The sequence below is a fragment of the Plectropomus leopardus genome, chromosome 16 (assembly GCF_008729295.1).
Source record: "Plectropomus leopardus isolate mb chromosome 16, YSFRI_Pleo_2.0, whole genome shotgun sequence".
NCBI lineage: Eukaryota > Metazoa > Chordata > Actinopteri > Perciformes > Serranidae > Plectropomus > Plectropomus leopardus.
In genome coordinates this window covers 6,635,583-6,707,671 of record NC_056478.1, presented here as the reverse complement: position 1 = coordinate 6,707,671, position 72,089 = coordinate 6,635,583, and the positions used below count along the sequence as shown (strand labels likewise).

The following is a 72,089-nucleotide window of genomic DNA, read 5'->3' as shown; positions in this document are numbered from 1 at the left end:
CTATTTTGGTCTCCACCACATCCTGATTCAGCTCTTTGGCTGTTAAATACTTCTCTATCTTCACCAGCTAGCTGCTCGCTGTACCAGCCCTTTGGTGATGGGCAGGTAGCATACAGTGAGTTTTTAGAGCTGGAAATATCTGCACATTGTGTCCACAAAAAAATGATACTTTTAGATCAGAAAGAAAACCACTGATGCAGTTCGCATTCGCTGAAGAAAAAGAAATTACCTGTTTTCCTGAATTAACAAGAATAATATCTCAGGATTATTAAGTTTCATGCAAAAGAAAGAATCTGTTATTGTTTAACTGCCCCAGTATGGATTTAAAAAAAAAAAAAAAAAAAACAATAGCTTAAAATATGACTCTTTCAGCACCTGGCACACGCGTACACACACACACACATACATACATACACACACACACACACACACACACACACGTAGAAATGCATAATCATGTACAGATGACTCTAAATTTATCCTCCCACTCTGTTTCTTTCTCATAAAATACAATAACTTCTTTCACGGTTTCAGTAGCTGGAATTTCTCGCCTCTACAAGTGGCTGCGGAGAGCATCCTCTCACGAACATGATGGATGTGTGGAAGAATAACTCAGGCAAATGGAAAAGTAAACAGCCGCGGGTGGTGAGAGTATTAGAGGAGATTATACAGGTGGCGGGCCGCGGGGCTGCCCCATTAGCATCAATACCGTCCTGGCTTTGGAGCAGAGGTGGCGTGCTGCTCCTAAGCTCTGCTGCTGGGGCTCCTCGCTCCTCTCCAGGTGTGTGCGGCTCCGTAAAGCTCGCCTGCAGTACACCCAGTGAGAGGTGATAGATAGAAGCTTAGCATCCCACTTTTAAGGATGGAAACGGGGGGTCGCATGCGGCGGTGAGGTCATAAAATTCAAGCGTGTTTATCTGACATTTTATCATGGGTCCCTGATGGGAAATACACACTCACTGTTGAGGCTTTTAAAGTAAGTGGTGGAAATTTGGGGAAAGTACCTGCAGCCTTTTCCAAAGCCCTGTGCATGACTCCTTGTATAATATTTTGGCATCAGATGAATGCCAAACGCAGAGGTGGAGGAAGTACTCAGATCCTTTATTTGAGTAAATGTAACAATACCACACATAAAAATATACTAATACCACACAGTAAAAATACTTTGAATAAGTTCCACAAAACCTTAATTAAATAAAAATATGTAAGTATAATCAACAAAGTGTACTCAAAGTGTGAAAAGTAAAAGCACTTAACAAAACTGGGCATATTTAATGCGACAGTGGGACATTTATTAGACATTATTTCGGCGACAAAATCAGTTTTTTTTTAATGCAACATTGGCACATTTTGGGGACTTTTGTCAAAACCAGGCATTTTTAATATACAGTACATCAGGACATATTAGCAATAGTTTCCTATAAACAAAACCAGATATTTTTAATGAGACAAAGGGACATTTAGCAGACATATTTCTGACGACAAAACCAGGTATTTATTTATTTTTTTAGATTTTTTTTTTTTTTTTTGGCTTTTGCCTTTATTTGAGACAGGACAGATATAGCATGAAATGGGGAGAGAGTGGGGATGACAAAGGGCTGAGGCCAGAATCGAACCCACGGCCGCTGCAGTGAGGACACAGCCTCTGTACATGGGGTGCCCGCCCTACCAACTGAGCTACTGTGCACCCCAAAAACAGGTATTTTTAACAAGGCCAGGGGACATTAATCAGATATTTTTACTGGTACTTAAACAAGACATTGGAACATTTATCAGACTTTTTTTCTGGCAATTATACAAGGTATCTTTAACAAGACCTCAGGACATTTAGGAGACGTTTTTCTGGCCACAAAACAAAAAAGAGACATCGGGACATTTAGCAGTACTTTTCTGTATACAAAAAAAGATATTTTAAAAGAGATGCGGGGACATTTAGCTAAAACAAGGTGTTTTTAATATATAACAGTTGTGTTTTTTCGTAATAACACCAGGTATTTGAACCCAAAACAAACAAACAAATGTCTTAATTTGAAAAGTAACTTGGAACTAAAGCTGTTAAATAAATGTTATGGAGGAAAAAGTACAATATTTGCCTCTGAGATGTTGTGTAGTAAAAGTAGAAAGCGGCACAAGTACAGTGTTTGAGCAAGCATACTTAACTCCACCACTGCGTAAAATGAATGCCAATTGTCACATGAGTTTTTGAAAATTTGTGCCATTCGTTTGATGAAAAAGTTTATTGCTAACAGCTGAGAGGAGCATGTTATATTGACCTGTTTATGTCAAATAAATGTGATGCTAATTACTTAGCATGAGTCTGATTTGATAACATCCTGATCGCTTTTGCAGCACTTCTATTTTCCAAATGCAAACGGTGGAGCGAGGACAGACGGAAAGGAAAGTCTTCGATTTTCAAGATTTCTGTGTGTGTAGATTGATTGCCAATTAGACAGGCAGACAGCACAGTCTTGGTTCAGGTTTTGGGACAGGTATTGATGCCCCAGGCCCTCTCGCTGTGCCTTTGTCTGCTTTTTTTGATAGGGTGCATTTGTGTTACCACAGGGGCATAGAAATGAACCATTCTCCTATTTGCACTCCTCTGTTCTCTCAGAGGGAGCCGCTTTCAGAATGCTAAACAGTGTTGCTATGTCTTCAAACGGCGACATTGGATTGATCCCCCTGAGCAACAGAGGACTTTTCCATCAAATCTGGGATCAATTTACCTCTGTGCCCCACCCAGCCTCCACCATCTGAGAGTGAAAACACAGACCTAATGTTAGATCAGGAGCCAGCCTCTGAGGGTGTTTACTTTTGTCCAGCGTTTTATTAAAGGCCAGAGTGGTGAAAGAAGTACTCAGATTGTTTACTTCAAGAAAAGTACTGAAACCATGCTGTGAAAATACTTGATTACAATTAGAGTCTGCGTTCACGTCCTGACGCCAAGGTCCATTGTGTATTAATAAGGGGGATCTCTTAGCAGAAATGTAATATTCAGAATTATGTTTTCATTAGTGTATATTTACCGTGGTAAGAGCAGCTATGGCAAAATTTTTTGTTGGTGACTGAGTTGGATAGGGAGCAGAAACAAAAAAAAAACACTAAACTTGCAAATTTCATTGTTATCATTATCTGTGTTGATTCATCATTGGCTCTTTTCCTTGTTTGTAAGACATTCATATAAATGTAAAAGTTATTATTAATATTATATCGGTTAGCCGATGATATTGAACTATTACAGATACATCAAATCAGCTTTTATATTCTCCAATATAAACATTATGAAAAGTTATATCAATAACAGAATTTTTAAAACTCAATATGGTTCTGGCTCTGATACAGAGGCCTAACTAATTTATCTAATTTTAAATATTAATTGGACACATGATGTAACTGATAAATGTATGCAAATGACTGACTGTGATTGTTATGTGAGGAGTTAATAAGAATATTGCAGCATTTAGATTTTCCAACTATTTTTGTGTTAAGAAACCACTTTTTTTTTCCAAATCTTTGGTCCTCAGCAGTAAAAGGCTGGACAGACATTATTGTTATTTCCTCCATTAAAAGTGTTTCCAGCTGTTGGTAATCTGCATTAAAAATAAATGGCTTCATCACGTCTCTGAGTGCTTAACAGCTGGAGGTGAAACAGTTGGGTACAAAAGAAAAGGTGCTAATGTCTGTCCATTTCTACTGACTGAACAGATTGAGGAGGGCTGAATATTCAAGTGTCTCTTGAATTTGGAGCCCACCTCTGCTGAGAGGTTGATGAACTCTGTTTTCTAAACCTCCATCAGAAGAGTGGGCTCAAGTGGGTTTTTCAGGGGCCGTCGTGTCAGATAGTTTTCATGTAGCACTCCCAACTTTTGAAGAGGGGTGCAAAGCCATATTTAGCTTGTTGTATTTGTTAAATTGTGTGGTGATGTTGCTTAACAATGTGAGCTTCTGATGCATGTTTAGACCATTGTTTACTGTATGCTTCCACATTGGGCACATGCTTGAATGGACGAATCTGATGCTGCCAATTTGGAAACGAGTCCGTCCTGGAATCAGCTCCATAAATGCTCATGAATTTACAAGGATGTTGTTGTGATTATTTGCATTGTGCAGACTCCATTTCATTCACAATGAACAACATCATGCATTATGGTAATTGCAGTCTTTTGTACACTCTAAGCCTAACTGATTGCCGCCTATATACCTGTTCATACAGTATATACTTACAGGGTAATTGGCGAGGAACGAATACCATATGCATGTAGCACAGCGTATCCAAAACCCTGCAATTATCATATGTATGGGCTTTAATCAAGACCCACAGGATCCACCAATATCAAGCATTTGAAGCACACTTCTCCTGCATGAGACCTGGTTAATTATTTCAAATATTATTGAATTTGATTGAGTGGTTTTTGAACATAATGCATGGGAGATTGTCACAATAGGTCAAATACACCAATGTACAATAGTATTGTGTACAGTTGCACTTGAACACACCACAAATACTGCTTTCCAACCGAATTTTGCCTGTGCACACAGGTTTTTCAAGTAAGGGCAAACCTGCTTAATACTCCATTCCCACTGCCAATGAACACCGCACAAGTCTCCTTTCTGTTGGCTTTTGTGTGTGTGTGTGTCCGTGTGACATCACAGACAGGGCGGAGAACAGATAAACAGTAAACAGCACCGGGAACAGAGGCCTCTGAAAACTTCTTGCCTTTATATATACTGTATATCTTTTTATTCAGTCTCTCTTTCAAACTCACTGCACATGTATTTGGATCAGTGTTTTAACGTTGCTTAGGAGGAGATGGAGGGTAACTAGGAACGATACGTCATTGCATCATGCTGCAACACCCAGGCATTGTATTCCCATCAATGCCGATGGGAGCCAGAGGCGATAAATACCCTTGTCTACTGCAGAGTCATTTGACCTGGGTGTGAATGCCCATCGTACGCATTCTCATTGCATTAAAAAGCCAGATGTTCGCAGGTTTTTTGTGCAGTGGGAATGAGGCTAAAGACTCCAGCCAACTAGTGAGTACATTCTGCAACACAAAAATCTAAAACCAGAAGTAGAGCAAAGGGACTAGAACTGTCCCAGGTGGGCTAAAACTAGGGAAAGTAAGCCGAGGTCACTTGTTGAGTACAGTAAGGAGAGAGAGAGTAAGGAGAGTAAAGGTGCAAGCGCCCCCTCAACACAGCAATATTCACAGCAAAATGGTGCAATTTACATTTATGTCCCAGTGCTCTTACTGACATGCATAAAGTGTAGAGACCTCACCATGTGTGTGAGCCCCCGAACAATATGGCACTCTGCAAAACAGGAGCAGCAAAACAGCAGCAGGTGAACCTACAAAGGGAAAACAGAATTTAGCAAGGCTCACCATGCAGCACACTGACCGCTCTCACCACCATTTCTGAGTGACCCTTTGTGACATTAACACAAAGAGTCACATAAAAATGTAGGCAGGACAACAATGTGGTTTCAGCTCGCATTATAGTCAGTCAATAGTCAGATCAGGAAGTCAACTAGTACTGCAGTGTAACAGGGCTGCAGAGTACCTGCAGATCCTTAAAAGGCATTACATTCATCAATTTATCAGTAAGGCCTTAACTGGTATTAAAATGTCTTAAAACAATCTTTCAGAAGTCTTAAAAATGCAATAACATTGTAAACAAGATATTATGAATCATATTTTCTGACACTGCAGCTTGACACCTCATATTTTAGAAATAATCTATTTTCTTTTTTTGTAATTAATAAACTGAATCTAACGTCATGCGGATAAGAACAGATTAAACAACACCCATATACATTTACCACATCCAATCGAATAACAAATAAACAAGTTTTTTTAGGCAAACCAAGTAATTTATTTTTTTTACCTTCTTGATATCCTTATATTTTCATTCTTTTCCGTGTGTTCCACTCTAGTAAGTTTTAAATTTAATTTTTATGTTGAAGTAAAATTTTCCCGATCCTTGAGTAGTAGATGTTGGCAAATGTTTTGTTTTTTTGTTTGTTTTTAAATTTTGTTAATTGAAAAATTTGTCTTAAATTCCATTCCCAGCAGTATCAAAAATTCTTAAATGTATCTGTCCTTAAGCTGTAGGAACTATTGGCTGACTTGTGAACTTTAACTTCCTGTTACACTGAAACTCTCTGCAAAAGCAGCGTTATTTGATGACGTTGGAATGAGAACTGGGTGTGTATAATGTGTTGTATCACATATTAATTGTTTTTGTTATATTGTAACATATGATAATGAATGGGAATGTATCAAAATGTATTGTATTGTTTTGTATCTTAGTGTTTCAAAGCATATCGTATCATGTTCTATGACGCTGCTCTGAGTTCAGGCCAAGTTATCGTACTGAAATCGCAGAAAGCATCACTGACAGTAGTGGAAGATGGGAAAATTTTCAACCTCCTCCCCTCTCTTCTGCTTTTTTTTGCCTCGAGAAAGGATGAAGCGAGGCCTTTGTGGGATGGATGCGGAGGGGTTGCTCCTGCTTATCTCCAGCACATTCTCCTTTTCCTTTTGCCTGTTTGGTTTACTCACAAGGAGGCATTGAGACGGCCCGTGTTGTAGCTCAGATTGTAACAATAGACTCCTTTATCATTCAAGTGCTTCCCTTCTCTTTTGATGCTCTCTGCAGTTTTGTATGTATGTCTCTGCTCTCGCTCTGCAGTGACATTTGGAGGATGCTATTCATGGAGTCTTTGCATCACGTAGTACAGAGACGCCAGAATCTGATTGTTCTTTGAAGTTCAGACTTCGGGACAATGAAAAATATTTTAAGACTCATTTGACAGGCAAAGTAATTACTGTTTTTCCTTGTTTTTTATTTGTGTGTATCTCAAGCCATTTCTTTGTTCTTCGCCGCTTTTGTTTGGAAGACGACGATGCCTTGGTGGATATGCAGCACAAATAAATCATACTTTCTGAGTGTAAACAAAGGAACCAGATAGGCACAGTCATGAGACAGAAAACAAACTGGATGAAAGAAAAACTTTACCCCATTTTTTTTATGTTTGAAATTCCTGAGAGTGCTTCATGGCACACTTCCCAGACTTTGACTGTTTATATAGTTCAACAGGTAAAAGACGAGACAAGATAAATGTTCAGTGATTTCTTTGGGGAAATCAGGTAATAAATACAGGCAACAGATGTATTACATCTCATTAAGGATCAGATTCTAAATTTGCCGTGTCTTTATCAAAAGCTGAACAAAGGGATTTGAGGAAAGACTTTTGAAAGGCAGAGAAAAGTTTAAAATACAGCGCTGAAATTATACAGTTTTTTCACTTTGATCCCAGCGAGGCAGGAGATAAAGTTTTTGCCAATTACTGACACGACCACATACATATATGATGTAATAAATATTTAGTAGTTTGGCAATCTGGGCATTATTCACTCTCGTGTTGAGGGTTAAATGAGACTCCTGTGTTTTCACACACAACTATAAAGCCAAAGTCAGCAGATATATATTTCCTTTGACATTTTCATTATGCATATTCTTACACAAAGAAAAATTAAATAACTAGGGCTCACAAACTGTTCAACTTTGTAATTGCGATTAATTGCAGAATTTCAACACTTAATCTCTTTTTGAAGTCCATATTAACAGGGTAAAGCAAATCTTACCAGATTGTCTTGATTAAGAATCAAATGACAGCAAATGACTGCACAGGACTGACATAAAGTCGGCCCCTACTAAAGGGTTAACTCATGGGTAGATATCTGCATGGTCAGAGAGGGATCCCTGTGAAATAGCCATCCCTATTTTTTTATTCACCAAAATTTAGCTTTGGAGCAACATTTGGTCCCCTTACTGAGAAGCATGGCATGACATTCCTCATGTCTTCTAGTTTCATGTGATATCAGTATTATCACTCTTTAAAACTCACCTCGGTACCGTCTCTTAAAAACAGGATGTCGGCCAGCACATTTAACACAATTAACTCATTAACGCAGACAGCCCAAGAAATTACACTTCTTTTATCGGGACAAAAACGATGCAAGACAAGCAACTTAGCTTAGTTTAGCATTAAAGGGTTTTCACATTATTTTGACGGTTTAGTTTTTCATACCAGCTTGTGTTGGACACTCTAGCTGGTTTATGCATTGAAGTTTCTGTAAAATTGAAACCAAATCAATGTCCTTGAGTATATGGAGAAATAAAAGTGTCACGAGGGGGAAGTATGAAAAGCAAAGGGCTTAAATCAGCTAAGTCTTCTGTCATGAGATATGCATAAAAGATAAATGTGTGCAGCTTCACAGGCTGGTCACACCAGCATGTTTGGCTGCTGGCCCACCATCTAAGACCATCTTCGACCAGCTAAAACCAACTAAAACCAGCTACCAGCATAAGCTTTTTAGCTGTTTTTTTTTTAATTTTCAACCTTTTACCTCCTGACTCATCAATACAAACCCATTTCTGTTATTACATTTATAAACTTTCTTTGAGTGTTTATTATTTTTCTTCCTCAGAGTCATTTTTATTGGGACGGAGTGATAACTTTGTTTCTGAGTGCTCTGAAGTTGATGTCCTCATCTTGTTTTGTCTCACCTTAGAAGAGCAGCGAGCAGCTGTGGGAAGAGATGATTAAAGAGCTATAAAGCTACAGAGGGGGAGACAGACAGAGAGAGATAATTTCAGACAAGACAGAGAGACAAAGACAGATGTATGATTGCACTGGGATCATTTCCTTGTGGCCAGACCTCCTCTTGAGTATTGCTTTTGATAGCTGACTTCATTGAGTGTGAGTTTACAAGCTGAGACACTCTTGGCTGATAATGAGTAATGCAGTCAATATTCTTCTGACAGATAAGACCCGTTTGGATTGGACACACAGCAGCGCAGTGCAGCCGCTTGCTTCAAATGAAGGAGCCGGCCCAGGGGATCGGTTGGTCATCTGTTGCACGGCTCCCAGAGTTTGTTTCCAAAGCTAATAAATCAGGACAGATTGAAGCTACAGCCTGCAGGGGAAATGCCATTTAATTTACAGTTAATGAAAACAAAGTGAGGCTCTCCTCTTCGATGTTATGCTCCTGAAGCTATAGTGACTGTATTTATATAGAAATCTAGTAATTGATTTTCAGCCTGCAGAAAGAAAAGCTTTGGTGCAGGTGTACTGTGGAAAACACACTGTGGTACAGATTCAATTGCTCAAATATAAGCATAGGTCAGTGACAGTCAACTTGCGGCCTATGGGCCAAATCTCGCCCCCCAGACGGGTGCCAGGTGGACCCCCAACCATTTCCTAATACATAACAAATATAAAGTGATTCACACTGGAAATTGTCTTTATACTTTAAGTATAAATAAGGTGCCAGAGTGCATAATCAAAATATAGCATGTTTATATAAAAAAAAGTGCCACTGGAGGAATTGTACAAGAAACATCCAAAAATCCTAGAAACTACAATGCTAGAAATGTTCTAAAACCCAAAAAGCATCCTAAAATCCTAGAAACATCTTAAAATCTTTAAAACATGTATGGGGCCGTTGCAATAGGCCTCTGGCCTCCTGCCATTTTGCAAAAGTGGCCCCCATGCGAAGCAAATTGAGTCTGCATGTTGAGAGCAAAGCGAGCCAAAGAAAAACTGTTAATAAAAAAGGAACGTGTCCATATTGTGCTTCACTTTATTTACTTTTGGCCTCAAATATCATAAACGCCAACATCAGCAAAAAGGTAAACTAAAAAACTGAGAAATTCTCGGCTGTGATTTTCTTAGTTGCTTCAGTTTGTTTCAAGTCCATTTCAAGATCAATCCGACGAGTCTATTTGTCCATTTCGCCCTTTGAGCTGTCTGTGATCATCCTGCATTAAATCCATCTCACTGTGTGTGTTTGTACATTTACAATCTGTCCAACAGTCAGAAGGCAAAGAAAATTACAGTGTTCTAGTTTCCTGTCCACAACACGAGCACATTTCTCATCAGCAGTACCAGACCTCACAAACAGGTTCAACATTATTGTTGAAACATGCTGACTGCAACGCAAACACAACCACTGTGTTTAGCCTCAGATGGTGCTGTCTGCAGCCTCCAAAAACTCATAATAAAAAACAAGTTTACAATATGCAATTCACAGAAAACAACTGTTCTGTTCAAAATCTCATACTAAGATCCAGATTAAGATAGGATTTGGGGGATGTTTAGTTTGTCCAGTAGGCTTACTTTGCATACTCAGAAGTTCTTGCTTGGAAAAAAATAGAACACAATGTTCGCGACTCACAGTTAGACCTCCAGATTGGGTGTTGGATTATGAAGTGATTAATGCATTAATGTAGATGACAAAATGCAGATGACTTGGACAACTCCAATTTAACTTTTTAATATTGCAAAAAGGGATCGAAACTACAAACTAACTTTTGTAGTTACTGTCACAGTGTGGGAGGTGGATGAGTCCCAAAAACAACTGACTGTCGTGCAGAAATCCAGAGCTCGCTTCCCATGTGGATGTGTGTGGGGGTTTTTTTACATCTTATGTGCCTCTTTGGCCTAAATCTAAACATCCGTGACTTTGTTGCCTAATTCAAACCATCCTTATGGTCTGCACTGTTGTGTAAACGTAAGGATCATGCTGCTTCCTCCCACTACTCGTGCATTTGTTGACATCACCCTTTCAGCATCCTGGAGCATAAACAGCTGACTCAGAAGGAAACCTAAATTTTCATAAGTAGATGCAGGAGGTCACTGACAGAGCGGCACCATGTGACAAGCTGGGATGTTGGCATAACACGTAGACCTAGCTAACACAAATCGGCCTTGTGCCTATGACTAAATCACTGCCGTGATGATATAAGCACTCCCTCTTGTATGATATTTCTTAATTAAAATGTGGAGAAATCCAAAGATTTCTTGGATGAGGCAAAGCACCTTTCCTCATCCATCTTGTAGCTGAAGTTTGAAAACATTAGCCTCTGCAGAAAAGGAGAGTTTTGAGTTGAGAAGTCGCAAGAAGTCGATCAAACTGTGCACTGATGCTGACGCAGCAAACCCAGGGCGGTCTTTAGCATCTACATACACTATCTTGTCTCTCTCTTTTGCACACATTAAAACACCTCGATGAATGCACATTACACCTTGATCTCTGTATCGAAGAGAACCCTAATGTGCTCAGCAGGCGACCAAAACCAACAGGAATCCTGACTTTTATCTTTTAATATTTTGAAGTGTTGAAACCTGCTCAGAGTGATCTCTCCATACCAAAGTACATTTTTAATACATCAGAAGGCATCAGAGGCTCTCCTCGGGGCAGTATTATATCCATATCTACCTGTAGTACATTTTTGGGGAAAAAAAGTTTAAACCTTTTTTCCTCCTTAGAGAAACAATATGGTTCAATTCTCCAGATACAATCAAAGAGTTCTGCTTTTAGAGCAGGCAGATGAACAAATGCACTCAGACAGAGGGATTTGGGACTCCTCTGCCTTTGTGTGAAATATTACAGACCTGATTGGAAGTGACACAGCTATAATTCAGCATGGTGAGAGGAGCAGCCTTTGCTCCAGCTCGCTCATACTCACTCTCTCTCTCTCACACACACACATGCACGCACGTACGCACACACACACACACACACACACACACACACACACACATACACACACACACACGCGTGCGCGCAAAGACCACATGGGTACTCAAAAGGTTCGGCTAATTTTCTCACATTTTCATCAGATATCATTATGCTTATTAGAAGTGCTGAATCACATCATTCATTAAACTACGGTCTGTTGGCATGGCGACAGTGCAGGGAAAATAAGCACTGATATACAGTTAATGTTTTAGACAAACAAAAGCACAAAATGATGTCCCCACAGTAACGAGAACTATTTGTTTTGACTAACAAAATGTCACCGACCAAGCTGCCTTTAAATATTAAGCTGGCATAATTCGAGAAGACAAGTTGAGGTAATTTTGTACTGATTCAACTTGTCTCTTCAAATTCTGTCAGCTTAAAATTTAAGGCAGCCCAGAGGCTAACTTTTTTTAAGTTAAAACAAATAGTTTCTTTTTACAGTGCACAGATGCTAACTTGTGAGCTTAAATCTGTGTTTGCTGATTCCACACACCGTATAGACGACATGTCTCCGCCATAGACGAAAGACAAAGATGGCGCCTAATTATTAAAATGGAGTTGCCCACCTGGCGCCTATACTGAAAACATTTTCCAGCTTTACTACCGCAGCATGCAGACCACTGAACATGTGCAGTGGTGTTTCTACCGCTGACCCCACCCAAAAGTTCCCACTCAGCTCGCAGACTTTACATTGTGATGACATCACAGATTTTTCAATCGCTACCCATGGTTTTGGGAAGGTTTTACAAAAAAACACCACCTTGGCTCAAGAATTCATAACAGAAAGAGTCATAAAAGACATTATTTGAAATTCGAGGTGTCCTGTCAACAGTTTTACAGTGGTGGCCTATAAGGAAAATGCTTTCTGGAACATAGGTTTTTTTTTTTTTTTTTTTTTGCAATACCACGATTGGCCATTAGGAAAACTTCCAAAAGTTCCAGTTGTCTATCTGTCAGCTCCGCTAAATTTAGGCTCTTATGTCTGTTTTGCAAGCACTGTTGGTGCTTTTTGAGGTTGGCTTTGGACGGTATGGCTATGAGTCACTCATAAGGAAATCATCTCACCAGTTTGTAAACTCTCCTCCTGCAGACTTCGTGTTCGTTGCTAACAAGTCAGGTCAAGGTTTTCAATTGTAAACATGATTAAAAAACAAGGAAAACATCGCGAATAATGGATACAAGCAGAACTAGCATCCTTCTAACCATTGTACAGGTGTTAGAAAACAAACAGGAGAAACTCCATGTCACATCAGTTTCCAACGGGATATCAGGAACTGTATTATCATGCATTTTCTGATGACAATCAGAAGGACTCTGGAGAGGACTCTGGTGAGGGTAGGAGTGTGTTTAACCATGAATAAGGACTGGTGTGACGGTAAGAATGTGAGGTGCTGTCCTGTTCCTGCGGTGATTCACTGCTATAATGTAACGGCATGCAGAAACGGCTGCAGAGTGGAGTCGCTGACCATGTTTGGGAAGAGGAACTATACGGCTGTTTTGTTGGGGTTGGGATGTGTGGGCAGTTAAAAACCAGAAACCATGGATTACCAGAACCGTCCACAAACATGGCTAATTATAAAGCAGCAGCCAACAATTTAGGAAGCCGGAAAAAGGACTAAACTACAGTGCACAAGTTAAAGGAGCTGATGGGATCACATTTCAATGGAGCTGGACGTTGTGTAATTCCATGTGACAAATAAAGATCGATTGGTTGATCCTTTAGAATTAAAAGTCTATTACACACAACATTACATGCTCTAATATCTGTGTTTTAGTGCACAAATCCTACAAATTAACCTCAAAGGTGGGTTTTACTTGATTTAGTGGCTGCACCTCTTAATAAGTAACGATTTTAGATTAAATGAGAATGTCCTAATTAAAAAGGACTTAGTGCATGCCCAGAAATGAGGCATAAGAGCAATATGTGCCAATCTTTTGATGGGATCAATGCAATAAATGTGCTTTGCAAGTATTAGGCACAGATCCATTTATTTTTATTATGAGCAGCGCAGAAAAAGACTTGATGTTAATGTTCTTCTCCTCAGATCCAATATTTAATCAAATGAACCACTGCCTGGCTGTGAATTATGCTGCTTTTATGTTGGTATTGCGAGTATAAATTATCCACAACCTTGTAAGTGTGTGCAAACCGTAGCAGATACCCTCCGTACACACGGCCTCACACACTTCAGGATTAAAGCTCTCACAAGGGCAGTTGTGTAGACTGCTTAGCTTGTAGGTGAAATGTATTTCCCCAAGCACACATCTGAGATCTTCTTAGTTCCGTAAATTTCTTTAATTATTACGTCCCTGAAGCGGTCTGACTGAAGCTGGTATGACTAAAACAGCTGCAATGATTCAACCTAATATACTCAGCAAAGGACTTAAATCGACACAAGGGACGATTTGATTCACTCAAGTCGGATTTGAGGAGTGATTTGTTTAGTCTAAAACGTTGCCGCACAACTTGTGCAGTCATTGTTAAAGCTTTTCAATTGACTGCGTTCTGGTAAAAAAGGCTGATCTCACCTCCTGCCACAGGAATCTTTGCTTTAAAAACTTGACAAGAACAGTTGGGAACATGAAGGGACAGTTTAACCTCAAATCAAAAATACATATTTCTCCTCTTACCTGTTGTGCTATTTATCAGTCTTGATTGTTTTGGTGTGAGTTGCAGAGTGTTGGAGATATCGGCCGTAGAGTCTGCTTTCACCCCAGTGTTATGGAATTAGATGGCATACATTAATTAATTGAAAAATAACTGGATTCTCATTCGCATTCGCTAAATGCATGATCTCTTTTCAAAATACATTTAAAGCATAGGTAAAAAAATAAATAAATGAAAAGTTTTTAGGGTTACTTTCTTAGATTTAGACAACACAGTAAGTCATTAAAAAAAGTTTGCAAATTGGCTTGATTTCTTTCAAAAACATGGGAAGAAGGCAATGCACCATGAAAGAAGTGCTTAAAAATTATAAGAATGTCTTTAAAAAAGTTTACATATGTAATTATTTTAATTAAAAATATGGTTTTTCCCTGGCTGTGTCCAATTTTTTTTGTTTTTTCCCTCAATTAAAAAAACAAAAACAAAAAAAAAAAAACTTTAAATCTACTGATTTCTTGCAATTTGTGAAACATTTTTTATCAGGTTGCTCATTGCCTTTTTCCCCTGTTTTGAATTAAATAATAATACATTAAGTTAAATTGCTAACAATTTTTAGTGACAGGGTCATGATATCTGGAAAGAGAGCAAATTTATTATTTTTTTAATTTATGTTTTTTGCGCTTTGAGCCCCACAAGCCGATGTACATTGTAATTTGAAGACATATAATACCTATAATGTGTCCACTTGACCCTTCATCTAGGTCATATCTGCTGTTACTGTCTGGCTGTTAAGTGGGAGGAACAGCAAGGACAGTTCAGGACAATTAGACTGTCACAGACATGTCCTCTGCTGTCAGAAAGAAAAGAAATGTGTTTTATTCTGGATTATTTCACATCCTCCACATTCCATTAAAAGGACACAAGGCATGAACAAAACCGAAGTTGTGTCGACACTGGCAATCAAAACTCTGCTGTCACCAATACCAAAAGCTCCAATTTAAAAGTGTTTTCTGGGAGTTACTAATGCAGACAGCCAGTTATTACCCGAACTCTAATTTCCTGTCCTTAGTCATTCCCCTGTACGTCACTCTTCTTTTCTTGTGCTGAAACAAAATCTAGCAATTAGCTCTTATCTTCTCATTTTGCAGACAAAAGCTCGAGCTGAAATGAGTTCATGGTTCATGGTCGCGGCGCTTTTAATCACAACCCCGGACATTAGCCATTAGGGGAACCAACAGCTGTGCTTACACCCACCCAGCTCACAATAGAGCCCACACGGTCATTATGGAGGGTTCATTGAGGTTACTAATAAGGCTTTCTTATTAACGCGGGGAATCAAAAGATGGCATTAGTAGTGAATACGCAGGGTAGTTTTTTTTCCACTAGTTTGACAAGTGTGCTTATCCGTCCTTCAGCGGTCACCCATGAGGACACAGTGACATTGAGCCTTTTAGGAAGCCCAGGGCATGTCGCATGATGCATGCATGTATTTACTAATTCATAAAATTCAACCATGAAAACTAGTGCTCAGTAAAAAATCTCATCAGAGGCAAAAAACTAGTTTAAGTTAAGTTAAGTTAAAGCAATACTTCAAGCCATCGAACAGCTTGGTGTCCGATGTCAACTGCTGCTGCAGCTCGCACTCATCAGGCAGAGTGAGTAGGAGGGGAGCAGCTCACAGAGACGGCCCTTCAGTGCCGCTTCAAACACCAGCAACAACTGCGTTTAGCAACAACTGCAGTTGATTGACAGTATCGCTACTATTCTTGCGATTTCCACATGCTCCAGCAATGTCATTGCAAAACACACACACAGCAAACAGTGCATGAGAACAGCCTGACCAGCCCGTTCTCATTCAGAAGTCGTCAAATACTGCCACTTTTGCAGCGATTTCGGTGTGAGATCCCGATGCTAAAAGCCACCTTTTGCGGCATTATGATATGCCGCTAGACAGCCGGACAAACCTGTCTCATCCACATGATACACCCCTGGATGCCATCAGGTTGAAATGTTTTCACTAACACATCTACAGCAATGTATCCTGAGGTCATCGGGTGTCTCGGGTGTCAGAAACATCAGACGCCTTTGCTCAGGTGTTCCAGCTGAGGTTGATCGAGCCTCAGCCTGTCCCAAGCTGTACTCGCCTACAGATCCGCTGCCTTGATCCAGAGCCACCTGGAGGCTTTCTCTGCCACCTCTGTGCTGTTAAATGTAGCTCTTCTCCTCTTCTCACCTGTTATGCTGAATGCAGTCAGCCCTACAGCAGAACTGTACTGCAAAGCCTCAGCACCCAACCTCCACAGGCACCTTGCCTTCCAGCCTCGTCTGTGGCAGCTGCTCACTAGATCCCATACTTACCTCTCTTGCATTTGAAAGCGTCCTCCACAGGGTCCTCTCAAGGCCTCCCAATTAAGGTGGAGATCAGGAAATCAGTGGCCACGAGATCCTTTGAAACTGGTAAATCAACATGTTCTCATCCCAAGTCGTCACATGATGTAGTTTATATATTGCAATCAAGGTATCTTCTGCATCTGCTTTTGACGTTCTGGGATGTCGCTACCGAGATGTCAACACAAGCACATGGTGGGATTACGCTGAATGTGGTTATGTTTATGCAACAAAAGCACACAGCAACCACCGCCAGGATGTCAACAAAAGCACATGCTGGCACAGATGCTTAGGTTTAGGCAAAAGAGGCACATGATAAGGAAAAGAAAAAAAACACAGTCAGACAGGAAGCCAACACAGGACTCCTGCATGAAATCCGGGGTTTGTTGGATTCATCAACTGCTCACCTATAGGGACCTTCTTGCTAATTAAAATATCTTGCTACTGACAGCGTTTGATGGTGCACAGCATCAAATCACAAGAAGCTCCATCCAGCCGCCTTCTCAACTGATGCAGCCCGTCCGCACGTCATGCAGCTGTGGCAGATGCCATCAGAATACCAAGAACAGATCTGTCCGGTGACATTTTCTGCTGACCGAAAGCAAACACCAAACACCCATATTCAACCTGACGGCATCCAGCAGCGTATCATGCAGACCCAACAGGTTCTGTCTGGCTTTCCAGCCGACATATCATACAGCCATGTAAGATGGCTTGTAGCATCAAACCGGTGGTATTTGAGGACTTAAGAATGAGAACAGGCCTGACCCACGCCTTGAATTGTCTTTTAAAACCAAGTAGTTTCATGCTTAAACTTTGCAAATGACCCTGCCCTTCAACGAAAAAAGTAAAGGCTGACGTCTTCTGCCAAACCCAGGTGGCCGAAATGACCCGGCCCAACATCGGCCCAAACTCGGCACACCAGAAGACATTAGTCAGGCCGCATCTCGATGCCAAAATTCGACTGAGACTCAGGATGAGTGACACCCAGAAACAGGCCAAATAAACTGGCCTGACTCTAGCCGTCGACACTGAGAAGCATCAAAATATGAGGAGCAGGAAAGAGATCACGCTGCAGAGGTACATTATTGTTGTGTAACCAGGTGAGGTTTCACTGAAAACAACATATGGTGGAAATAAAACCACAGCAACCAAGTAAATAAAAGTGTAATATTGAAGTTAAACTTTTTTTCCCATCAAAAAACAGTTTGCAACATACAGTGGGTAATTATCTCCCTCTTGCCTTAACTCCACTCAAACTGAGTTTTCCCAGAAGCTCCGGGGTAAGACTCGAGATGGATGGATGAACAGATGGATAATAGATGTTTCCTTCCGCCTTCTTATCTTCAGATCCGACTTTATTGAACTTCGCAGTCCGGCTGTTCTGCTCTCTGACTCACAGCTCGGATGTTGCATTGGGGGGATCAAGCCTCTTGCTTTCTCTGGCTTGTGTTGAATCAGAATTGAACAGGTGGTGGAACTGTACAAGACCGCCAAACAAACATACACAGAGGATTACGTGACCGCAAACATGGATTACCCATCAAGGCCTTTATTTATGTGACCTTTAGCCCTGATTATCATCTGTCGACATGCGGTCTGGTGCTTCAGCGGCAACTGGGATCAGAGTTGCAATAACTGCTCTTGTTAATACACTGACAATCCCTCATGTCTCACGCACACACACGCACACACACACTTTCTCTGTTTCTCTCCATTCATCAGCAAAAGAGAATCACAGAATTATCGATTCGGTGCAAACAAAGAGTGAAACAATTGACGCAGGAAAAATGAGTCGGGGTTGTCACTCATTGATTTACTTGTCAGTGCAGGTCTCTGATCAGCCGCCGAGTGTGTGTGTGTGTGTGTGTGTGTGTGCGTGTAATGAAATGGGAGGAGCTGGACGCAACACCAACAGCAAACCTACAGTAAATCACTTTAGAACGAATGCGAGAGGAAATTGATTGCAGCTATATGAGGCAGCAGTAAGTAAATAATAATTTCTTATTGAATTAACTAATGCTTTCCTCCTCAGGTTTGCATTAACAAAATGCCTCCAAGGTCTGAGCACGCTCACAGGCACAACATTACGCATAATTAAGCAGAAAAATTGCACATTACTCATGGAAAATTCACAAAAAGCGTCTCTTAGACTGACACGAGCAATTCAGAGTCTCATTTCACAGGACATACACCTTGAGCGAATCAACATCAGCCTCGTTTTTAAGTCAAATACAGAACCACGATGTCCCTCTGTGGCTGCCCGAGTTTAATCTCTCTCTTTTTCGTCACAAAATCATGACAAAAAAAATGTGCATCTGCTTATACTAACAAAACCCTAGATGCACCATGTTCTGTTTCTGCCTCCTAATGTGACACGATGCTGAATCACATTAAGCTGCACCAGCTGGTAATGACCAAAATATGGATATCATCTGTGATGTGGGTTTTTGGGTTGTTTTTTTTTCAGAAATTGAGTCACACTATGAGGACACCATCCAAGTTCAACCAATAAAACTGCTGTTAAACTAGTAACAAAAGTGTAAATGTGTCACCTTTTATGTTTTTTTGCATTAAACAAAACTATATTTAGGCTTAGCTGCTGTTGTCGCACAAAAAATTGTAACACATAAAACAGCATAAAACCCCAAACAACCAAATCACGAGTGTAAGGCTGCCTTCTTCCAGCAACAACAGCTTCTCAGTTTCTCCGTCCCTTTTAATGTCCGCCTCATCAGTGAGACAACAACAACTCAACCGAACACACAGCACGGTGATTCGTCACTTCACGTCTCTCATATCACGCCGCAATCTAAAGGTGCACGACATTATGTAGTGCCTAATTTTAAGGGGAGCATACAATATAATGTATGAGTTTGCCATTAATGAAATTAGCTTCTAAATAAATCGGAGAATAGAATTAAGTTATCAACTAAATCCAATAAATCACAAAAATAAATCTCATCTTACACTAGAAAAACAGAAATGTCTGAAAACCACAGATGTGTGAGTTTTGCATATTTTTATGCAGCGATTATATTTAAACTTTATATTTCAACAATGCTATGGTTATAGTTTCATTAGGTTGAAGCACAAAAATCATTTGCTTATGTTTTGTCTTTTAAAAAAACTATCCCTGCTAGAAAAACACCCACATCTGGAGCCTAAAAGCAGCTGGAAAAACACTTATATGTCACAACACAACAGGTTTGGAGCCCACAACGATGCTGAAAACATACTGATGAGTCGCTGCAAATAACCACACTGGTAACCCAAAAAGCTGAAAGAAAAACACAGACAGGTTGCAACGAAACACCCACGGCTGCTGGAAACACACACCAAAAAATAACCACATTGGAAATCTAAAATGCCTTTAGAAAAACACAGGCAGCTTGCAACAAAACATCTATAATCGCAGCCTAAAAAACACAAATGGGCTGCTGCATAACACAGATGTTTGGAGACCAAAAATTCCAATGGCAACACACTAATGGGTCGCTACACAACAGCAACAGTTGGCACCAAAAATTAAAAATTAAAATTAAAAATTAAAAATAGACAGTTCACTGTAAAACACGCTTTAAACCTAAAAAGCCATTCGAAAAAGACAAAATGGACTCTACCGAACACCTACGCTTTAAGTCTAAAAAGCCGCTGGTGACTGGTCGCTACAGAACAACCAGGTTTAGTCTAAGAAGCCAAAAGAAAAACATACACAGGTCGCTACAAAACACACACGTTTAAAGCCAAACCGTGGGCAGAAACGCGTGCCAGCGTATGCTGCATTTGTGTGACGTCAGAGGGTCGTAGTTTCCTAGTTGGGAAATCGCTCTTACAACTTTATTGCGTTCATGTGCTTTGAGGTCTTAAAGTGGGATTTAATGCTAAGAGTGTTTAACAAGAGGCTGGCAGCTATTTTCAGTTTATTTATATTTTTATATATAATTTATTTTTTTATATTATATTTTCTATATTTAATATATTTGTATATTTAATCTAGGTAACTTTACATTAAGAGCACACTTTACACTTAACATTTGATCAAAAAATGTATATCTAATTTGTTAATTACTAAAAAAAAAAAAAAAAAAGTTTTTATATATATATATTTATATTTAATCTGAGTAAGTTGGAAAGCAGTTAACATTAAAACCACATTACTCTTTACATGTGATCATCAGTTTCTTACCATCGACCAAAGGTTGGCTTTTTCCCGCCATGTTTGTGCAGTTATGATGTCAAGTCTGCGACACGTTACAAAATAACTTACCAGTGTTCGTTCACTCTCCTGGTGTGCTTTATGGTTTAATGTTTTCTTGCTTGCTACAGCTAATAGATGCATAATAGTAAAATGTGCAATTACAAAAAAAGTAATCAATAGTTATTAGGAATAAAATAAATTAATATGTATTTTAAAAACTTACCATCAGTTGTTGACACTGTTTCCAAGCTTTCCGACATTTCTGCTGCCCTGAAACGTCATGCAAACGTCACGACTCAGCAACTCAGGTATTATCAAAATTTCAAATTTCCCCTCGTAATTATGACTTTGGAGGGCCGTTCATGTGCTCAGAACTCGTAAATACAGCAAATCTGATATTTTCGAGGAGCGCATGAAGGCAGCAATGTTCTTCTGGAGTTTGAATAAATTCGTTTGATTTTCAAATATTCAAGATCATAAAAATGTGTTGAGTTTATCTTAACAGCATCTTATGAAAACAGCATCCGAAAGCTCTTTGTGAAATCCTGGCATTTGATGCAAATATGTTCTTGAAAGTATTTTAGTTTGAACTTAATTGCATTTCAAAAATCTTAAAAATAGCAAACAGAGAAATAGTTTGGAGTGCTTTGGGACAAAACAATCCTTTACTCCAGCTCATAGACGTCCCTTGTATATTTCTCTTTGTCTTCTTCTTTAATCTGTCATTAAACAATTTGTTTCCCGGACGTTATCTGGTTTATGCATTACTGGCTGCAATGTCGGATTATGTTTATTAATGGAATTATCAGCAGAGAAATCTGCACTGCACACCCTGAGCCATGCGGTACCACATTGATTTTCTGTCCAAACAAAGAGTGTGTGTGCCTGAAGTGAGCCTTTTAGTGAAGGCATGGAAACTGTCTTATGAAGCAAAGCACTGCCACCTAGTGGACAAACTGTCTCCATGCCTGGACAGACAGGACAAAAGGTGTGTACTCTGTCTGAAACAAAGGAAATTCCTGGAGCTTATATGAGATGTATTATGACTGAAATGCATGTGAGATTGGATTTCCAGTGTTTCCAGTGGAGTTGCATGAGTGCATGTGAAGATTTAAACACATCTCCCTATTTTAGAAACGTTGGTCTAAAATTGCTGATCACCATCCTCATTTTTACCCAAACTGAGGTCAAATTTCAGAGTTCTAATGAGTTCACGCCGCTGCTCCTATCGGAGGCTAATTGGCAGCAAACCGCAAACCTAAAGTGTCCCACAGGTCTGTTTTGTTTACTGAGAAAAATTTTGGCATCCTTGAGACGCCTTCTCTGCTTTATCGCTCTGTCTTTCTGAACCGACTGCAGAATGCTAATCCTTGAAGACTCACGCTCCCACCTGCCAACCCTCATTATTTTCATGCTATTTTTGAGATAAACAATGTAGAGTAGCTCGGCGCCAGTGAGATTTCCTCCCATCATACAGTAATGAAGATGGAGATGGCAAACACAGACAAAAAAACCCCCAAAAAACAGATGAGGACCACTGAATATTTGCTTATGCCAAGGTCAGTTACCTCGCTGGTTCTCAGACACTGATGACAAAAAGTCTGATCAACTTTTTAAAGTTTAAAATGATGTTAATCGCCTGTAAATCATTATATAACTGTTATATGATCCAGTTTTATGATAAATATTGTTTATTTCATAACTATTTTAATTTGACCTTAGCTCTAAACTTCTACATTTTTCTAGGATTTAAGCACGTTTCTCAGATTAAAGAACATTTATCTGATTTGAGGGTGTTTCTTGGATTTTAAAACATCAATGATTTTATGGTATTTATAGGATTTTACAATTTGTCCAGGATTTTAGCATTTCTAGGATTTTGGGACATTTCTGGGATTTTAAGATGTTTCTAGGATTTTAAGATGTTTCAAGGATTTTTGCACGTTTCTCAGATTAAACAACATTTCTCTGATTTGAGGGTGTTTCTAGGATTTTAGGACGTCTCTAGGATTTTAAGACTTTTATGATTTTACAACATTTCACAGATTTTATGATGTTTCTTGGATTTTAAAACATTTACCATTTTAGGATACTTGTAGTTTTTTTATCCTTGTCTAGGATTTTAGGGTGTTTCTCAGATTTTAAAACATTTATGATTTTAGGATATTTATAGGCTTTTGTGATTTTTCTAGGATTTTAGGGCATTTGGGACATTTCTCGGATTTTAAGATATTTCTAGAATTGTAGGACGTTTCTAGGATTTTAGGATGTTTTCAGGATTTTAGGACATTTCTCTGATTTTAGGGCATGTCTATGATTTTAGGGGCCTACAAGCAAGCTCTATTTTGATGTACCTTATGTATAGTAATAATACAAAAACAACCGAATCACTCTTTTTAAATTCTGAATAAGAAAAGAGTTTGGGGACTACTCTGCATCCTTTCATGGGCCGGATTCAGTCCACGAACCTTAAGTTGATCATCACTGATCTAAAGGATAAATTCACATTTCCATTCATGTCTATCTTTTTTGTTATTAAAAATTTTGTTTATCTTAACATTCATTTAAACATGCTGATTTTACAGACTTTATAATAAATACAAATAATTATATATATACATATATATATAAGAATTCACATTTAAAAGAAATTAAAGCATATTAAACAAACTAAACCTCATAAGTCAATCTTTAAAACGATCGCTTGTAGATTACTTTGTAGTGTTGAAGCTGTATTTCTGCTGTTTACATTGCGATGGTTATGAGGTATAAAATATTTATCTGTAATTAAAGCAAAATAACCTTTTAGAGATTACATTTTACATCTGAAAAGCCGTCCCACTTTCTGCTTGAAATTTCATGTCTTACCTTCATGTGAAGAAACTCAGACCCAGAGATGCTCCTCACTTTGGGCACAAATGTCGCCTCAGTTCCTCAAATCAAAGTTCATGTCTCATCAGCACAAAATCCATTTCCCTCCATAAATTCAATGACTCCCGCTGGCGAAAATAACTGAAGGCCGACTTTACTGTGATTAAGAGGTTTTGGCGTTCATTTTTTGACACTGGTATGAAGGTAATGTTATCTTGTAAAACCAGGAAATCGAGGGTGCTCACGGGCCCTTCTCGCGGCAGACACGTCGGCTCGCGGCAGGAGAAGCGCAGGTGTGACTGGTGACGCCATCGATGACGCTGCTCTGCTGCAGGTTTCCAGAAATCCTCAAATTGCGCAAATTGAAATTGTGAATACGCATCAATTTCAAATAAACAACAAAGTAAAATTGGCGTTATTGACTGGCTGCAATAGAAATAAATCTGCCATTGTTTTGGACATCCGTCGCCATGGTTGTTGGAAAGTTATCGCGAGAGTCGCATAACATCGCGAGAGAATTCGCGTAATATTGCGTTTTTTTACGTTTCGAAAACATCGCTTAAATTTTGCGCAAATCTTTAATGGAAACGCAGCTTGTGAGATTGAGGGTGTCCCAGCATGCACAATACCAGATATTTAAAAAATTCTTGATAGATTTCATTATTTATACCTGTGATTCTCTTACAGTTAGGGTAAATTTGGGAGACATGGGCTCTTATTTAAAAAAAGAGGATAAATACAGGAAAAAATGTTTACATTATTATTTTTTAGCAATTTTTGTCTATTTACTTTTTTTTGTTTGTTTGTTTGTTTTTTGTTTGGGGTTTATATTTTGCTTTTTTGCTTGTTTTCTGACAATGTTCTTGATATTTTTTTAGGCCATATCTTGTTAAGTTGCTAATTTCCTTCTCTCCATATTTTTAATAATGAAATCAATTTGATCAGGTCTTAAAAAGTAACCCTTCAAAACCTGGTTGGACATCAGTTTCATTGTGCTGTATTCAGATACTTTTCAAAGTCTATTTTAAGTCCCAAAGTCAGGACCAAGTTTGAGAAGTCTCAGCATTTCACAGTCACTGTGATCTTCTTTCATGGCCATAATCACACTTTAACCTTTTAACAAGAACAGTTGCAGCACAATAACTACAGAGCAGGTAAAGAAAACATGACTAAAAAATATATTACTAGAAAAAGCAGTGCAGTCAGTCAATAGTAGTATCAAAACAATGGTCCCCCTCAGTTTCTCCACACCTCCAGCCCTCCCCCCAGACTTGTGGATGTTCTTGGCCTTATCTCAAACACCTCTATCCCCATGCATACAATTAACCCCTTCCCCCCTCTCCCTGCACTCCATCCCACCTACTCTTGACCATTACCATCATTAGCATAAGCACAATGGCTACACAGAGAAAAGGCAGTGAGCAAAAACCACAAACCGGTCTCAAAGCTCATTTCTATTCTTTAGCCGCTGGCTTGCTTTGACCTCCTTGTTTGCACATTTGGATGTGGTTACACTGAGTGATTTTGTTCCTTTTTTTCTTTATCTTCTGTACAGCACCACTGGCTGTCAGCGCAAATTAACTTGGCACGGCCCAGCATGTCTTTTGGGTCATAATGTAGTACAGACCTTTGCCATTAATGTGCGTTGTGTTAAGCTGTCTAATTTATCCCGCCAGAGAATCAAATCACGATGCAGCAGATGGGGCAGAAGATTAGGAGTGCTTATTGGTATCACTTGAGCCAGAACAAGAGAGCAGCGACTTGGAAGGAAGACCAATTGATTTGAGAAAATTACAAAGACGTTTTACAGTTGCCTGACTTACTGCAATGGCTGCTTTCAGATAATGTGGAGCATAAAACAACTGGTGGCTTCAACAATTTGTCAGGCTTGGCCTGTGTAAACCCTTAGAAATGTGAGCAAATTGGCTCGATGTTTTTATCAAATACATGGAAAGAAGGCAATGAGCAACTAAACAAGAAATGACCCAAATATTATCAAGATATTAGTCAAAAGTTTAAAAAGTTAAAATTAGCACACAAAAAAAGAAAAATAAATAAATAAAGACCAGACATAAGCTGAAACTCTAACTTACTTTAAATATATACTTAATTTAAATATATAATAATAACATTTTTAAATATTTTCTGGGCATTTTTCCATATTTTTGTATACATATAATTTTCTAATAATTCTTTTTATAAGCTAGTTTTCAGGTAATTTCATTGTCACCTTTTCATGATTTCTTGCAGTTTCCATTTTATTTCATGCAAAGTTGCTAACTGACTATTATTGAAACTAATTTGCTCAGGTTTCAAAGGTTTAAATGCTCGTGGAGGGTTTCTGAACCATGGACTGAATGTAGTCTATTGTCTAAACACAGCACGAGGATAATTATGTCTATCCAGGTTTTTAAGGGTTAAAGGAACATTTCTCCCCAAATCAAAAACACATATTTTTCCCCTTACTTGTAGTGCTATTTGTTAGTCTGGATTGTTTTGTCGTGAGTTGTTGAGTGTTGAGATGTCAGACTCAGACAACAAAGTCTGTGAATTATCTTGAGGAACCAGGTCGTGTTTTTGGAAACAGACAAAAAAATATGTATTTTTGATTTTGGGGCGAACTAATGATTTTGTGAGCGAAAACTGTGAAGCAGCATGACAAACTTTTCAAACAAGATTAAGCAAAAATTGATGCTGGTCGATGGTTTATTGATAAACAGCCTAACAGCAAAGACTTCCTCATCTACTGACGGACTAACACGCAGGCTGCCAGCGGCAACAGTACCAATTTTCAGACGTGTAATAACTAAGAAGAATAAATACAGAAAGTATAAATGTAAACTTGTATCTGCTGTTTACGGTTATTAAAGCGGCGGTTCTACAAAATGAGTTTGTTTAGAGACTGAAGCGTCATTTGATGAGAAGCAGCAGACAACGTAGCTTATCAAGGCAAATATTCCCCAAAATTACAAGGCAGTAGGTAGTTATGGAGTGAAAATTCATACAAAAAATAAAAATATCTACATTTATATTCAGCTTTCAAGTAAAGAAACCATGTAAACATTTCTAGAAACAGGATTGTCGGAAAATTCAAACTTAACCAAAATGTGCATCATGGTCAAGACAAAACATTCAACAGTGTGATGGGAAACCATTTCAGTGCAAATACAGTGTGAAAAAACTCACAGTTTCTATAATATTCATCACCAGAAGAAAAGTAGGCATTTCAAAAGTAGTTTGGCTAAAAAAAAAACCTCAAGACAGCCACCGAAAAAACCTTTGGTGCACAGTGTGTTTACATTCAATAATCCAAAGGAAAAAGTTTGACTGGACGCCTGTTTGCAGAAGATGTTTGAACAAGCCGAAGTAAACTCATCTCTGAAAACAAATACCAGCTGCTCTTCACATTCAAATAAAAAAAAAACAAAACAGGAATCTCCGAGATCAATATCACAAGCATCAACAAAAAGACACCATACACTTAGGCATTAATGAAACAAGGAAAACTGAAAAAAATTAAGGACCCGGAGTACAATGCTTAGCGAGGATTAAAAGAGAATAGAGGAGAAAAGGCTTCAAGCAAAATGCCACAAAACAACAGCTTTGAACTGCCTTTTGCCTGCAGGGCAACATGCAGGGTTTAAACGCACCGATGGCTGAGTTTCTTTTCACACACGTGCAAATGTCCAGGAGGGACCAATGAGCTGCGGTGGTGGTGGGGCAGAGGAAGGACACAATGCATTTAGATGCTAAGCCAGTTAACGGTCTTTGAAAACAGGAAAACTGGGTAGGTAGTATGTTGAGGTGGAGTGATGCATGTCGTAGAAGTTCTTCAGCAGAGCTTTCATGTTGCCCTTTTTTTTAAAAAAAAAAGAAGATTTATCCATGAACCAGCGACACTCCGTGATGCAAAGCTCGCTTCCACATGTAGTATGTGGAGCGCGGGGTGAAGGGGAAGTAAGACCTGAACTCTTTAAACGTGGGGAAGGATTTCTCCTCGAAGCGTTGCTGCAGGAACAGCTTGGCCTTGGCCTTGAAGTTAGCCAGAGCCACAACATCCATCGCAAACATCTGCTCATCTATGGGTGCCTTGCGGTGAAGGGCGTGCTTTGAAAGTGGGGCATCAAAGGAGGGCATGGGGGAAGTTTTTAGGTATTTAGGAGTCGTGACAAATGGGTGCTGACTATCCACCCTCCTCTCTGTGATCTTGTTTTCTGTAGCAGCGTTCCCCAGACTTTCAGGAAGGTTGATGCTAACAATCGGCGGGAGCACCTTCTTCTTGCGGTTCTGGCCGCTGCGCCAGAGCCAGTAGAAACACGGAGACATGGACGGGAACTTGAGCTTGAACTTCGTCAGGGACCATTTGGACTTCTGGACGTGCAGCTTTGCAGCATCTCGGAGCTGTTTTTTGCTCATGTACGCCAGCCTGAAACTTTTATGTTTTCGTCTGCAGATTCTCGCTCTGGGCATGAATGGATGATTGGAATTGGGGATGACTGGTGAAAGACTTTTTGGGCTTTGGCTCTTATCGGCATCTGAGCTGTCCTCGCTGCTGCCAGCGCTCCCTTTGTACCCGTGGGTGACCATCATGGCTTCTCTCCTCCAGTTGTAGTAGGTTGATCTGGAAATTCCCGGGAAGTTTCTTTTGAAGATCCTAAAAGGGAGGGAGGCGTTCATGGCGATGCAATTTTGAAGACATCGCTTAGCTTCCTGCATGTGAGCTATATTTTGGGCGCGCTCCAGATCCAGCTTGCCGAGGTTGAAGCCAAACATACTGGCCACGCTGTCGTGGTGATCCGGCTCGTCCTGCTTCGCCTCTGGGGAAGACCAGGCCTCCTGTTCCGTGCTCTCTCCAGGACTTATCTCTCCGGTTGAAGATGAGGTAGAGAAGTTTCCTCCGGATTTCAGGAGCTCGTGCTTCCAGTTGTAGTACGAAGACCTCGAGATTTCTGGGAAAAACTCTTTGAACTGGTGCAGAGGAATGAGCTTGCCTTCTAAGTAGCAGGCCTGCAGGAAGTACTTTGCCTCATATCTGGCTGCAGACTTTTTGCAATGCTCCTGCGTCTGCCTCTTCCAGCGGTAGAAGGTCCTCTTGGTGATGTTGTACTTGTCCTTCAGGCCCCGGTAAGACAGCTGCAAATCCTGGTTCAGCATCTCATCGCTCTTGGTCGGCGATGCCCTCTGCTCGCTGTCAGGGCTTCCAAGCGTAAGGTCACTTGTCTGGGCGAGTGCCACAAAGTGGTTTGGCCTAAACAAAGACTCGGACTGCAGCACGCCAGACCACATGATGTGCAGCGTTAGCGGCTCACAGTCTTTCGGCCAGGTCCTCGGCCGTATGACGCGGTTGAAATAGGGTCGGATCTTGAGGTTGAACATGGGGTAGATGGAGTAGATGTTAAACTGCAGGACTGACGACAGCGCGTACAGGTGCCACATGTTGGCGTAGGAGCCGGGAAAGCAGGACGCCTTCACATCTGCGTCAAAGATGGCCTCCAGGACAGTTACAGGCAGGTTGAGCATGTCCTCAGACTCTTCAGCACAGAGGCTGAAGCGAACAGCCTGGAGCATCATTTTAGAATCGATCATCCCGGAGAGGTAGTATCTCTTCCACAGCACCATTTCCACAACTGTCCGCACCTGTGGGGGAAAAAATAAATGCAGTTAATATTAAAAAGTGCACATTCACACAGCTAGAAAGTCGGGCCGCCCCCCTGAAAGTAAGAAATTCATCATCAGGCGGACGACGCTCAGTCGCCTGATAGTTTCAGGTCGAGCAGTCGTTTTTGTGGTCCATAGACTTTGCTGCAGAGTGAGCGCTCTTGACTTTCACGATACTTTTTGTATCTGTAAAACTGTAAACTGTAAAACTTAATATGAAAAAACCCACATTGTTGAATATTCATATTAAACCCTTTGAGACCTAAACAAGTTGGCTTGATGTCTTTCAGACGAAGGCAATGAGCAACTTAATGAGAAATGACCCTAAAATTATCAAAAAAAAAAGAGCATAAAATGTAAAAGTACAAGAAAATTACCTGAAAATTAGAAAATAAAACTAAAGAAAAGAAAAAAATAATAAAACAAACAAAAAAACAACAGTAAAACAACTATATATATATATATATATATATATATATATATATAATTGATAATTATAAATAATGTTTTGTGGACATTTTCCTTCAGTATGTTTAAAAACAGTGTTTCAAATCTACTTATTTCTTGCCATTTGCAGAGCAGTTCTTGCCAAGCTACTTGTTCCCTTTTTTTTTCGAGCCTTCAAAAGAAATCAAACTGATTTTCTCAGATTTCAAAAGGTTTTTAAGACTCGTAAAGGTGTTTGAAGGCAGTAAAGGAGAAGTGCTATCACTCCGGGTTTCAAAGGGTTAACCGCTGAGTCTGATTCGACTGACATCATTCTGAGTTGGGAACAGTCCTACCAGAGAGTCCGCATACATTTTTAACCCAACAGACCAAAATGCCGGCTCACCTGTAGCTCCAAGCTCAGTCCAGTGTTGCCCACTAACAGCATGCTGACGGCATCAAACAGCAGGTTGCCCTCTCCTTTGCAGTTCAGAGGCAGGAGGCTCCTGGGCGCATCAGGTGGGTACAAACCATGAGCCGTATCATCCACACCTGCCCACTCGGGGAAATCCTGACAGGGGGTTTCTGGGAGCTCAAAGGGAGCGAGGACCCGGTCCACCTCCAGGGCCACTCTGGTCAGAGCGTCCAGGCCGGCGCTCTCCGTGGCCTCCTGGAGCTCCCCCAGAACCGACAACACGACCTCCTTCCTCTGAATCATAGCTGGAGATCTGACGATAGCTGGAGGGAGGAAGGGAGAGAACAAAAGTTGAAGATAATGGAGGATGAGAGGGAAGCTCTGAGAAGTTTAGTGATATAAACAAAAGGGAAAAGGAAACGTGATCTTTTGTTTCCAGTAGAACTGATTATGCAGATGAGTGTGGTTTATCCTCTCTCAAACAGCAGCTGCAGCTTTCATCAAAAAGGTGCAGAACAAACACATCTCACGTGTTTACAGCACTAAAATAAATCCAGCACAGTTAGGAAGTAAGCTGATCCGAGAGCATAGGTTTGGTTTCAACACGGGGGCGGGGGACTTATGAAATGGAGAGTTCGGCGGTCCTCTGCAAGAAAACCTTGAGCATCAGACGCCTATTGACATGATTCTCAGTCATCCAGGTCATTGCTATTCTAAGAGCAGCTGGACTTGCTTGAGTTTCTTGTGGACTTTTTATTTCAAATCCAAAAGTCTTTTACAGTTCTGGAAGTGAACAGATGAGAAGCGAAATATCTTCAAGAAACTCAAGTAATTCCAGCTGCCTAAAATATACAGTTCCAACACATTTTAAATGGACAAAATTTTTTTCAATGAGACATAATATACTTTTTTCTGCTCCCACTTGCCCAGAATTTTCCTAACGTATCAGTGAAGAGCTCTTCAAACATAATTTCATCTAATGAGATTATATGAAGGGTGAGATTGAACGTGGGGAGAAAATGAAGTTTACGTCAAACACTGACAAAAATTACAGCTACAGAACAGAAATTTAACGTCACGTTACATTACTTCAAAGGTAATCAATGGAAGATTAGATTAACTATTTCATTACACACCACAAAATTCCACAACTTTCCCAAAAGTTTGAATGTTTTTTTTTTAACAAATCATGACTTTTCAAAGCCTGGAACATGTGATTATAATAATCCATGAGATTTTTCCAGGTTTTCAATGACTGTGGGAACCCTACAGACAGCACGTAGAATCAGACAGTTATATTTCCTGCATTCAAGTGAGTTTTCTGCACCATTTTGTGCCTTTCCTGCATCAATTTATGCTGTAAATGTCTTTAACTTTGTCTAAATAAAAGTCTTCTGCCACATCCATGATTTTATTGGAGAGGAAAATGTTCTAAATATGATGGTCCAAAGTTTGCACTTAGGAGCTGATCTTGAAAAAAAGAAAGTGCTTAAATGCATTTTCTTTGTCTCTGGCCTCCTTGATCCTAAGTTTAGGACATTTTTTCTGTCTTTTTTCCAAATGTAACACCATGGCTGAGTCTAAGATGAAGCCTTAACCACATTTCACTCATGAAAAATAATCGTGTTACCTGAAACTAAACTAACTCAGATCAAATTCAAAGTCATTACCTGCAGGGCCTACTTTGTGCAGCGAAATCATTTTGTGTTGCATTAAGAGGATTCACTTGAGTGTTTGTGTGATTTCAAACACTTGACGGAACCTGTTCAGCTCAGGAGCTGTTTATATTTACAATGAAAGAAACCATAAAGCGCGCGTGTTCATTAAAAGTAATTAATTACTCCTCTTTCAAACTTTGATAAAACAACGTATTTTCTCACCTGAGCGTCCCGAGGCTTGAAAAAGACTCAAAGGAAGTCACTTGTTTGTGTCGGAGCACAGCTGAGACTGTTGATCTCTCCGGGAGGTTTAGTCCATCGTGCGCGTGCAGCTCCGGAGCGTCCTGTCCTCCTCTGGTGAGTCAGTGGAGAGATTTGGGGGAGCGATAAGCAGTACCTCCCTGCAAGAAAAGTGTTAATAGTCGATTCGCTTTTTTGTCTCTGCGTCGAGAGACACCTCCTTCCTTCCCTCCTCCCCCCCCCACCTCCCACCTCCTCCTCCTCTCTCTCCTCCTCCTCACAGCCAGGGTCAATTTCAATGTGAAGTGTTAACAAAAGCCAATGAGTCAGAGGGCCATCGGAGCACAGAGGCAGACTCTCGTGGTTACAGGTATCAGTGTGTTTTTTTTTTAGGTTTTATCATGTTTTCTGCATATCAACAGTTCACTTTCAAGGTTATTTGTCAAGTGCGTCAAATAGAAAATCAAGGTTATTTGTGCCTCATAAATTAACTACTTTTAAGTGGCTGCACTCGTGTTGTTTTTGCTTTTTCTTCAATGTCCCAGTGCAAAAAAAAGTTGAAAATCAGAACATCTGAAGCAATGAATTGTTTTTATTTTCTGGTCTGCACTCCAGTTTGTGGATTAGAGCAGAAATGTGCAGACAGGGTGTGGACATGAGCTTTATGAGAGGAGAGGAACCCCCCCCCCCCAAGCTCCAGCTCTGCTCCACTGTATCACTTTTAACACCTCCTCTCCTGCCTTTTGCAGGATTTCAGTAATCAAGGCCTTTTGTTCCACACACGCACAACAATCCCAGCCACTGTCCCCCACCCCCCCTCTGCCCCTACTGTAGACCCCCACACACACACGCACACAAACCTACACACACTCACACCAGGGGACAGCAGCATTTGGCCCCCACTGATCTGTCCACTCCAAGCACTCTGCAGACAAGCTGGTGCCTGAGTTCACCGGGGTTCAAGGCTTTCACCTGGAGCTTATCAGCTGTTTGGACAATGTGTGTGTTTGTGTGTGTGTTCGCGGTTTACAAAGGAACAACTTCAGCACTTTCTGACGTTGCGAGCTGAGATAATGCATATAGACACCCACTTGTTAAAAGGTATGGTAATATGTGTGTGTGGCTTCCTTCACTTTGCCGTCTTTGACCTGAACTGTTTTGACCTGAACAGTCTGTTGCAACACTTGCAGCGTGTAGAGTCTGTAACTTTACATTTACTGTAAATTTTGAAATAATGATGATGACATGTTTTCAGAGGAAAGGTGTGAAAAAGAGGTCACACTGAAACCATCTGAACACTGTTTTATTTTAACTCTTTAACAGGCATTGTAACCACACGGCTGCTTCACTAAAAACCCCAAATTATTTTATACAGATGTTTTTATACAATGGATTCTGTTGTTTTAAATATACTGTAGGTCTATTTAATTCTATTTTAATTATATGGACTATTTTTTTTTTCTACCATACATTTTAATCAGATTTTGTTACTAGATTCATTATTATTTATTCTTGATTTGTTTATTTTTAGAAGTTATATAACACTGATAATTTGTTGTTTTTTTACCATATATTTTACACAGATTTTTTTTTATACTAGATTCATTTTTATTTTTATCTATTTATTTCTGTTTATTTATTTTTATGTTTATTTTATGAATTTACTTTTATTTTTAGATTTTTTATTGGATTACACTGACTTCTTTCTATGGTCTGTAATGTTGTATAACTACTTGTAAAGGGTTAAAAAAGCTTTCTAAGCAGTTTGCAGTTTGTTAAACCTTAACCCCTCATAATCCAGTGGGGAACTCTGGTTGCACCATATTACATATTGTATTTTCTATGCTCACAATTTGGATTTGAGTGAAAGTTGAGTCCAGTGATGCTCTGTGTTTTGCCTCGTAGTAGTGCTTCATATTTCTGCATTAAATATTTACCACAGTGCTGGAACCTAAAAGAGTTTGTCCATACTACCGTCTACTTTTCTAATAAAAGCATTTTATTTCATATACACAAACATAGAAGTTACTGGAAAATATATAAATGCAGCATAAAAATAATTAATGCATTTTCAGTAGTACTGACACCCGTCTTCTCCAAAATTTTCAGTGTAGCGTAATAGCTTTCCTAGTTGAAAAATAAATGCTGTTCGCTGTTTATCAGTTTCACTCGACTTGTTTTTGTGTGTGTTGGACATGTGGCCACAGTGATATATTTGCCGCTCAAATTTAGCGACGGATGCAGTGTATCTGCCTGCTACAATACCTGTCGAATGTGCTCAGGCTCCGCCTACTCTGCGCCGCAGGCGTACACCCAGTAACAGCGCCGCAACGAGGTCTGTGTAAAAACGTAAAGCCAGAAAGACGTGACCCTGGGTCGGGAGGTGTGACATTTTGATTATGAACCACACTGATTGTGATCGAAATTTAGTTTGATCTTTATTTCTAAAATATTAAATCAAATAAGAGAACAAAAAAATATATAAACAAGAAAAACAACTCCGAAACAAGAACACAAAGGAAAGAATTTTCCGTTTTTAGTTGGACCGTTCTTGTCAATATTAGGCCTTAAATGGCTAAAATACATTTTGTAAGTAGGTGACTATATACACGACTTCCCCACTTTAAAACATCCAAACTGTCTCTCTGAAATGAAAAAATCATTCCCTTACTTCTCTCGGTATTTAGCTGAATAAAACTAACATGACACCAGACAACGAACCCACCCACACTCCTACCATACTTAATTTCCCCCTCAGTGATCAAACCAACAACCTCTCTATTGTCAGTAAATTCAACATCGAAAACATCAGTTGAGTATTTTCACCCCCCCCCCCCCCCCCCTTCTTTGTTTGTGTCTTCACTATCTCTCCAACCCCCTCAGACTGCTGGCTGCAGCCCGTCACACACCTTAGGTGTGTAGATTAGCTGTGCTGCGCTGCACTGTGAACACAGTGGTGGGCTGGCTGCAAGCATTTAAAATGCAAATAGGGCAACACTGGGACCGGCTCCGGCAGTCTCTCACCTGCTGTGGCCGTGTGAGTGTGTGTCTGTATGTATGTGTGTGCGCAGGTGTGACTGTGTGAGTGTGTGTGTGTGTACTGGCAGGGGCGACTAGAAAGAGCTGAAGACTGAAGCCAGCTCCATACTAAATTTAATTCAGCATGTTTGCACAGACAGAATAGCAGGTTTGAGTCCAGAATGAAGCGCTGCGTTTGGCCGTGCAGCTCGGCCGGCTGAAATGTTGCAACGAATGTCGATTACATCATCACATGCACGCAAAATTACGATGTCAGAGAACGACAACGTGCAAGAACACTCAGTGGCTGGTCGAGATTTTACACAACGTCTAGTGTAAAATCTCATTCTGTGCATGTTTCTGTTTTTCACCCGTGTCGCCTGTTACCAAGTTTTGCAAATTTTTCCAGTTTGTTTGGACCCTCAATTAATAAACACACTTTTAATTGCACTCTGTATACTATAATTTTTTAAAGATGTCTTTAAGTTTTAGATGAGTGCGGGTGAAGGGAGCAAACATTTTGATGTTTTTATTTCTGGCACCTTCAAAGCACCAGAAAATACCTGTGTGCCAACCGAACCCGGTCTCCCCTATAAGGGTTTGGCCTATTAAATAATTACAGCAAAATAGCCGGGTTTTCATTTTTTAAATTATTACTTTAGACTTGAACACAGTGTTGCAAAGAAAACAATAAGAAACATCACAAATAACAAATAATTCTAATTTTAGTTATTACATGATAGAGAATAAAGAAACATAATATCTTTAATAAAAAAAAGAAAGAGTACTTTTTGTGGCACAATTCACAGCATTTAAACACACAGCAGAAGCACTTGGGCACAAATATTTAAAAAAAACACTACAGTTTCTATTTTGGACAGCAGGTTAGTATCGGACACAGGCGTATTCAGTGGCCTCGCACTCACGGACCCACACTCTGTCATGGCCAGCAGGCAGAATAATGTCAGCGTAGATCACATCCGCTGTATTCACAACCTAAAGACACACACGCTCTTTATCTTTTTAAAAAATGGCTGAAAAGCACAAAAGATTTTGTTGTGCGTGTTCTCGACTTACATCGTTCTTGCTGATCGTGTAACAGGTCTCATCCAGCCGCTGGCTGTCTAGATAGAAATGCAGAAATTCATGTTTTACTACAGTTGTGTTCATGACCACCAAACATATGACGCGTCGGCGTCGATGTCTTCAGCTTTGTTGTGTCACTGTACAATTGCAAGAATTCGTAGCACATGTCACGTACGTGATTGAGTCAAAGACCACAGAGAACAGTTGTGTAAGCAGACACACGTTTGAAAGTGACTGTCTATATGAGGTCTGGTATTTGGACACATATGAGACAATTTTCCAGTTTCAACAGGCTGTTTCTATAGGTTCAGGATGTTTAGGAGAACTTACCTGCTCTTCTTTTGTTCACAACAAACAATGCAACCATCGCCAAAACCACACATCCCGCCACCCCCACAGCGGCGCCGATCGCATCCTGGTTGCGACCTGAAAGGGCAAATTACAATCACTCACATGTCGAAAAATGTTTTACAAGGCTGAAATAAGTCCTCAAAATCCTCATCTAACCTTAAAAGAATAGTCTATGGTAAGTTCAATGCCATGCCTGTTACCTTATGCGGAGTTCTTCCTCTGTTTCGCTCATATGTGCAAGGTGGCGGCCCCGCTGACGGTGCAAATGTCCATGGACTCGCCACAAAAACACCAGTTTGTCTCTGTCTATCGTGTTTTTTGATTTACGTTTGGTGTTGTGCACCTGGAAAACTTGGAAGTCAGAAATTTTAAATTCAGACCTCCAACTCTGAATGAAACGCCGGAAGAGTTCAGACCTCTTTACAGCCTGCGTCATTAAAAACACGAGCGCGCCCTTTTTGGCATTCAGATACAGATGAGGAAGCAAGCTTTAACCATTGAATAAAAACTGTTACTAGTATCAAAATGTCTGGTCGTTGCGTAGTTCTACACGATTCCGACAGGATCACGACCGCTTCAGTGCGACCGGCGACGTCTGTGGCTGCAGGCGTGTTGACTGGACTGAGAACAAAATGCTCGCGTCTGCAGAACCCACTTTATATCAGAGCATCAGAGAAGAAGAATTCATGTTTGTATAACCACTGCAGTTATATCACAGAGCTCTGAGCTGTGATCACGACGAGCACACAACACAAAATTATGGGCTGCTTATTCGCTGAGGACGCAGTTTTCTGGTTTGTTGATTATAACACAAACCTCGTACATCGTGGTCTTGTGTCCTTGTCTTCGGTTATTCGCACAGGACAAGTTTTATATGGGGACATCTGTGATTTTAATCCCACATGAATCGGTCATGTCCGTAATTTTTAAGTAGAGAAAGTAAAACTTCCAGGGCAGATGAAGGTCGTGGGATAATATTAGTCTCGTGCGACTCGTCTCTGTGATTTGCTGGTGATTTAAGGTTGTTTGGGGATTTTTTTGGTTTTGTTTTCCTCGAGTACACCTCAGTCAGACTTTATCTGGAGCCGGTCGCCATGCCAACCCTTATTAATGTGAGAGGCACTCACATTAATAATTAAAAAAATTAAAAATTACAAAGCCAGTTCAAAATGATTCATATAATCCCATGTCTTTGCATTTTTAAGACTTTTAAAATATTGATTCAATACATTTTCATACAAATCAAGGGTTTATTTTTAGATTAACATTCTATTTTTAATGGTGATTTTTATTTTATTTTAAAATCATTTACCAATTAATGTTACCTTTTATATTTTAGATATTTTACTGTAAATATATGTCCTTTATTATGTTTAATATTTTATTGCTCTGTAAATCACTTTGAATTGCCTGTTGTATGAAATATGCTATGCAAATAAAAACTGCCTGCCGTTGCACTGCCTTAATGATTTCAATGCCTTTTAAGACTTTTTAAGGATCTGCGGGAACCCTGCGTTAAGCAAATCTCTACAAAAAATCTGTATATGAATGACAAAGAAGACTGTACCTCGATTTTCAGGTTCCAGCTCGACGAGGAGTCCTCTCCCCCTCCCTTTACGAGCTACAAAGAAAAAATAGCTTTTGTTATTATTAATTATTTGCATTCCACACATTTTAGGTTCAAATCAATCATGCAGACCTTGGACTCGAACCCGCAGCTCCACTGAACGCTGGACCTCTTCGCCCACAGTCGCCTGGCACCTAAACTTCTTGTTTTCAGGTGTTTTGATGGTGACAGTCAAAGTTGTAGCACAAGCAGACGCCTGTTTTATCTGATGTTGTGAGTCCTCTTGTATCTCAGTGCCGGACTCGTCCACCCACATCAGGCTGACCTGCGCTGTGCTGCAGAGTCCGTCCTCCATGTAGGACAGGAGAACACACTGCAGTGACACTGTGGTACCGGGCATGAGGTTTAACTCTGGCATGGCCGCAGGGGCTGAAAGGAGGAAAGAAAGAAAGAGTTTTATTTATTCATTTGTCCGTGGCTTTTGTCGTCAGGTGAAATAAATCTTACATCAACCCACAAAGCAGACTTTAACCCCCGAGGGTCCGAATTATGATTAAACACTGCAATCGCTCTGCACACAAAATGCACTTTGAAAAAATTAAGCTTTAAAAAATTATTACACATTAACATCAGTCCTAATCATAAATATCAAATATTCATTATTTTTTCAGAATTTTAACCCTTTAAATGCCTTTTTTTTGGTCATGATGCTGCTATGTTTTCAGATTTAAAAAAACAACACACACAAAAAAGATAGATTTTTAATATACTATATGCCAAATAGATTATTATTTTTGATTATCATACCCTAGGATATGTCACCGATTAGCAGCAAATTTGAGTTTTATACATTATTATTTTTTGTGCAATGTAAAATACTTACACTCATACTAATCTGCACTTTTTAAAATCAGACTACACAATATTATAAATTTATATTTAAAAAATCATAAGTCATCATAAGTATCAAATATTCATTAATTTTCTGAATTTTGACCCTTTAAATGCCAGGTTTTTGTCATGATGCCACAATATTTTACATGAAAAAATAGACTATATCCAATTTCAATAGACTACATGCCTTTTTCTTTTTGGGGATTTCACAGCCTGGTATATGTCAATGATTTGCAGCAACACTGTGGAAATAGCATGTATTTTCCTTATATGTCAAATTTGGTTAAAAAAAGTGAAAAATAGTAAAAATTACAAATTCCAAAACAAAAGCCCAGAATGACACCCAGAAATAATACAATGCACATTTTTCTGCTTTGATGGCTGTGGGATTGAAAATTGCAGTTTAAATGGGTTTCAATGGCGCTTTTTTTCACTTATCAGTATGAATGCAATAGTTTTGTTTACACAGTTTGTTTTAGACTTTTAGGCGCTGAGCTGGAAATTCCAAGATTAAACAAAAACACACAATCTTGCCAAAATGTATGCCATATGCATTAACACAGCCAAAATTACTAAAAAAAAGAAGAATGAAAAGTGTGTAAAATGTGCCAAACAGCCCTTAAAGGTTGATCTTGACTGTACTCACTGTTGTCAGAAATGAAGATTTCTGGTCTTTGTTGGCAGCGATGACGTCCAACATCCTCCGCTGTGAGATCTTTGATTTGCAGAGTGCACTTTGAGTCCTCGTCCTCTGATGGAGCTGTCTGGATCTCTCCATTACTGACTATGGCAACGTAATCACTGCTTTGGCTCGTGCTGAGCTGCCATATATGAAAGCAGACGTCTCTGTCACATGGAAATGTGATATCATAAGCCCGTCCGGCAAATATCAGACCATCTTCTCCATTAGCACCTGATGAAAGAAGATAAAAGAGGTCAGATTTTCTACTAGATGCTCCGAGAAAAGATTACAAAATGCTCACAAGATAAGATGAATGTTAATGTTTCACTTACCTGTGGTGATAAGAGATAAAAGCAGCAGCAGCCTCATCGCAGTGTGATCACTCGCAGCCATCCTGTGAGCAAATCTGTTCGCTGTGAGACCGTACACCGAAGGTTCACTGTTGTGGCCCCGAACATTTGTCAACAGACTTCCTGTGTTTGCCAACATCCTCCACCTGCTGATGTGGAAAACTTGAAGAAAATTACCTAAAACTCTGAATATTACCTCAAGTGTTACTTGTACAGCTTGTTATAGATCTCTGATTTATTTCTATAAAGAAGATATGTTGCCAAAGTTAAAAAAAAATCGAAACATTGGACTTTCAAACACATCAAGAACTCTGAACTAACTTTAATGACATATTCAGGTAAAAAAGGACAATCATGTTTGTTTGTTTATTAAATGATTAAATCAGTTTATTAGTCATTCATTCATAAATCATTCATGTTACTTAAATATTCATCAGAAAAGATTGCCAAACTTTTTGGCACGTTTTCGCTGTTCTTTTGCTACCCGTTTCTTTGGTGCCATATTGTTTTTAATGGACGTGTATATGTAACAACAATGGCTTTTTCTGGAGTATTGTGGCTGACATGGACTCACAGCATCAGCTTAGATATTTTTTGACCCTTGAAACCTGAGCAAATGATTTAAAAAACATGGGAAGAAGTGAACAAAGAAGTTTACAAGAAATGGCCCAAAAATAAAAAAAAAATAAAAAAAGATACAAGAAATTGCCAAAAAAAACAAGCAAAGTGCTGAATGTATATATATATAATTAAAGTACATACAAAGAATAGGCATACAGCTATAAATATTTATATATACATACACATATATGTGTATACATACACACACACACACACATATAGCTGTATGCCTATTCTTTGTATGTACTTTAAGAGCATGTGAAAAAAATAAATTAAAATGTTTTAAAAAACATCAGACAAACTTAGCGATAAACCAAGTTTCTGTCAGTTCAGTTTCTCTAACTCAGCCTCCTCCAGATGCTGCTGCAGTTCCTGCTGTCTGTCAGCAGATGGCGCTCCAGTAAAAACTACAGTGACCGCTTCCTTTGCGATATTTTGCTGTTTGTTTTCTTCTGAATAAGTTTTGTGTCCTTTCGTCGCTCTCTGTGAGTCTGACATAAACTAGAGGCTCCACAGGAGATTTATTTTTAACTTTACTGTAGTGAAAAGTTGTTCAAAGTCATCCAAAGACTCTCAGCAGGCAATGTGTCTGAAAATGCAACCTGCACGCCACAGAGCAAAGTCGCCCTCAGTGTTGGTGCTGACAAACTAAACCGCAACCAGCTTCTCTTTGGGGTATTTAACCCTCTGAACCCTGAGCAACTGGTGCGATTTCTTTTATAAATGTGGGGAAAAGGCAATGAGCAACTTGGTTAGAAATGTTTCTCAAATTGCTAGAAATGAGTAGATATGGAAATCCAAGAAATGTGGTTAAATCCTAGAAACATGTATGGGGCGGCTGCCACTGGCCCCTGGCCTCCTGTTGTTTTGCAAAAGTGGCCCCCAAGCAAAGTGATTTAAGTATGTCTGTAGTGTAAAAATCTGAGCCTATCTGTGGCAAAAAACCAAACATTTAGTGGAAGTTAACTGAAAAATACAAATGCCCTGAGTGGTTACTTTGCAGCCTGTTTCTCATCCACAGTGCTGTCACTAAATACTGGACCCATTTCCAAAATAGTTGTTTCCATTAGTAACCACACAAAAATGTGGGGAAACAGTGTGCAGGTTAAAAATGCCAAACTTGCCCTTCCCCTCAGACTCTTATGGCAAAAAAAACAAAACAAAGTAACATGGCAGGTTCAGTGATTTTGTTGAGCTGTTTGTTGACATTATTTTGCAGTTCAGTTTGATGAAAATACAAAAACTGCACCCATGTGCAGCAGTAAACAGCAGAACCTGATTAGGCCTCATCAGATGCTGCTGCTCACCACAGAAAACAATTCATCATTCGTTAATTACGGAAATTATTGTCAAAACCCACAAGAAGAACAATAGCTGTATTTATCGGTAGGGGCATAAAGGGGGTTGGGTTAGAAATCAACAATCAGCTGCTGAATCATTTTTTATTCACCCATTTGTACAGATCCTCATTGACAAATCTAGACAATATGTTATGTATGACTATGTTACAAAAATATCAGTTTTCAGGTAAAATCTCTTCAGTGTAACAGCGTAACCAAACTGATTAGAGACTTTAAAAACGGCAAAAGCTCAGACATTCAGGGAACCACACGACTACTGCAGACTGAAAAATACATTATACACTCCACGTATGTATGTGTATATATTTATCTCACATTAACAGCATCCGATACATATTGCATTTTCACATCAGCCGGATTACATGTTAGCTGTCAAATGGCAATCACCAAGTTTCAAATGTAATCTACTTTTTAGAGATAACAGTCAATGTTAAACGTGTTGGAATAATTTCACACTCACATACCTTCTATAAACATACCAAATATCTCTTTGCACTTTCCCTGCTTTCAGCCTTGGAGATCTTCAAGTTTCTCAGTTGCTTTCATAGACTCAAACTAGTGACGTTTACACTTAAAATATTAAGGTTCCAAAAAATTATTTTTTACTTCAGCTCTTTGAGTTTCAGCTGAAACACCTGCGGGTCAATACAGGTGTGTTACATTCAACATACTGAAGGTTTAAGTGCATCTGCGACGTCCTGCTCTCAGCCTTCATGGACACATGACAGTAGAGTGATTTGTTGCTGGGTTAACGTCAAACATGCTCAGAAAAGCATTCAGGGGAACAGGTTTCCAGTATACTGATGATTTACTGCTTTGACGGAAACTAACACTAGCTTTTTTCATAGGGGAGAAACTTTGATTGCTTTACAGCAAAAATAGTCAACATTCAAGCAAACGATACAAAAATAATAACTGGTTACTGACCAAACACATGCAGAAAGCAGACAATTCCCACTCAGTAACAACACATGTACAATATTAAGTTAATATAGTAACTTAGACAATAAATATGTCCTTAAGTTAAAGCCCAAATCCAGATAAGGTACAGTATATTCATAATATGGGCACACACACACACACTTGTCAAGTTTGGGGAGAAAAATCCCTTCAAATCCTTTACAGGGACACTTGCAGGTCTATCTGCTCAAAAAACAGTAACTAAAGTTTGAAATTAACTTTATTTACCCTTTGAGGGGCATTTTAGAGGCTTACGAGAGGGCTCTTTCCACAAAAAAAAAAAACAACTTTGTTTTTTTGGTGAAGCAGAAGTTGGCATTTTCCAGCGAAACAGTTCTACTGCTTCTCGATACAAATGTGGTTGTTGAATCACCTTAATTCAAATTGTTGATCTTGTTCAGAGCCGAAAGGACACAACACTCTGATGCAAATTCAAAAAATGCACTGCCGGAATTTCTCCTTCAACTCCAAGTATGTATCATGATCAAGGACAAATTTGAATTTCATATTTTAAACAAGTTTTTAAAAATGACTAATAAATCTGCCTTGTACCTTCTAACAATCATCAGGCGCAACCTGCTTCTGCGCTTTTGAAATCAGGCATGGAGCGTAGCACCATGTTCCCGACCTCGCATTTTCAAAGCGGTAAAAGACGCAGCGTGCGCCCCACCACTTACACATACACTGAATCGACTGTTTCTGCATCTGCTGGCAGCATACAGGCGAAACTACTCTGTCCTTCTTTTCCAGGATTGTACATTTTATACAGAGCGCCGAAGTGGAAAAACATTCCTGCCTGAACAGGCTGTGTAAAAGGTGCTTCAGACTGCCAAAAATCACCTTCATGGTCCAAGTTACACGTAAACACAAACAGTGTCAAATAAATGAGTGCCTTAAACACCGGGACATTTATCAGCCTCTCAGTTTTAACTTTCAAAAACTTAAGAGTGAGCCTCTTACGTGTCATTTTAACCCTGAAAAAACCGTATCACACACAGCCTTAAAAGCTATTTTAAAAAAAAAGGTGAATTTACAAAAGTAAAACAAAATAAAATAGTGGGACTCAACATGCCAAACAGATAAAGCAAACAACATAAAACAACACCATCTAAACTCGTGATTCAGACACACTGACTTTACATTCGTTCCCTGAAGAGCCCTGCAGACCAGTGGATTCTGTTAACAGCAGTTACTGATATGTACGGAGTTAATAGTGCTTTAGTGAGGATTAGATTATAGCTGCAATATGGTTTTTTGGTTTGAAAGCACACGAGTTCTTATCAAATGCTTTAGTCCTTCTCTCACTTGTTTGGCTCTTCAGAGGAAACAGTTCAGATACAAACATGTGCTTCAGCTTCCTTTAACAAAATAAAAGTTTTCATATTATAAGGCAGGAAAAATGTTTCAAATATACATTAAACAAAAAAATATGAATCAAAGTCAATGATATATACAGGTGCAGCTAAACACTGCACGTTTCAAGATATATATGTTAGCAATATCAGCCTCCTACATTGTGCATACTACCAGCCACAGCCTTACAGCGGCTCGGTAACAAGTCTCAGATAAAAGCTGCAGTTAAAAACGTGTAGATTCACGATCTTTACAGGAGGTAACACCATCCCCTTTACAGGTCTGCCTCTTCAGAGGCAAACCCCAAACCTAAAATCACTGCTAAAAAATAAATATTTTTTTCATTTTTGACATGAAAGTATAAACAAGCGTTTATATAAACCGGGTTATTTTCTGACTCAAACTTGGGAATGACTGGTCTGATGGGAGTAAGACGGTATTAAAGTCTGCAGATTTTGTCTTTCCGTGCTCTCGTAAAGTGCCTGGGGTGAGGGTGAGACCTCTGTGCCGTCACAGGCTGGAGGGTTGGGCCTGCTGCTGCATCTGTGCGTGGTGGCTTGGCTGAGGCATCTCGCAGTCTTTAGGCCCCTCCTCCACGCCCCGAGCGTACATGAGGACGAGGGTGACGGTAGCAAAGGTCGCTGCGTTCACGGGGAAGGCTCGTAGCAGCGTGGAGGTGAGGCCTCGCGTGAACACCATGTAGCCCTCTCTCCTGATGCTCTGTCGCATGCAGTCGGCAATGCCGCTGTACTGGTTCACTCCGCCCACCCCGTCTGCCTGCAGCCGCGATTTGATCACATCCACAGGGTAGGTGGAGAGCCAGGAGGCGATGCCGGCCATGCCTCCTGCAAACAGAAGTTTGGGGATCATGTAGCGGTCGTCCGGCTCGCAGCCGAGGCTGCGCGTCAGCACGTCATAGGCCAGGAAATACACTCCGAAGCCGGGTGTCTCACGGATGAATGTGGTCACCATGCCTCGGTTCACGCCCCGCAGGCCCTCCCGATTGTAGATGCGTGCCAAGCAGTCCAGGGAATTCTTGTACAACTTCCTGGAGGACTTCTTCTCTCCAGTGCCCTGCATCTGCATGCGGGTTTTTGCCAGCTCCATGGGGCAGCAGATGACACACTGGATGGCGCCCGCTGCGGCACCAGCAAGGAACTGGTTCATGGGGGTGTCGTGTCCCAGCAGCCGCATGGTGTTTCCTTGAACACCAAACACTATAGCATTAATGAATGTAAGGCCCATCATGGGGGATCCGATGCCTTTGTACAAACCAAATACCTGCAGAGAGGGTCAGAGACATCACATCAGACAAGACGGTGTAACACATCACTGTGAAATCATAAATGAGACGGATTTTCTTTTAAATAATCAAAAATATTTACTTTATTACTTAATTTTAAGGGTTAGTTTGGTATGTTTCAACCTGTCCCCTATTTTCCCATGTTTGTGAGTCAAATGGAAACAAAATTTGTTTACCATAAAACTTCAGTTAATAGGCTATTGTTTGCTTAAACCACTGCACTATAAATGGGACAGGATTTTAATTCCTTTCACATAAAACTGTTGCTCAGCAAAGATGGAAATACAATCAAATTGGTTCATTAAACGTCTTTTCGCATCTCTCTTGTTGCTGCTATAACTGTCTTCTTTGGTGCCCATCATGTCAGTCAATAAACAGAAAATTTAATTGTAGAGAATCTTACCAAGCTAACAATGAGTGCAGCATGTCCATATTGACAAAAGTAACATTTTTTATATCTGTATACTAGCATTATCTCCAGCAGGCAGCCAACAGCACTTCCCAAAAAAGATAAAAAGAAAACTATAAACTCTTGCTCAACACTTGATCAATCTAAAAATACTTTAACACAGAAAATGGGGTTCAGGTTGACAAATATGGACTGTCAGCAACTTTACACAAAACCTACTCTCTTATTAAACTTGTCTTTTAGTCTTATAACCCATGAAGTTACGGGTCAAAACACAGATTTATTCACCTTCTGTGCCTATAATTTGAAAAAGCAGGTGACTCGTGTACGTTCTCAGAACAACCAGGTACTGAACGGCCACGATCAGGAAAAAAGGGAAATTTAAGATCAACTCTTACATGTGCAAAACTCTCACAGCATGGTTCAATCATGCTTTCCTCTGCAGCTTTCCAACTATGATCTCCATTTTATTTTTTATTTTTACTTTATGCAATGTAAGACCGTGCTCCTCTTTGACAGAATAAGCAGGTCAAAAAACAAATTCATCCTATCAGGCAAGCTTGCTCCCCCTGAAAGATGAACAGGCTACAAATTGTTATAGAGTAACTGATACCATGTACTTCATATTTTCAGAACAATACTGTAATAAAGGTGCCTGCAGTACAAGTAAAACAGCAAATGCCCGAGGCTACTTAAATACTGATCCTGAAAACAGGTGCTGCATTAGTTTGCCTTTTCCGAGCAGAGAAGTTATTCACTAACTTAGAATAACAAATCCTGTGGTTTAAATAAATGATTAAATGTACTTTTGACGCTGAAAAAAGCTGCCTTAATTGCTTGGGAAAAAACATGATAATAAAAAAAAAAATCAACCCAAGGAGCTCTGACTCCATTCAACAAAACTGCACTTTTCCCCTCTCTATATGTCCCAAACTTTGGCCTCACAAGTTAAGGTGACCCTTTCGGTCTTAAGGCCAAGAGTGACATAACTCTGCTATCGGGTCACTCTGACACCACTGAATTTTAAGTAGAGACCATGACGACCCTGGTTTCTGGACCCTGCTAAAGATAGGCTGTGTGAAACATAACTATGGAAGAGGTGTCATCATGAGCGGCAGGGTCACGGCTTCACAACCCAGAGAGGTAGCAACAACTGAAGAAAATACACTTGTATAGGCATGAAAGAGTGGAAAACTTTCACATACGCCAGAAAAACGCTAACCAGGCAAATGTGCCGTACGTGATGTAATTATAGTCACTTAAATATGCACATAGCAGCATTAGATATGTATGGGAGATAAATCCACGCACCGACTCTTGCCGTATGATGGACTGGAAACAGTGAAAGGTCCCACGGTACAGAGGCTTGTCCACACTCTGCACCTGAAGTCTCACCTGGAAAAGAAAGCACACGGATCAAACCGACCAGTTCACCTTCTGACGTACAGACCATTATACTAAACGAATAAAAGAGGCACACTAAGGAAGTCCTAAGCAGCCATACATTCATACGTTTTTTTCCCTCCGTTTTCCTGAGATAACAAGATCATTTTCTCGAGATCTCAAGATAACGAAACTGTGATTTCCCAAGATGACGTAATTAATTTAAAATCTCCAGATAACAAAACAATATTGTAATAGTACGCTATTCCTTGAAATAATTTATTTGCAACATCGATGCAGCAATGTCAGAGGAGGAGGAGAAAATCGACCTCCACATCACATGAGGGGGGCGACGTGGTGAAATTGAGCGAGAGGAGCAGACTGATCCGCACCGTGAGGTCAAGTTAGCGCGACTGCCAGCTGTTGTAACATTAACATTCATGTTGTAACATTCACTCATTCGTTCACTCATTCCTGTTTTAACATTAACATTGGTGGTGTAACATTCACTCATTCGTTCACTCATTTCGGGGCATCCCTCATGTCACGTGTGACAGAAGTATCAGGCCTATCACATTTAATTTGTCATCTCGAGACCTCAAATTAATTATGTCGTTATTGAGGGAAAGCACAGTTTCAATATCTCAAGATCTTAGGAAAATGATCCTGTTATCTCAGGAAAACCGTGGGAAAGAAATTTATGAATGGAAGTCTTTTTAGGGATATTTAAGCTTCACTTAAATATCAGGCAATAGTGGGGGTACGTGGGGATGTGCAACCTATCTTTAATTACAGTCTATGATATAGACACTGTTTCCGCATGTCTAGTGACTTAAAAGTGAGACCACTCTGTCCCCCAATTCCACGATTATACCTTATAAACAGAAAAGTGATGCGGTATAATGTCACAATATTCCCACCTTAAACAGGCAGTTTAAGGCATTTTTTATGAGGGAAAACCATGTTTTTTTAAATATTTCATATCATCTCTAGAGTGAATTTGTTAGTATTTTTTAAAAAGGTGAATTTACATAGAGAATTACCCTAAAATCTGCTTATAATAGCACATTAAAAAAATCTTTTGCTCACCTTAACTGTGTCAAATGGGTGTCCAACCAAGACTCCAGCAGCACCTGCAGACAGAAGAAACGATAACAATCGCTGTTAAGTTTTCATTACAGAACACACGCTACTTTTCTTATTATCTTAAGAAATTTGAACCCACTAACACATCAGGCATATTTAACCAGTTGTTGTCCTGTCTGACCGGTCTTTGCTCCTGCTGCTGGCACTGTTGTGTAATTTTAGAGTACGTTGCCATCTCCTCCGGGGTAACGTGGCCTTATCGAGCCCGAGCCAACTCACTCGGCATCATCACCCTCTAAAACTTTCTTTAGCGCGCCTTTGAAAGTTACGTAATGTAGGTGCTGGTGCCAGTTTGGGCTTCTCAGCTCCGTCTATGTTGAAACCAGATAACATTTCCTGGGCAGAGCACAAACAACACTGAGAATCAGCCCAGAGGAAATACCTAAACACCAATCACAGATACGACCGCAGAAGGTTTTTACAGGAAATGTGGCGATATGAATGCGTCTGCCCTCAAACAGTCTGGCATAGCGTTTATATTCGCATTTACACCACATTTTTACCAATATATTTCCATAACTTTGAGGCTAATTTTAAAGACCATACATTCTCTGAAATGGCCATAGATACTTCTTATCAGTTCATTGTCATTACTATATAAGAGCTTTTTTTTTTTTTTAATAATTATTTTAAAAAATAATGAATTCAGAACAGGATTAGAGCTGAATATTTAAATATAATTGAGGGGCTGATCCATTATTTATGAATGAGAAGGGGTGGTGCAAAAACAGGGAAACATGTCAAACCATTTTTTGATCACTGGAGAGGGACTTGTGTTTTTTATTTTGGCTTTAGGGGAGGAACATGCAACTTTGAATGGCTGTATTTTACAGTTCAGAAGGCATGCTGTCGTTTAAAAAATGTGTCCATTTTTTTGTTGTTGTTTTTTAATTTTGGTAATTTGTCAAGAAAATTTGGCAAATGTTTTTCTTTAAAAATGTTTTGGGTGATTTAAAAAAAAAAAATTTATTTATTTTTTTTAATTAAAAATCATCAAAAATGACAGCATTTATCACAGCAAAAACAACAAAATTATAAAAACAGAATCACTGGATTTTCAAATTTCGATTGTCCTTAAACATATGTGTTATTATACAGGTTTGTGAAACAAAATTCCATGACTTTTAAAAAACCTTCACTAAGATGAGTATGTGAAGTGTGTACAAATAAAAAATGTGCCTTATGCTACATCACAATGTCCAAACTAGTATGTAAAGGTTTAGAAATATGAAAAATACATGCATTATCCTACAATGTTCAACACAATATATACACAAGTACAAATAAGAATAAGAAATATTTATATATAAATTAGGATACTGAAGAATATAGCTCAGTTAGATAATTGCACAGAGTACTGCTGTAATTACTGCACCATTATTGCAGAGTCAGGACAGTGTTACAAAAACGAATTATTATTTTAGTTGATTAATCATTAAGTCCATAAAAAACAGTTGGGGTCGCCCACCACAAGTGGATAAACAAACTGTCATTTTTGTTTTAAATTTAATGATTTTTTAAAATTGTTTTTAGCACAGATATCCCAGCTGTTCAAGAATGACGGTATTTTAAGGTTGAAAAACACATTATAATAATCCTAATAGTATCAATACCAAATGTTTTGCAAAAAACTGAACCTGGATTTACTGGCCAAATTATGTCACCACAGTAAACAGTAAACACACACAGCAAGCTTATCCGTCATAAGCACCTGCTTTGTCACCTGACCCATTTGTAAAAACAGCCAATCAGGAACGAGCCCCAGCTGTAAGCCAGGAAAAGAACACAGGCAGGCATGCGTGTGATACAATGACACGCGGTCATTGACCTCAGTGCTCTGTTATGATCCAAGCACAGGAAAAACAAGCTCTTGAGGATGTTGCATACTGGCTGTTGTGAAAATTCTCCTCAGTGTGCAACCGGTCATCTTTCAGACATGAATGCAAACTTCAGCGATTTCCAAAATAATGCCACATAGTAACAAACAGCTTCCTGTTTAACTTTAGATAGTTCCTCGAATTCTGACACACTAAAATGTGAGAGGGTGTGAAAACACATGGTCTGCCATGTCAGTCACTGTTAAGAAAAAGAAGCATGGGATTGGTCTTTGAAGGGGTGTGTACTCTGATTCACCGTCGTACGGTGTGTGTGTAGAAACTTTAAACTGCCAAGCCCCGTTGCTGGAAAGCTCGGGTTGCACTTGTGTAATGTTTGCATGCTTTTAATTGTCAACAGGGTGTATGAGTGACCTGGAGGAGAAATAAAGAAGGTTGGAGCACCCTTGGAGAGCAAATACATCCCTAAACCAGACAAAGAAACATCATTCCCCTATAAACCATGTAATAAACTGTGCTGGATATACAAGAGACCTGTTTGATTCAATTATATTCTAATTCTGTCTTTGAAGGTTAATAATTTCAACTAAACCTAATGTATGTATTTTTAAGTGACTGTTTATTATTTAGGAGCGGGGCGGTGGTGTCTCAAAAGAGAGAGGAATAAAAAATAATCTTCTTATGTTTTTTATTTTGGCTTTGGGGAGGGGCACACAAATCTAAATATATTTTGTATTCATTTACGCCAAGTTTTTTATTTTTTACAAAATCATATTCATTCATATTTCACCCAAATTACTCCGTTTATCAGACAGAAACTGTTAAAAAAAACCCAGTTGTTTGAAATGTAACTTTATTTTTTTATGTTTCCCCTTTTAGTCTCATTTAATGTTTTGCTGTTTGTTTGTAGTATGTATCTGCATGCACTTCTGTAAATGAACTTATGCAATATAAAGAAAGTAAACTTTTGTTGTTTTTCATAAATACGGCCACCGCCCTCCTCTGATGAGTGAAGAAGAGTCCTCAGCAGTCACAAAAACGATCGTAGGGAAGACAACATCTGATAAAAGTAAGTAAAGGTGTAAGAATAATTAAAATTACACGACCTTTTTATACTTATCTCTGCAGCCCAGCTACTCACAACTTTGCAAAGTCAGAGTCTGGCACCAGGTCAAACGCAATCAGCGGTATTTACAGGATTTGCTTTAGTGTGCCGACCTGCGGCGGAATTTGGAAAATGCAACTGTAATCTCGTGATAGAATTGCATCACATTAGTAAAGGGGGGCGGCTTTGCTATTGTCATCAGATAATGGGCAGGGCATTTTACCACAGCTATATCACGCTGTAGAGTCTCAAATCAAAAGCTCTTTGCCAAGATTTTAATCATTTCAAGTGGCTAACACAGCAGGTGCAGGTGACTTACCTCCGATGCATCCAGCAACGAAGTCCATCTCCTCAACGTCACCTTGCTGAAGGACTAAATATCACCTGACGCTCACTGAAAATGCTCACAGCGACTCAATTAAACGCTTATCCCCCCTAAAAACCGTTTAATCCGCTGTACAACACTGTCCCTAGCTGTGTAATCTAGCTAACTGACTAATTGATGATGTTAGCTAACACTGGTTAGCTAGTCTCGAGCCCCCCTCTAAAACCCGACAGACCAAAAAAAAGGTCAAATTTGGGTTTTATTTTTAAGAAGTATTGTTTAGCTTGTTTTCTATATATCCTAACAAAAGTCTTCTGTTGACCGACACGACCTCAATGAACCGTTTGCGCGGACACCCTCTCCGCTGTGTGTGTGAAGGAGGTTTATTTCTGTAGCTGCCAGCAGCTAGCAGGAAGTAACAAGTAAAGGGCGGGACTAACCGGCCTGTGGTGGAGATTCTATCCAATCAGAGTGAAGAGATGACGCCGACACCCTGCTTCAGACGTAATCCTCGTCATTCATTGGCTCTCAGCGCCGCAAGGCGTTGAACTGCGTCACAGATGCCGTGTGATGTTTTGCTTTTGAATGGACCGTCCACGATGTCTCGTGTCAGGAAATGAGGGCGGTTTTGTCATTCATAAACGCTGTGTTGCATAAGTTTATGGAAAACTCGAACCGACTGCCTGCAGTTTATTAATGAATTTCAATTTTTAATTTTAATGACAAAAAAAAAAGAAGTTACACGATTTTAGGGACTGTTCGTTATTTATGAAAGGGGGGGGGGGGGGCAAAAAAGGAAGGCATGTTATTTTTTTGGGGACTTGTGGTTTTTAATTTGGCATAGGGGAGGGGCATCCAAATTTATTTGGCTGTATTTTGTATTTATTTTACCCTCGATTTTTAAAGAACATATGGCATGCTTTCCACAATTTATAAACAATTTATCATAGCTAGAAACTGTAAATACAGAACTTGTTGTTGCTTTTTCAAATTTCCGACAGTTCTTGCACACATTATGTGGGTGCACTTCTGTTTGAAAATATATATAACATTTAAAATTACACATTCTAACAACTTATTTATGGTGGAGGGAGGGTCATACATGTTCCCCAAGTCACTCAGGAAAACTATTTGTGGTTTGGAGTGGGTGAAAAATCAAACAAAAAAACAACAGCAAAAAAATGAAGTCACACCAGCCACATCCCTCCTCTAATATAACATAATCTGACGTGGTCAGTCCCTTAATATGATGCTGGTAACACGAACTCTGGCATTATGAAATGAAAACGCATTTTTGCATGTGTGGTTTTAAGTTTTTGTCTTCTCATTTATGTTGTTTTTTGTCCATCTTTATGTAATAACTCAGAAATGTGAAGCTTCAATAAATTGCATAATACTGTGTACTGTGTATAGCCTGCTATTTGGTCATTTTTCTATTACATGATTATAAAATGCTGTATCTTTGTGTTTTAGTGTTCCATTGTCATCATCTTCATCCTTATTATTATTATTATTATTAAGGAATCACTTTATTTCAAACCAAATAAAAAAAAAAATTATGAAAAAAACAAAAGTGCAGTGTCCGAAAAGGAGTAGGTAGAAGTAAAACTACCCCTACCCCTTTCTCACTTTTTTCTTTTAAAACAAATATATGTCAATAAATTCCAAAATTTATTTGCAGATAGTGTACAGATACCTGTGTTATTATTATTTGTTATTATTATTGTATTATTATTATTATTAGATTATTAAAATGTCAGTCTGTCACTTGTCTTTTCCACAATGTTTAGTTTCTGTGATGTCGGACTCTGCAATATACTGTTTCTATAAAGTTGAATATTTAGCCATACAACTGCCACTTAGAAAAACTATTATGTCATTCATGTCATTTTTGTCATATATAGGCCTCTGTACACACTCAGCTCGTGCACGCTCACAACTACAACACCCGTTAAAACACAGTAAATCTTTCGACTATGTTCGGCTAAAGTCGGGCCCGGTGTTTCCAGCCGGCGCTGTTTGGCTCGTGGTGGTCACGCCTCTGCGTTACGTCATAACGGCAACACATTCAAGGTTACCATTAAAGTCTATGTGGCACATGCCAGAGGAAGAATGGACTCACATCTGACCACTTTCCGCCGGTCTGTCACCATCTGACAGGATGCATATCGCCGACTTCGTGTCTGGATCATTCGCAGGTAACAGCTCGTGCAGCTGGACTGCAGGTTACCGTTAGCACGAGCTAGCTGGGGCTGAATGACTAGCTAATGTATTAGCATGGGGCGACAACGTAATGACAGCTTGGGGAGACCAGATTAACCAGGACGTGTATTTGTAACGTTATGAGTGCTGTAAAACGGGTTTTGCTCGTCCTCCTATAGTATATATGTACGCTTATGTGTAAATGAACCTGCAGAATTCAAGCAGTAGAAGAAGTAAACTAACATACCACAGCTGTCATGTGATCATTTAAAGGTTTTATAATTGTAAAGAGCTTGAGATTATTTCACTGACAGAACAGTTGCATCTCACATTAATCAGCTCAGAGTCATGTCTTTAAATGGTCTATTTTCTCCAGTAAAGACGTTCATTTTTAAAGATGTAAAAGCAACAAAATAATGTTTGACCCAACCTTGGCTGTGTTTTTGGTGTGTCCTTGATGTTGTTTTCTCTGGAAAACACACACACACAGGGGCATGTGGAGTTGCAGTGGGCTACCCTCTGGACACTGTGAAGGTACAGGAAAAGCATTTAAGAAAAAACACTCAAAATGGGCTTTATAGCAAATAGACATCTTTGTTATTACATAATTAATGTTACTATTTTTTTGTTTTATAGGTCCGCATCCAAACCCAGAAACAGTTCACCGGAGTATGGCAGTGTATAGTGGCCACATTTTCAAAAGAAGGGGTAAGTGGAACCAGAGTAGTATACACCAGTTTTTATTATATTATTATTATTATTACTAGTGGTAGTAGTAGTAGTAGTATGCCTGCTACAAAATATGCTCAAATGGCTGACAAATTGTTGAGAAGTAAAAACATTTGGCGTGTAATAGGGCTGTTTTATCGTATCTAGATATGAGATTATATATTGTCTTAAATATTGGATATCATTATATCGAGATATGGAATAAATTTTCTTTTTTTTCTGATTTTAGACATTTTGAAAATTTACAGAGTGACATTATTACTTTTACTTTTCACAATGTTAACACATGCACATATTTGTTTTCTTGTATTTGTTTAAGTACATCGATATCATTCTGGTACATATGGTAGATACGAAGCCACAGCCTGCAGCTGGTAAGTCCAGCTTAGCACAAAAATCAGAAATAGGTCACCCTGTCCAAAGTAGGGCTGGGCAATATAAAGATATTATATCATATCGCGATATGAGACTATGTATTGTCTTAGATATTCAACATTCTAATATCTTGATATGGTGTAAATTTTGTTTTTTCCCTGATTTTAAAGGTTGCACTACCCACTTATCATTATATCTACAACATCACAAATGATTACTGATCAAAAATGGAATTGTGTTAATATTATATAATAATAATAATACATTACAATGTTGTCACATCAAAATGGGAGTTTTGTTAAAAAGAAAATTGTAATGTTTGATTCTGTCTCCCATTTGTAGCATTATTGAAGTGCTTTTGAGGAGTTTTAAAAATACTGAGATATAAATTGTGTATTAAGATATAGCCTAAAAATATTGCAATATAATTTTCCACCCATATTGCCCAGCCTTAGTGTGAAGGGCTGCACAGTTAATTGAAATATCATCAAAATATGGCTAAGTGCATTATCTAGATCTAAGGAGTTGCAATTTGTTTGATAATGGTAAAATGTGTCACAATATATCATAATAAATGAAGTATTGTGTTACTACAGAGATGCCCTGACCTACAAGTCATATTTCAGAGGTTAGGGAACATGCTTGTTTTGTATAAAACCCCACACAAAATTGCATATTTTTTTAAAAAGTGAAAATGAAATGCAAAAATTGCCATTTCTAATAGAAATTTCAACACAATATCTGTCAGGAATAGTCACGATATGAGTTTGTTTTGCTTATAGTGCAGGGTGAGTGTGTAAGAAGTGTCAGTGGTTCTCAATGACCCTCCCAGCCCACAATTTTTTATCAATGATGAACAATAAATGGGGATAAATGGAAATAAAAGCCACCATGATAGCAGAAGCAAACTCATTTATTTACCCAACATAAATCACTCAATTTTCTTTGAATTCTCATTTTTCCCCAAATCATCCTCGCCCCACCTGCAGTGACTTCACCCCCCCCCACAGTTTGAGAACCACTGGCGCAAATTGAGAAGCTAAAGCTGCCAAAAAAAATAACAGCGAGAAACGAGCTGATTTTTGGGTCAGCAGAAGAGTCTGAACCAAGTGGAGCAACAGCACTTTTCTTGTGCTGCACATGTATTTAAAACTTTGAACTGTGAGAAAATTGGTGCAATAATTTATTTCAAAAACATGGGGAGGGGAGGCAATGAGCTACTTGTTAAGAAATGTTTATTTATCGTACTAATTTTCAGCTAATTTTCTTGTGCGATTACCAGTTTCTTGCTTCTCTTTCTGGGTCACTTCTGCAAAATGTCAGGAGTCACAGCAATCCCATTTACGTTTCTAGGATTTTAGGACGTTTCCATGATTTTAGGATATCGTTATGATTTTAGGATGTCTGTGGGATTTTAGGACATTAGGGGCTTAGCTCAGCTTTCGGTCGGGTGGTACGGGGGATCCTCCACTGGCACTTTTTTTTATAAACAAGCTCTATTTTGATGCTTTTTTATGCTTTCTTGCACCGCATGTATACTAAAAGTACAAAAGCAATTCCCAGTGTGAATGACTTTATTTTTACTGTGAATTAGAAAATGTTTGCAACACCTTATCGGGGGCCAGGTTTGACCCTCTGGCTGTAAGTTGAGTTTCTCTGCTTTATATCATATTACATCACAAGTTTGAGACTCTGGTTCCTGATCCTCATGTTCACAAATACTGATAAAACTGTCCCAGGCCATGGAAATAACACACTGGAATACCTAGTTTAGGTGTTGTTCTTCTTAAATGTCACATTGTCCAGAGAATGGGACAGTCCTGTTCAGTCAGGTGTGGGCGCCAGTTTAGGCTCAGAAAGCAGGGAGTAACTCTTGTACAGAAACAACGTAGTACCCTGTTATTGTTGTCTTGAAGGCACTAGCGCTGTTGGGAAAGCACATATAGATTGAGGTAATCAGTAGAACCAACTGCAAACTGTCACTAGCTCCAAAACTGCAACAGCATGTTGGTGCTGATGAAAAGGGGGCAGGAGTCAGAACTGCTGAGCTAGAATAATGTGGGAAACAGAGCGCTCACGTGGTCAATTTGTCACAGTAGGTTAACTAACAATGTCAGAGATGCAACAGCTTGTGAACTGGAGCTGCAATGATTAATCCATTAATCAGTTTGAGTAATTAAAAAGAAAATCTGATTCCAGATTCTTAAATAAATGTGATTATTTTCTTTTCTCCTTTATGAAAGTTGTAAAACATAGTTCCTTCAGGACTGTTTGAGGGATATTTTGGTTACCAGCAGCATCGATTAACACTATAACTGTGCGGTTAGGAACAATGAGACACTGAAGACTCAACTTCAGTTATGATTTATTGCAGGAGTAGAGCATCACCTCCCAGAAATCCCTCATTTGTAACTGCTCCCACATATAAGGGGCTTGCCCTTCCATTATCGACTAACACGCCTACGCCGCCTTTTGATTGGAAATAATGACAGCCAGTGCGGTGGCTGCAATGGAAATAAACATCCATCGCCATACTTCTCGGAATGATATCGTGAGAGGAGAAGTCGCATAACGTCACTCAATGAAAACGCAGTCATCTCGCAATTATGTTTTATCGACATTTCGAAAATAACGCTAAAGTTTTGCGCAAATCTGTAATGGAAACCTGCCGATTAATGATGTAAAGACAGTTGCTCTGTTTGCTGCTGCTCTGTGGTTTATCATTTGTTTTCTCTCATCTGTGCCTTCAGGTGCATGGCTTCTTCAAAGGCATGTCCCTCCCCGTCACCACCATCTCTATGACTTCTTCTGTGGTGTTCGGCACGTACAGGAACTGCCTGCACTGTCTGAGTCAGGCGCGAGGAGCCGCTGGCGGTCCAAACACCAAACTCGAAGTTTTCCTGTCTGGCTTAGCGGGAGGCGTAGCTCAGGTAACGGTAAAGTTTTACAAATCAGCTGTAATTTAGACTACAAAGTGAAATGCAATGCACAGTCTGTACCCATGTGTGATTTGGCTCCTAAAACACACACAAACATACATTTGCGCTCATGTCCCCAGGTGTGTGTAGCCCTGCAGATAGTTTCATTTGTCCAGGTTTTGAGATATCTGCCTCTGAGACTTGTCTCTCTGCTTATCTGCCTCCAACAGACGTCAGTCATGTCTCCAGGTGACATAGTGAAAGTACGTCTGCAGTGTCAGACGGAGTCCAAACGAGGAGGAACCAACACGCCCAAACCCAAGTACCGCGGTCCAGTTCACTGTCTGCTGAGCATCGTCAGAGAGGAGGGGCTCAGGGGGCTCTACAGAGGAGCGCTCCCGCTCATGCTGAGAGACGGGCCGTCATACGCCACCTACTTCCTGACTTATGTGACCATCTGTGAGTGGCTGACAGACAGCGGCAAGAAAAGACCAGGTGAGTGTATTCGATATTTTAATTTTGAGAAAAGACATCAGTTTTTGTGTGACATTTGTTTACACCTGGTTTGAACACGTGTCTTCTGTAATCGTGTCACATGTGAAGAGGTCTAAATGAAGGTGTGAATGCACCCAATGTGTTCTCAGTGCGTCATGAGATCTGATCGCTTTGACCACGTTCAGAGTCGCTCTGGGCCACATTCTGTTCGCAGTGTGTATGTTAACGTGTCCCGGGCCACACTGCAGGTCTGCTCACTGAGCTGATGTACCTGCTAACAGGACATCCGGACAGATAAACAAACTTTCTGTTGCTGCCATGACAAAGTTTAAAAAAACGATCTAGCGATTCTAAATGTTGATAAAACACAACTGCGAGATGACTGCGTTTCCACTGAGTGATATTATGCAACTTCTCTCGTGATGTTATCGGACTTCTCTTCTGGCGATGGTTGTTCAAAACATCAGCAGGTTTATTTCTACTGCAGCCACCGCACCAGCCATCATTTCCAATCCAAGGCGACGTAGGCGAGTTATACAAGCGGAAATGGAGAGGCGAGCCGCTTATATATATTGTGGATTCAAAACTTCCACATGACCCACTCAACTTTTCAAAAATGACGCGATGCAATAACACCGCTTGTGGCCGGAGGACACCAGTTCCCACCGACAAGCACATAGCCATAGCATCATGTGACCTATGAAAGTGTTTTGCGAAATATGTCTTATTAAAAGACCCTGAAATACCACCTTATTTGAGCTTTTTTTTTTAAAAAACTGAACCGTTTCCATTAGACGTATTTTATATTTGCAATTGCAATTTACACCATTTAGGGTTAATGGAAACCCGCCTTTTAAGTCTTCTTGTTGATCTGTGTCAGCACTGTGAAAATGCCTTTCTCGCTCTCTTTATATTTTCAATTACAGCAAATCATCTGATGATTTCTCCTGTTAAATAAAATCAACAGTCACATTTATGGTTAAAAAAAAGTCTACGTGATTTTTAAACGGTTAAATCGCCACTTTTCCTGTTATCTTATGAGCCATCATTTTGTATTACTGTGAATCTAAATGGAAAGTGTTGCATAAGCCGTAGCTCATATCCTTGACGTTAGAATAACCTCTGCTTCTTAAGAGGAACACTAACAAGGCCGACGAGCACTTCACAGCTTAAAGGCAGACGTAAAACTCTTTCCTCTTTATGACTTTATGTATGAAAAATTTAAATATCCATGTTTCCCTTTAACATCAGTGTTTTTTCGTGTCCTCCAGATTGGAGTGGGGTGATGCTGGCCGGTGGAATAGCAGGGATGGTAGGTTGGACTATAGGAACACCCATGGACGTGATTAAAGCCCGCCTGCAGATGGACGGAGCGCGGGGGACGAAGCGATACAAAGGTTTCTTCCACTGCATCACGGAGACGGCGAGGGTGGAGGGAGGGGGGGTGTTCTTCAGGAGCTTAGGCATCAACTGTCTGCGCGCGTTCCCCGTCAACATGGTGGTGTTTGTTACGTACGAGGTTCTCACCGGTTTACTCCAAGCCGGACCCGATGGTGTGGACCCTCCTCCTCTGAGGTTCGAATAGGATTGAGTCCTTTATCAAAGCTGTTTGCGTTTAACCCTTTGAGATCTGAGCAAATAAGCTTGATTTCTGGCACAGGAAGAAGTTATGAGAAACTTGTCTGAAATTTAGCACCCAAAAAAGGAAAAGAAAAAAGGTGAAAACATAAAATATACATATATAAATAACAAGTTAATAATAAAAAATAATAATATTTTTAGTTTTCTGGAGATTTCCCCTATTTTTTTTTTTTTATCAACTTAAAATATTTTTTTCTCTCTCTTCATACAACTAAGTTTCAGATTATCACTTTGCACTGATTTCTTGTAATTCATGGGACATCCCTGACTCAATGCCTTTTTTTTTTATCAGTTTCTTTTGTTATTTTATTGTGTGGAATTTCACAATCACAGTTTCCAGGCATGGAAAAATCATGGAATTAGTAAAACATTAATGAAAGTTTTGGAAAAGGCATTGAATTTATTTGTGTATAAGGAAATTGTTGCAGAAATTCTCAGTGACATTACAATGTTATGTGTCAGCAAGCTAACTACAATTATGTTTGAATCTGATATGCTTGAGAAACACTGGACAAAAATAACAATAAATTTAGTTTTTTTGACATTTCCCCTATTAAAATAAATAACTTAGAATATTATTTTTCTCTTTAAAAACTAATTCTTAGATTATTTTCATGTCACTTTGTCCTAATTTCTTGTATTTTGTGGGGCATCCCTTGCTCCTTGCCTTTTTATCATTTTTTCAAAAGAAATCAAACCTATTTGCTCAGGTTTTAAAGGTTTAAATGCATGTGAAAGGCTTCTGAACGAAGCATAAGAAACACGCCGTTCCAGGTTTTAAATGCTGATGTTTTACACACGATGAAAATGTCTGTTATTACTGCAGTATTTTAACAGAATGATCGTCCATGGCTTGTATTTGGTTGTTACATGTATAATACTTAGTTAGGTAGGTTTATGTATCCTAATATACTCAGGGGCTAACAGTAGGTATTGGTACCACAGACTGGACCAGCTTACCGCTCACCACTAGGTGGCCTCCCTGGCCAGCTTGTTTCCGTCTTCTCCTCTTGTGCTGAGTACCTGTGACATGAAAACAGTCTGAGAACATGACTGGAGTAGTTTTCACTAAAAGAGCGGCACACTAAGAAACACTAAGAGTTTTTTAGATTGCTAAAACATAAGCTATTTTTAACTGTATTCAAGACATATTTAAAGGTCTTGAGATTAGAATTTATGAATGAGCTGCAGAACAGTTTACAGTGTGATACCCGTCCAGCCCCACGCTGCATGTATAAATATTAGAACAGCCATGACTCATTTCTAGCTCAGTAGCAAAATGGCAAAGCTGGACAGTTTCAAGAAAACATAATTTATGTTGATGTTTTAAACCCTGATTAACTTGATTTATAAAGGGATTGTTATAGAAATAGACTTCTAACAAGGAGTCGGTCCATTTGACAGAAGAAAATGTTGGCAATGTATATTTCTGAAAACCATATATCAACGTTTCTAAAGTGACATATATGAGCTGACTTTGTCAGCAGCAGGTGGAGAGTCTGATGGTGTGACACTTCGGTGAGACGCCTGCCAAGCTGCAGCACACTGTTCAAGACCAACCAACAACGAAACTGGTTTTGATTTACTGAGTCATTGCTGTCAGGCTGTTTTTTTAGCTGCCAAATGTGGGTGCTTTTTAGTGACCAGTTGCAGTTTTTCCTTTTCTTACAGAGGCATTGCTGCGTTTCTTGCTGAGATAGTGCCATGAAAATGTATTTTTTTATTATTTTCAATTTTTTTATATTTATTTTCTTGACATCAGCATCACTGTGTTTCCTTTGGAGATATTTCCAAGATTTTTAAAGATGCATCACTGCATTTTCTGCTGGGATATTGCCATGAAAAAAAAAAAAAAAAAAAATATATATATATATATATATATATATATATATATATTATTATATATTAGATTTTTTTTTTGCATAGGCATGGCTGCATAGTGACGCTTTTTTAGATTTTTTTAACAGAGGCAATGCTGCGTTTTCTGTCAAGCTAGTGTAACAAATTACTATTATTATTTATTTTATTTTATTTTTTATTTATTTTTTACAGAGGCATCTCTGCTTTTTCTGCTGAGATTGTGCCACATGCAGTGGGTGTTTTTTTTTTTTTTTACCAGGACATTGACAGCTTCTCCAAACCATAATAACCAAGTGGTTTGTGTCTAAACCTAACCACACATTTAACAAAGCGTTGTTAAAAGTTTACGTTTGATCGCGTCAGCTTTATCAAAAGGTACAAATGTAACATCTGTGGATTGCAGAAATACACAATGCCAACATTTTATTTGACGATTGGGTTGTAGGAAGCAGTAGACCCAGGATAATCAGTCATTGTTTGCATATCTCTGTTACACACTACAAAACTATTTTTTTTCTTCCTCTCATACCATTATAAAATTACTTCTACTCACAATACAAACACACGTTACTTCTGACACGCAGACATTTCAAGTGCATAGGTTTGGTCTCAGAGGGGGGCTTAGTGAAATCAGGGTTCCTCTACCAGGGAAAAAATGTGAATGATATTTTGCGTATCTTATTTGTAAAATTATCATAAAAATGCTTATTGTGCCTTCCATAATAAAGGCAGTTTAACAAAATATCTGTGAATCTGTTTTATTACTGAACAAATGCCACAAGCTGTTAAAGTCTCACAGCTTTAAAAAAGCCAGTGAAGATAAATAATGTGATTTAAGCAAGAAGAAACTCTTATATTTAATCATAGAAACTTCATTATTATATCAAGAGCACTCTTTTCTACATTTGTAACCTTGATTATTAATAAATTCTACCATCTTCAAGTCCAGTCAAGTTGTTTATGCAGATCTTTATGCACGATTGAAAACAAGTTTCCCTGTAGAATGAAAGTCTTCCTTGGACTTATGCTCTGAAGGCCAATTTAATGGTAAAACACAAAGTATAAAAAGAAAAAATGAAAAATTCAAGCGAATAAGTTAAAAGATAAAAAGACAGAGAGATAAAGAACAAATAATAATATATTTAAGCATTCAAAAGAACACTATGTACAATATGCTTATGAATAATTTATAAATACACCTGTAAATGGAAATAAATGCATGAGGCAGGAAGTATGCAAGTGACCTGAGGTCAACGGCGCAAAACTAAACTGATGTATATATGAATAAGAAATATGTACCACTTTATATGTAGCATGATGTCAATCATCATGATAAACAGGGTTCCTTCACATTGTCATGGATAAAATTCCAAACTTTTCCATGACTTTTCAAGGACCCCACCCATCCCTCTTTTTTGTCTTGCCCCACTTGTTCATGTGATCAAAGACTGTCAGTATGATTTCTTTGCAGTTTCTGGCTATGAAAAAAAAGTAATTTGGGCAATTTTTTAAAGAAAACATGCCTTTAAAACCACAACAACTCGACACAAAAGTTTTCTAGAAAAATCACCCAAGGAAAAAAATGTAAAACAAATTGTTAAAGAAAATATGCACTCTAAACCCATATCCTTAAAAAAAAGCCAAAAATAAATTCTATTTTGAAAAATCACAAAAATTGAAAAAAAGACCCAAAAAATGTTAAAGAAAACATGCAATCCAAACCAATATTCTTTTAAAAAAAAAATAGTTTTTAAAGTTTTCTATAAAAATCATTATTTTAAAAAGGGAAGAAAGCTGCTCCTCCAAATGTTTGCATCTTCGATTAAAAAAAATGCAAAATGTTTTTTAAATAGAGGAAGAAAAAAATAGCCAAAAATATTAATGAAAACATACCTTCAAAACCTGCAGAAGGCATGTTTTCTTTAAAACTCTGCAGTAAAATATGTACAGAATACAGACATTTTAAGTTGTATGCCCCTCCCCTCAGCCAAAAGAGCTTCGTAAATTATTTGACGTGCCCAGTGGGCATACATCAAGAGAGAGACGCAATGCAAAGAGAAAATGATGGAATTATCATGATGAACAAATAAAACAAACCAAAACATTGTCACACGTTGCCCCATTTACATTAAATCATCAGCAACAGAAAGTAAATTCACTGTTATGTTACATTAATGAAATTAAATCTTTCACACACAACACATTTCCATCATTTTTCCAAAAACGTTGATGATTTTTACTTTCTATGTTCTATGTTCTATGACTTTTCCAGGCGTGTGACAGACTTTTTTTTAGGTTTTCCATGATGGAAATGATGAACCCTGGTTGATAGTGCATCGGACACACAGTTATACAGTACTTAAGTGTAAAAATGTATCTGTGTGACTGTACGGATGAAATGTGGCCATATTCTCTCAGCTGATCTGTTCAGCGGAGATGTACCACCATCTAGTGTACGAGCTGTTTGCCAGCACGGTAATATCGGCCACGTCACTGTCTGCAAATCTAAACCAAAATTCTTATAAAGCTGCTCGATCCTTTTTTCTTGCGTTCTTGAAAGAAATTGGGCCAACATGCATATGTTTCAAAGGGTTAATACTTGGCTGCCTGTACATGTTAGTGTATGAGTGAATGTTGGACTGCCAGGCTAAAGGTAAAGGATTATTATTATTATTATTCCTATTATTATTTTGTTGTTGTTTTGTGTGTGTGTGTGGGTTGTTTGGTTTTTAAATGACTACTCTATATGAATATATGAAATACATACTCCAGGTAATTAATACTGCTACTCTCCATGTGCCATTTGTTTTCATGTATTGTATTACTGTTACTATACTTTTAGGATCTTGGAGTAATTTTATTGCTTTTGGAGTTTTAAATTAGATTTAAGTTGCAGGCTGAAACTTATATTTGTAAACCTGTGTGTCTTTTAATGTCTGGGCCCCTATTTACAAGCTTTGAATAGCTTATCGGGGTGTCCCATTTCACAAGTCTCATTTTTTACTTGAAATCATGTTTGTATTTATATATTTTTTATCGACTCTGTGAATAAACTATAAATGAACGAATGAATGAATGAATATGGGCCTACCTGTAGCCTTGCTGTCCTGGCACTGCTCCGATGGCCATCACTCAGTCAGCTTGCTCTCTGTGGTCGACACTGCTTTGCATCAGCGACTCCACCGACTGTTTATTTCTAGAAGTGAAACATGCCGACAATAAAAACTTGATACAAAAAAAGAAGAAAAACTCCATTGTCTGACTTCCTGCAGAATTCAGAAACATCTCTCATCAGTTGTGGGTCTCACACCTGGTCCAAAATGTCTCTCTTAATTACTTTGGCACGCCCCCCTTTATGTTACTTCAGATTTATCACTGCTGATTGTGAAGTTTTTTTGTAAAGTGTTACAAAAATGCTAAATATAATAATGTTATCCTCTCAGTAGTAGCTTTCATTTATTCCATATCCATTTAGTATCGACTAATTATATTTTTTTATAATAACTTTAAGGTAGAAATTTCCTGCGTCTCGAGCATAAAATGAAATGGCGCTGTTACAAACCTGGCTCACTGGTTTGCAACAAAGAGAGTCCACACAAAGTTTGCCAGGGAACAAGGAGATGTTTATTTAACTGAACATAATTAAAAGGAAAATAAGGTGCATATCCGTAGATCAGTGTGTGAGGTGGAATGAGGTGTGTGTGTGTGTGTGTGTGTGCGCAACAAACAAAGAACAAACCAAACTAACTAAACCATGTTGGCCATGTGGCGTCAGCTGCTCAACCACCAGCGAGAGAGCAGAGTGACTCCAGCAGCCCTTTTATAGAGGTAGGCCCCGCCTATAGGTGTGGCCAGCCATTTAGACGGCCCAACTACTCTGGGGCTGCAGCAAAGGAAGGAGCTGAGGAGAGAGGCACAGATTAGTGAGGCCGTCACAGCGTTGAGCAAACGTTGCCTCAGTTGTTTAGTTTTTAGCTGCCTAAAAACAGCCCACCTAAAAAAAAATAAAATCAATAGCATTTTAAGTGTACACTATATTTAAAATATATTCATTGCTTTACCTTGCTATCATAGCCCTTTCCAATGAAGCCATTATCTCAAAACCACCAGACAACATTGGCATAAAGTGATTTTACTTTGCAGAACATGGGAGTTACTGGTCTTGCACTGCCTCCATCAGTTAGTGTGTAAGGTAAAGCGTTAAGTGATAATATTCCAAAACTAACGCACACTTAAACTTAAATTTTTTTCATAGGGTCTTTTCAGGTGGCTAAAATATGCTTTGCTGTGCCCCCATTCACAGCAGTGTATAGTTTCAGCCCATTCTCATTCCGAAATTGTCAAATACCGCCATTTAGTCAGTGTTTTTTGTGTAAGATACCAAAAGCCATCTACATACGGGGGCTACATTCCTGTATGAATCTAGCACCAAACATGACCGTAAAATTAAGCAAGTATTATACTATTTATACGGGTGTGTAATAAGTAGTTTATAGTAAGGTCAGAATTGTAAATATTCAGATATAAGTATGGGCTGGTATAGGACAGATTTGGTCTTGGTCAATTTTGACTCCGTGGCTACGGCTCTGCTTTGTGCTTTAAGTAATCCCAATATGTGAATTAAAGACGATGCAGTAACCGCACTATAAATGTATGTCGATATAAAGGTGCGTTTGATTTTTAGCTGGAAGTGATGAGTGTGGAGAAAGGAAAATAAAAAGGAGGCACGAGATACCATCTGCCCGACATTCCCGAAAAATGTCCCTGGGTTACATCCTTTCTTGATTGTAGCAGCCACCTCTTAAATTCCCTTCCAAATTCTAAGTAAGAGGGACAAACAGGCCTATTGTTGAAATAATTAAGTGAGTGAATCAGATTATCCCACAAGCAATATCAAGTGGAATCCAGGAAACATTTTAAGAGCTGATTAAGTGAACCGCCAACGCCAGCCCACAGACATCATTGCTGCAACAGCTCCGTCTCTCTCACCCTCTTTCTTCTGGTACTTGTTGTCTGAACTGACAATTACAAACTCTGCATGGGATATGTGTTAAATTAATGTTTTCGTCAGTTTTACGTGTGTAATTGGCTCATGTTTATCCCACCATGAGTGCAATAAAGCCCTATTATAAAGAACTCAACTGTAATGATTTAATTGCTTTACGAATAACAGATTTACTCAATGGATGAAGTGGGGTCATACTGGGTGAGACCCTCGGAGATCTGGTTTCTGTCAGTCCTGTGGCAGGACTTTGGATTACAGGCTGTAAACAACAAACCAAGCAGAAAAGGAGTGTCTTTTTTGCATATTCAGTATTTGCTGTTGTGCATCTGCAGATCCACCTTTGCAGAACTTACTTTTTCGAGTCTTAATCATGTTTTATAACTCGCAGAGTTATTAATTGGAGTTAATTTGTTTAAAGTGACCTAATGGAGCCGGTTGCGAGAAGTTCAGTGTAGTTTACAGCCTCTGATCTACAAGGGTTGACGGTTTTGGCCATGCATGAAACACTGCAGAGTTTGCTGAATCCAAATGCTTTCATTTCAGTTCCAAGCCGAGCTTCATAAACCAGGCTTTTCCACAATGAGCCCAAATTCTAAGAATCGCAGACTGTACTGTGAAACAAGAAAACCCCCTGAATGTTGCCTTTGTTAGCTGCTTTTAATTAAACCCTGCATGTCTTTTCCCCCCTTATGCAACAGCAGCCTGCAATTATGCAAGCATCTAAAGATCTCTTTGCAGGCTGGTTGGTTGTGAAACGACTAGAATCGAGTGACACCTTTTCACAGATACTTTCAATTAACTCACAGCATATTAGGAACACTTCGATGCTGCTGTAATTGTTCACATAACATGCCACTGGTGATAAGGCACAGCCTGTTTGTAGTAATACTCAATGGCTGAGACCTGGATTACTGCATATTTTGGATGATATTTAGACAACTTAAATAGGCAGCAACATAGTATCACTTCTTACTGCACAAAGCAGATCATGCAGCTGATTATTATCCCGGTTTTGAACATTGTGTCAGTGGCATTTTAATAAGCAAATCGGTGGGATGAGTTCTAGCACATGACTCACATCACAAGAGCCTTTCATGTCTTTTAACTGCATCACAGTTTTCTGCATTGTCCATATGTTGTGAATTCAGGGATCTGATCAATAAGAGCCCCTAAAACTGCGGAAAAAACCAATCAAGCCAGTTTCAAAACATAATCTTATGAACTTCCGATGGCTGCCCAGAGAAGTGCTGAAACACGAGACAAATCAACCAGCAGTGTTTTGTGTGGGTGATTCATTAAATGATGGGTGTTCACATAATGTTGGAAAGCTTCATTTTGTTGTCAGAATCGGTCCTCGGTAACTACCACTTGGGCCCCCATTCACCAATTGCTGTTTGGGCTATTTTGGGAGCGCTGCGCTCCCCTGTTAGTGACGTGTGCTGCTGGGTAAATTTGCAGCTCCGGCGGCCTGGGCCTGCAACCTCAGATGGCATCAATCGGGAGAACATGGAGGGGTGGGAGGGATGAGAAAGATGGGTAAAAGCGAAGATGCTAGAAGGAGAGAAAGAGAGGAAGGAAGTGGACAGAAAACATTAAAAATACAACTATTGCAAGATGATGCAAGGGCATAAGTGGGGTTTGAATATGAAGACATGATGTTCTAATTGGCAAAAAATGGAAACTAACCAAACTGACAAACCAATCTAACAGAAATAGGTATTTGTAAGTGAATCAGAACAGGACAAATGTGTTTGCATCAGATGAGAGAGATGGAGGCTGCATTCATGAGGAAAAATGAACTCTTACTGATGACTAACAAGTGTAGGGTAGAGTGATAGGTGATGACGAAGGTGGAGGAGTGGGGGCGCTATTGTACTTCATACAAACTGGCAAAGGAATGGAGGAAAGGACATGCTGAATAAATCTTTTTGATGCTCAGTGCAAATTCTGCCTGAAATGCTGTGTTTGGTAATGTGTTTTTGTTACGCTTGTTTTGTTTCTTGCACTGAAGGCTGCCTAATGACAAGCAAAAGTGCTATTAAGTGGAAATGTTCTCTGTATTCGATTGGAAAAAAGATGACACACAATCATTATTGTCCATCACTGGTAAAGTAATTTCTCTTTTACAAAAATAACCTAATGCAGTTGTTTCTTTATCTGGGAAGTCTGACTGAGATCAGCATTAGCCATCAAACATGCAGAGACTGATTAATACAATCAAAGATTTCATTTAATGATCAGCAGTTAAAACTTTTCTCAGAGGAATGAGTTGCAGGATTCACAGCAACTCAGCTCAATACCAGTTGAAACCAGTTCCATGTCCATAATCTGTGCAAGTTATTAGCTCTGTAATTAAATCTGTCAAATTAAGTTTTATAACCAATGCATCCATCCTGTGGAGGAGGTCAAAACAGTGCAAAACATTTGCATTCATCTTGTGCTATTTGTGGACCATGATAAAGCTCCATGCTGTCATTGTCAGTAAAAAATTTGAATTAATTTGACTTAGTCAGAACAGTAACAGCAGCAACTGAGTGCAACAGACCAACAGATTAGTCCATAGAGTGAATAACAGGGGACCCAATATGCATCTTTGCGGGACACCTTTTTCAGTGTTTCACCAAAAACAAAACTGTTAGCTACAAGCTACAAGAAAATGTATAACTGTACAGCCTGTTGTCATTCCATAGTTGTCAATTACCGCAACTCAAACTGTTCGTGGTGTTATTATACGCAACTGGACGGCCAGAGGGCCAGCTGGTTGGATGGTACCTGCCGCAGAAGTATGATAGGGAAAGAACCTGCCATGTCCGCATGATACGCCACAGATTAGCATCAAGTTGAAACGTTGCAGGTGCAGGGCTGCACCTATAGAGCCGGTGGGAGGAAACATAACCATGTGCAGCGTAATCCCACCATGTGCTTACCTAACCTAACCTATACAACATGCCCAAACCTAGTTAAAGTAGTACGAATCTTTACGTTACATATGTAATGTCATTCGTGGGGAATTAATTAGTTATGATGAAATCCCAAGTTCTGTAAGCAGACTACACAGTTTTAGTGAAACGTCATAACAAGAAATAACGTGGTAGTGGGAACAAAATGTGTTGGCAATACCAAAAACAATGCCAATGCAAACTCTTATACAAACAGTTGCAGTAACATTGCAGGAAAAAAAACGACAAAAAACACCATAACGCTTGGTTAGTTTAAAAAACCTGGTTAATTTTTTGAAATTATTGTGATTTCACTTAAAATAACTACATATGGAATGTAACATACACACTTTGCATAGTTACATAAAGTCACACAACAACGCTGATTTCAATATACATTAAAATTATAACTATATAAAAATTAAAACTTACCGGTTTGAAGTACGTTTGTTCGAAGACACACTGCTATTTAAATAACTTCATCTTATCTGTCCTTGGCTAAAAGTTGCAGATTGTTTGATGGTTGGATGTCATAATATTGGTTAAAATTTGTTAGCACTAGCTTATGTAAGCACACTTTTTACATTTTTACAGGTTAAAATGTATTTTGATGTCAAAAACAGAAGAAACTGATTTTGTTTTCATTTATTGTTAAACAGGTGCACAAAATGTGTGATCTCAAAGGGTTAAGAGGGGTATTTCATGTCACCTCATTTTAAATGTGTGTGTCCTCAGTGACTTTGCATTAGCATTGTTTTTGTGTGGCCACATTGTAATAATTAGCCATCATGCCCATTATAACGCATTGTTAAGACTTCCTGTCAATTTCATGTTTCTATGAGACCGGGCTGGATCAGAGGATGTAATTAACCTCCAGAAATGATTGCATTGTGTTGAGTTTCATCCAAACAATTCATAAAAAAATATGTAAAAGAGATATTTTGATGTGAGAGAACAAGCTACACAAAACACATCATCCAAAGTTGTTTCTCCAGCTAACTGTCTGACAATCGGAGCATGTAAGATATGAAGTGAGTTTTTGGTTTTGTGCTGACAACTACAGACAAATCAAAGTGAGATGATGACACGTTAGCTTTGTTGTTTTGTAGAGGTTAGTTATTAAAAAGCTCTTCTGATCAGATACAATGTTTATTAAGGACTTAGGCTACATCACTACATCACTGCTATTAATAGTTGATCCATATTCACAATTATTTAATTAATTAATCACTGGTGGGAGTTTGGCTTTTTGGTTTTTTTTTTGTGCTTCCGACACAAACTGCTTGATGGTTATACAAGAAAGAAAAAAAAAAGAAACAGCAGAAGCAGCGGGTGGTTCTGGTTCGATTCCCAGAGTATGATCTGATTTAGCAAGATTCTTAACTTTGTTGGTCTGCTTGGTTTGGACATCAGCTTAGAAAGATTTAACTCAAAACAGGCCTTTCAACTTGTCTGAGGTGTTGGAAAACAACAAGGCTAACAATGTAAAACCTGGAGCATCATCACTTTTCGTATTTTGCATTCAGATGCTTTTCACAAGTATCTAAACCTTTAAACCCTGAGCCAGTCGTGCAATTTCTTTCAAAAACAAAACATCATCAAAAACATCAACTTGGTAAAAAACATATTACAGAAACTGAAAGTTTTGGAAAATTGATTAATTGAATTAAATATTTATTAATTTTACAGGGAAAAACTCTATGTATGATTATCATAATTATGTATTAAAAATTATTTCACAAAGTATTAACATTTTTCTATGGCACCTTCCCCAGATCATTTTGTTGTTGTTGTTTTAAACTTCATTGTCTTTATTTTCTTTCTTTAAAAACAACAACAACAACAACAACAACAACAACAACAACAACAACAACAACTTTCAGGTAATTTTCTTTTACTTTTTACTAACTTCTTTCTATTTTTTTCTTATTTCTTCAATCAAGCAAATTTGCTCAGATTTCAAAGGGTTAAGGTAAACAGTAATAAGCAACTCATAAGCTGAGCATAAATTCCTAAAAACCTTTACTCATTGCAGAAGTGTGGCAGTAAACACACGCATTCCCACCAATCCGAATTTATCTACACTGAAGAGGAGTTAAGGAGACATACAGGGAAGTTTG

At 39.0% G+C, this 72,089-nt stretch overlaps 4 protein-coding genes across 5 annotated transcripts; 1 reads left to right on the top strand and 3 right to left on the bottom strand.

Annotated features, from left to right (window-relative positions):
• Positions 1 to 26,357: 26,357 nt before the first annotated feature.
• vrtn (vertebrae development associated) lies at positions 26,358 to 32,230 on the bottom strand. Its single transcript, XM_042503547.1, has 3 exons — positions 32,039 to 32,230; positions 30,150 to 30,481; positions 26,358 to 29,296 (listed from the first exon to the last, which is right to left on the bottom strand). The coding sequence occupies exons 2-3, from the start codon at positions 30,459 to 30,461 to the stop codon at positions 27,539 to 27,541; spliced, it is 2,070 nt and encodes a 689-aa protein (XP_042359481.1). The 5' UTR covers positions 30,462 to 30,481; positions 32,039 to 32,230; the 3' UTR covers positions 26,358 to 27,538.
• A 3,359-nt stretch (positions 32,231 to 35,589) lies between these two features.
• LOC121955823 lies at positions 35,590 to 40,047 on the bottom strand. The gene is made up of 7 exons (XM_042503912.1): positions 39,987 to 40,047; positions 39,619 to 39,885; positions 38,211 to 38,507; positions 38,079 to 38,132; positions 36,491 to 36,586; positions 36,152 to 36,198; positions 35,590 to 36,070 (listed from the first exon to the last, which is right to left on the bottom strand). The coding sequence occupies exons 1-7, from the start codon at positions 40,045 to 40,047 to the stop codon at positions 35,960 to 35,962; spliced, it is 933 nt and encodes a 310-aa protein (XP_042359846.1). The 3' UTR covers positions 35,590 to 35,959.
• Positions 40,048 to 43,329: 3,282 nt separating this feature from the next.
• On the bottom strand, positions 43,330 to 52,191 carry slc25a29 (solute carrier family 25 member 29). Of its 2 annotated transcripts, XM_042503458.1 has the most exons (5): positions 51,800 to 52,191; positions 48,624 to 48,876; positions 48,484 to 48,527; positions 47,323 to 47,406; positions 43,330 to 45,580 (listed from the first exon to the last, which is right to left on the bottom strand). In XM_042503458.1, the coding sequence occupies exons 2-5, from the start codon at positions 48,625 to 48,627 to the stop codon at positions 44,810 to 44,812; spliced, it is 903 nt and encodes a 300-aa protein (XP_042359392.1). In that variant the 5' UTR covers positions 48,628 to 48,876; positions 51,800 to 52,191; the 3' UTR covers positions 43,330 to 44,809. The 2 variants fall into 2 exon arrangements, with proteins under 2 accessions (XP_042359392.1, XP_042359391.1); XM_042503457.1 differs by lacking the exon at positions 48,624 to 48,876.
• A 1,716-nt stretch (positions 52,192 to 53,907) lies between these two features.
• On the top strand, positions 53,908 to 60,212 carry slc25a47a (solute carrier family 25 member 47a). Its single transcript, XM_042503925.1, has 6 exons — positions 53,908 to 54,003; positions 54,498 to 54,541; positions 54,644 to 54,715; positions 57,862 to 58,041; positions 58,260 to 58,524; positions 59,796 to 60,212. Exons 1-6 carry the CDS (start codon positions 53,967 to 53,969, stop codon positions 60,107 to 60,109), a joined length of 912 nt encoding a protein of 303 aa, XP_042359859.1. The 5' UTR covers positions 53,908 to 53,966; the 3' UTR covers positions 60,110 to 60,212.
• Positions 60,213 to 72,089: the final 11,877 nt, after the last annotated feature.

Coding starts and splice junctions, on each gene's coding strand:
- slc25a29 (XM_042503457.1), bottom strand. CDS start 51,827: ATGGACTTCGTTGCTGGATGCATCGGAG. Junction 48,528..51,799: donor CGTTGCTGGATGCATCGGAG/GTAAGTCACCTG, acceptor TTCTGTCTGCAG/GTGCTGCTGGAGTCTTGGTT. Junction 45,581..47,322: donor CCATCATACGGCAAGAGTCG/GTGCGTGGATTT, acceptor CCCTCTCTGCAG/GTATTTGGTTTGTACAAAGG.
- LOC121955823 (XM_042503912.1), bottom strand. CDS start 40,047: ATGGCTGCGAGTGATCACACTGCGATGAGGCTGCTGCTGCTTTTATCT. Junction 38,508..39,618: donor AATCTTCATTTCTGACAACA/GTGAGTACAGTC, acceptor TCCTCCTTTCAG/CCCCTGCGGCCATGCCAGAG. Junction 36,199..36,490: donor TGTGAACAAAAGAAGAGCAG/GTAAGTTCTCCT, acceptor ATTTCTATCTAG/ACAGCCAGCGGCTGGATGAG.
- vrtn (XM_042503547.1), bottom strand. CDS start 30,461: ATGATTCAGAGGAAGGAGGTCGTGTTGTCGGTTCTGGGGGAGCTCCAG. Junction 29,297..30,149: donor GACTGAGCTTGGAGCTACAG/GTGAGCCGGCAT, acceptor TTTCCCCCACAG/GTGCGGACAGTTGTGGAAAT.
- slc25a47a (XM_042503925.1), top strand. CDS start 53,967: ATGCATATCGCCGACTTCGTGTCTGGATCATTCGCAG. Junction 54,542..54,643: donor ACCCTCTGGACACTGTGAAG/GTACAGGAAAAG, acceptor TTTGTTTTATAG/GTCCGCATCCAAACCCAGAA. Junction 58,525..59,795: donor CAGCGGCAAGAAAAGACCAG/GTGAGTGTATTC, acceptor CGTGTCCTCCAG/ATTGGAGTGGGGTGATGCTG.